The sequence below is a fragment of the Petromyzon marinus genome, chromosome 80 (genome assembly GCF_048934315.1).
Source record: "Petromyzon marinus isolate PM22_M1 ecotype Great Lakes invasive population chromosome 80, UKy_Petmar_22M1.pri1.0, whole genome shotgun sequence".
In the NCBI taxonomy this organism is placed as follows: Eukaryota; Metazoa; Chordata; class Hyperoartia; order Petromyzontiformes; family Petromyzontidae; genus Petromyzon; species Petromyzon marinus.
The window spans coordinates 1,202,291-1,273,311 of NC_133746.1; the positions used below are offsets into that span (position 1 = coordinate 1,202,291).

At 50.9% G+C, this 71,021-nt stretch overlaps 2 protein-coding genes and 3 long non-coding RNA genes across 5 annotated transcripts; 2 read left to right on the forward strand and 3 right to left on the reverse strand.

Moving 5' to 3' along the window:
• Positions 1-5,997: 5,997 nt before the first annotated feature.
• Positions 5,998-20,823, forward strand: LOC142907597 (uncharacterized). The gene is made up of 3 exons (XR_012931113.1): positions 5,998-6,638; positions 15,338-15,456; positions 20,152-20,823. It is a non-coding gene; the product is annotated as an uncharacterized LOC142907597 (long non-coding RNA).
• Positions 20,824-26,933: 6,110 nt separating this feature from the next.
• On the reverse strand, positions 26,934-28,439 carry LOC142907686 (uncharacterized). The gene is made up of 3 exons (XR_012931195.1): positions 28,363-28,439; positions 27,787-27,959; positions 26,934-26,994 (listed from the first exon to the last, which is right to left on the reverse strand). It is a non-coding gene; the product is annotated as an uncharacterized LOC142907686 (long non-coding RNA).
• Positions 28,440-29,109: 670 nt separating this feature from the next.
• LOC142907598 (dual specificity tyrosine-phosphorylation-regulated kinase 4-like) lies at positions 29,110-32,537 on the reverse strand. Its single transcript, XM_076057166.1, has 2 exons — positions 30,570-32,537; positions 29,110-29,851 (listed from the first exon to the last, which is right to left on the reverse strand). Exons 1-2 carry the CDS (start codon positions 30,704-30,706, stop codon positions 29,548-29,550), a joined length of 441 nt encoding a protein of 146 aa, XP_075913281.1. The 5' UTR covers positions 30,707-32,537; the 3' UTR covers positions 29,110-29,547.
• A 1,922-nt stretch (positions 32,538-34,459) lies between these two features.
• LOC142907687 (dual specificity tyrosine-phosphorylation-regulated kinase 2-like) lies at positions 34,460-36,947 on the reverse strand. Its single transcript, XM_076057357.1, has 2 exons — positions 36,764-36,947; positions 34,460-35,028 (listed from the first exon to the last, which is right to left on the reverse strand). The coding sequence occupies exons 1-2, from the start codon at positions 36,857-36,859 to the stop codon at positions 34,888-34,890; spliced, it is 237 nt and encodes a 78-aa protein (XP_075913472.1). The 5' UTR covers positions 36,860-36,947; the 3' UTR covers positions 34,460-34,887.
• Positions 36,948-51,255: 14,308 nt separating this feature from the next.
• LOC142907599 (uncharacterized) lies at positions 51,256-55,360 on the forward strand. The gene is made up of 3 exons (XR_012931114.1): positions 51,256-52,166; positions 53,035-53,508; positions 54,806-55,360. It is a non-coding gene; the product is annotated as an uncharacterized LOC142907599 (long non-coding RNA).
• Positions 55,361-71,021: the final 15,661 nt, after the last annotated feature.

A 71,021-nucleotide genomic window follows, 5' to 3' on the forward strand; every position in this document is an offset into this window, starting at 1 on the left:
CATTATGATTTTATTATAATTTCACCGTGATTATGTTATTACAATTTATATTTTATTATTTCATTACTAGCATTTTATTACTATCATATCACAATTTAATAATAAATGTATTATTATTACTTTATTGTCGACCTTTCTTAATTTTAAAGTTTGTTTCATGTTGGGAAGTATGCTAAACATTTCGAACAGAAACACATATTCACAAATTTCCCTTTTATATATATAGATTCTCATGAAAAAAGTTTAATGTGTGATTCATGGGGAGCGTTTCCGTGAGTCGCGTCTTCCGCAACCCGGGGGACTTCCTGCGTCTGCTTTGTCCCCACGGTGTTCTGCGATTGTCGATAATGCAGCGGTTCGCCATGCTGAGCTGCTTGACCCACGGGGGCCACGTGGACGCGTGCTGCTCGACTTCCCAGAGCTTTGGATACTCAGTTGCCAAACAAATTGTGATTGTAAAATTGTCATATTAATTGTTGCATAAATTAATTATCAAAATAGCAATTAAATAAGTTACGTCTTCGATGAAATTAATTGATTTAACGAGGCGAGACATCTTTTGATGAATTGTTAACTATCTTTAAACTCATTAAACAAACTGCAAAATAAGTTAATTATGAAAATTATTAAATAAATATATTGGGGAACAAATTAGAAAATTAATCACCCCCCTACTTTGCGCAAGAGCACAGAAGTGTGGTCACCACATCTGTGCCTCTTTATAAGGAACGGAAGAGGTGGAATTCTCCACAAAATCTGGCTGTCGCCTGATGAAGCTGGTTGTAATTACTGGCGAAATGTCGTACTCAGAGATTGTAAATGTTGTGGCTTGGCTGTCCAACACACCGTTGTGCTGTACCATTATACTACACTATACACTACACTATACACGACACTACTATACACTACACAATAGTGCTGTACTAGTAACGAATTGGCACGTTCTGTTTGCGTGACCACCCTTACTAGTTGGCTGTGTCGAGTGATGGCGGGTTTAACGACACAACATTTATATATTTACGTGATCTAACCCAAACATACCTCTATATTGGATGATATTGGTCGCAAAAGCCCTCCGTGTAAAACTCAATTAATAAATGTGATAAATCGATAAATCTAGTTGTTTGATCAAATATTAAATAAATATTAATTCCGAAATAAATCAACTATCGAACGGAGCAATGGACACGCACGTGGGTGGGTGGTGGGGGGTTGGGAAGGTTCACGTACTTCAAGAGCTCGACGACGAGGCAATTGTGTCCACGGAATTCGAACGTGTCCAGGACCCGGATGACTCCGTAGCGCTCATCGCTGGCCCTGCCCTGCAGCTTCTTGGCCACCTCCAGCTCCGTCCTCTGGCGGGCCGCTGTCGAGGAGCTGCGCAGCGGGAGGGGGAAGGCCACGAAATCAACGGTGACTCTGTGTGGATGACTCTGTGTGGGTGACTCTGTGTGGGTGTCTCTGTGGGTGACTCTGTGTGGGTGACTCTGTGTGGGTGTCTCTGTGTGGGTGACTCTGTGTGTGTGACTCTGTGTGTGTGACTCTGTGTGGGTGACTCTGTGTGGGTGTCTCTGTGTAGGTGACTCTGTGTGGGTGTCTCTCTGGGTGACTCTGTGAGGGTCTCTGTGCGTGACTCTGTGGGTGACTCTGTGGGTCTCTGTGGGTCTCTGTGGGTGTCTCTGTGGTTGACTCTGTGGGTGACTTTGTGGGTGACTGTGGGGGTCTCTGTGGGTGTCTCTGTGGGGGTCTCTGTGGGTGACTGTGGGGGTCTCTGTGGGTGACTGTGTGGGGGTCTCTGTGGGTGACTTTGTGGGGGTCACTGTGGTGGTCTCTGTTGGTGACTCTGTGGGGGTCTCTGTGGTGGTCTCTGTGGGTGACTCTGTGTGGGTCTCTGTGGGTGACTGTGTGGGTCTCTGTGGGTGTCTCTGTGGGGGTCTCTGTGGAGGTCTCTATGGGTGGCTCTGTGGGGGTCTCTGAGGGTCTCTGGGTCTGGGTGTTCTGTGGGTCTCTGTGGATCTCTATGGGTCTCTATGGGTCTGTTAGTTTTTAGTTCATAGTTAGCAATAGTTATGCGGCAGTTATTATTTTGTTAGTTCATATTTAGCAGCAGGTTTATATCAGTTAGTATTCCGTTAGTTTATAGTTAGCAACAGTTTTATGGCAGTAAAATGTTGTTAGTTTAAAGTTAGCAGCAGTTTTATGGCAGTCAGTATTTTGTTAGTTCATAATTAGCAGCAGGTTTATGTCAGTTAGTATTTTGTTAGTTTATAGCTAGCAGAAGTTTTACGGCAGTTAGTATTTTGTCAGCGAGTCCATAGTTAGTGGCAGTTTCACGGCTTTGCCTCCAATCATTGATGATCATTTTCCGAGAGTGCGGGCCACCCCGAAAGGCCCTCTGACTCACCACAAGGGCAGCGACAGCATCTTGACGGCCACGAGCGTTTTGGTTTTGTGGTCGAGGCACTGCAGCACCAGGCCCTGGCCTCCCTCACCGATCATCTTCTGCACCTCATAACGGTAGTGGAGCTGTTCCTTGCAGACCTAGGAGGCGAAGGAGGAGGCGGAGGCCTGTAGTCAGAGTCATCGCAATCGGAGCTGCCACCACCGAGCCTAACGCTCGGTGGTGGCAGCAGCAGTCGGGGCTTCCAGGACCGCCATTATCTACCACGGAGGTTTCATTTTGCTTGGGTGTTAGATCGCGGAAATGTATAAATGTTTCGTTAAACTGCCGAATGCTTGACTTAACGCTTTCGTGACTGCAGGAATTAATATTCTTGGGTCTTTTGGTAAAGTCACGTAGATAGGTTCAAAGAAAATAATAAAAAATAACAGAAAACTACAACATTTCGATCGCAATGCAAGCGGTCGTCTTCCTGTTATTTTTTTTTATTTTCTTTGAACCTATCTAAAGTATGTTACTTTACCGAAAGACCCAAGAATACCAAATTGCGTTAAAACTTGGGGGAGTTGTTCGCCTTTTTGCGTTTATCCATCTAACACTGGGTAGTGAGACATGGGGAGTGAGACACTGGTGGTGAGACACTGGTGATGAGACACTGGGGGTGAGACACTGGTGGTGAGACAGGTAGTGAGATACAGGTAATGAGACACTGGTGGTGAGACACTGGTGGTGAGACACTGGTGGTGAGACACTGGTGGTGAGACGCAGGTTGTGAGATGCTGGTTGTGAGACGCTGGTGGCGAGACGCTGGTGGCGAGAAACTGGTGGCGAGACACTGGTGGCGAGACACTGGTGGTGAGACAGGTAGTGAGATACAGGTAATGAGACACTGGTAGTGAGACACTGGTGGCGAACAATCTGGTGGTGAGACCCAGGTATTGAGACTAGGCCCGAAAGAAGGCTGTTCTCTCTGGTGTAGACTAATCAGTTTCAAAGGCAATGCCACATATTATCAGAGCATGTTGTTGTTTGGATGTTCACCACCAGCATGTGTTTTATTTCCAGAAAGGCTGCAGCCTATTGTTATGCTGTTAAAGGCTCCACCACTGAGCTGCTATGTAACTCTTCTTGTTCAAAAGCGACCTGGCCATCTCAAATCATTGCTCAACGAAGTGGCCTTATCATTACCACCGTGTTGAAATGTATAGCGGAAGCCAATTGCTCTCAACGTGTGGTGACGTTGATTATAAATGTGGAAGGAAAGAAAATGGGGGACCCGGAGAGAAATCCACGCAACCACGGAGAGAGATAGAGATGCAAACTCCAAATATACAGCAGGCGTCAGGGTCGGTATCCAACCCACGACCTTCTGTATACCAGGCGAGGGAGTTAACATCTCCTGGCCACTGTGGCCGACGTTATAGTGAGTGGATTAGCCAAAGTTTGCTACATACGGCGTGAAATAACTTTAACACATACACAGAGACCCATATCCTGAGAGACCCAGAGAGACCCACAGACACTCAGACCAACAAAGACCCACACAGATCCTTAGACACCCACAGAGACCCCCAGAAACCCATAACACAAAACCTTAACTGACTGTCTGTGTCTTGTGGTGGTGGCAGATTAGAAATTTATACTCATGCCTTCTAACCCAACAAAAACCTCTGTGGGTGTCTAATGGTGTCTCTTTGGGTGCCTCTGTGGGTCTCAATAGGAGTGGGTCTCTGTGGGTCTCTATGGGTGTCTCTGTGGGTCTCTGTGGGTGTCTCTTTGGGTCTCTGTGGGTCTCTATGGGTGTCTCTGTGGGTGTCTCTGTGGGTGTCTCTTTGGGTCTCTGTGGGTATCTATGGGTGTCTCTTTGGGTCTCTGTGGGTATCTCTGTATCTCTGTGAGACTCACAGGGATGTAGTTGTTGTTTTCGTCGTCGTAGCTGTCGTTGTTGTTGCCGCCCCGGGGTTTGCCGACCTTGTCCACAGTGAAGAACCATACTTGTTTCATGGCCGCCAGCTCCAGCTTCTGGCGATGACTCAGCAAGGGCCCAAAGAGATCCAGGATCTCTGCACACGTGACAACAACAACTAAACTTTGAACTATTCTGTTTTTTTTACATGCCAGGTAAGAGCTACATCGTCATCCTCATCAACATATTCACGTGGAGACTCATCACTCAACTCAGACCCACAGAGACCCACAGAAACCCATACTCGTATCGAACCATAGAGACCCACAGAGACCCATAGAGACCCATACTTATATAGATCCATAGAGACCCACAGAGATCCATGCTCATATCGAACAATAGACACCCAGAGGGACCCATTGTAAAACTAAACTATATGTATATATATTTTCTTATATTGGCAGGTAAGGCCCCACCGAAGTGGCTGATATCATCATCATCATCACGTGGAAATATATCGCGGCAGCCAAATACTATATACCCATGTAACATGCCCACCATGACAACCCCCATCCAATATGGCTGACGTGACATCCCCCATGCAACATGGCCATCAGGACAGCCCTCATGCAACATGGCCGCAATAAAGTCCCCCTTGCAACATAGCCGAAGTTACATCCCTCACGCAACATTGCTGCCGTGACATCCCCCATCTCACATGGCCACCATGACAACCCCCATGCAACATGGCCGCTGTGATATCCCTCATGCAACGTGGCCATCCTATAGACTGCCATGCATCATGGCCACCGTGAAATCCCCCACGTAACATGTCCAGAGTGACGTCCCCCATGCAACATGGCCATAGTAATTTACCCCATGCAACATGGCTGCCGTGACATCCCCCATGCAAAATTGCCACAATGAAGTCACCCGTGCAACATGGCTGCCATAAAGTCCCCTAAGCAACATGGCCACCGTGAAGTCCTCCATGCAAAATGGCGGTAGTGACTTCCCCCCATTCACCGATGGACATGTTTGCTCACTGCTGTTCTCACCTCGAGGCGATTTACTGCGGATAGGGCCGGTGCCGGCTGCTGACAGCGCGCTCCACGTGTTGTCAGAGACTCCCTCCCTCCTTCTCGCTCCAGCTTGGCTCGTCTACACGCACATACATACACGAAAACAATATTGGGAGTAGGCTCCTCTACACACACAGACGTCAAATAAACAGTAGGCCTCAGGGTCGGGGTCGAACCCACGACCTCCTGTATACCAAGTGAGGTTGTTAACATCTCATAGCCACCATGGTGCCACAGAGTAGTGTACAGGCATCACAAACACTCACTACATCTCGCGGAGGATCGTTCCACGGTTCGGTTCGCAAGTGCTAGTCGTAAGTCGATGTTAAAAAATATATATTTCATGGAAGCTCGTTCATAAGTGTGGGTGGTGTTTGTAAGTGTGGGTGGTGTCGTAAGTGTGGGTGGTGTTCGTAAGTGCTGGTGGTGTTAGTAAGTCGAGTGTAGGGGCCCATGCGTACCTCCATGGTGCTGATGCTCAGAGTGGCTTTGCTCACGCAGCAGTCCCCAAGGTCTCTGTGTGGAAAGCTGTGAGTGGGGGGGGGGGGGGGGGGTGGGAGGGGGTGGAGATGGTGTAGAGAGTCACAACACGAACTCACATCCTCACCACTGTCCTACATCCCCCCAACAGGAACCCCCCATCCTCACCACGAACACACAACACGGACTCACATTATCACCACAAACTCACATGGACTCACATCCTCACCACGGACCCAGCCTCACAAATAAGCAACAACACGGACCTACAAACTTAACACAAACCCACAAGACGGACCGACACACTCACCACGAACCCACAACATGGATCTACACACTCACCACGGACCCACACACTCACCACGAGCCCACAACACCGACCCACACACTCACCACGAGCCCACACACTCACCTCGTCAAAGGTTTGGCACGGATGGCTTCAGCAGAAGTTGGACGAAGATGATGAAGCTGAAGCAGCTGAAATTTGAGAAGCGGCCGTTTCCTTCACTCCCGTCTCGAACTGTGAGGAAGCACGTGGTGTTGCGACGTCACCGTTGCTGTCAGCCACGCCCCTACGAGTGACGTGCCAGTGCGAGACCACGCCCCCGGAAGCCGCCTCCCGCCCCGCCTCTTTCGGCGACCCCCACCTCCACCCCCAGCTTCTACTTCCGCTTCCGGTCGGGGCGAATGGCGGGAAAAATCTGAACCCTGTCTGGGCATCCTCGAGGTCGACTCAGCCTGAAGATGCCGACACGGGGCTCTGTGTGAGGTGAGTCTGTGTGTGTCTGTGTGAGGTCAGTCTGTGTGTGTCTGTGTGTGTCTGTGTGTGTCTGTGTGAGGTGAGTCTGTGTGTATCTGTGTGTGTCTGTGTGTGTCTGTGTGAGGTGAGTCTGTGGGTCTCTGTGTGTGTCTGTGTGAGGTGAGTCTGTGTGTGTCTTAGAAATATGTAACAACTAAGCTTGTGCCGGAGGCCCCGGGGGGCCAGGCGTCTATGACGTCTCCTGGCCAAACCCCAATTGGCGGAGCCAGGAGATTGAATACCTACCCTCGGGGCTACTCCAGAAACAACGAAAAGCCACTACGGTTGGCCACGTGGAATGTTCGAACGCTCACTGCAGAGGAGAGGCTGCCACTCCTCTGTCGGGAGCTGGACCGGTACCGCCTGGATCTATGCGGCATTCAGGAGGTCCGGTGGACCGGCTCTGGCTCCTGCCACCATGAGGGGTGGACAGTCCTCTACTCGGGGCAGCAGACTGCCAAACAACAGGGTGTGGGTCTTCTTTTGAACAAAAGAATGAAGGGGGCGTGGGAGCGTGGCGGTGAGGTGTGGGAAGCTGTAAGCCCCAGGCTACTTTGGGCTCGCCTTCCCATCAACCGGAGGCGAGGAATGGTGGTCGTGGTTACTTATGCCCCCACCGAAGATGAACATCCGTGGAGGGATGCAGGCAAAGCCGATGAGTCAGATGCCTTCTATGACCTCCTGTCACAGGTGCTGGCTAAAGTGGCCCCTCGGGATAGAGTCATCATGTTGGGTGACTTCAATGCCCGAGTTGGTCATGATACCGGCACCTGGTCTGGAGTGATTGGAGGGCATGGGCCAGATCAGCTCAATAACAACGGTAGGAGGCTGCTAGATTTTTGTGCAGCCCATGGGCTTGTAATTACCAACACGCTGTTCCGGCATCGGCGCATCCACACAACATCATGGATGCATGCCGGGTCCAAGCAAGAACATCTGCTGGACTACATAGTGACGGACCAGCGAATGCGAGCCCATGTCCTTGACACCAGGACCTACCGTGGAGCTGATCTACCCTCTGACCATCGACTAGTCATCTGTAAGATGCGCCTGCCATTCTTCCACTCCGGTGGTGGGTGTACACCCAGGACCCCATTCCAACCTAAAGTGGCCTGGTCTCAGTTATCTGATGAAAGTTGCAAGCGAGAATTTCATCATCGCTTGCGGCTGGGATTGGCATCGTCCCCGACTCCTCCTGATGTCGAGGGTAAATGGGCGAGGTTTAGGACTGTGACTCATGCAGCTGCAATGGCTGCTTTGGGTACGCGGTCCAGACCTCCCCAGACACCCTGGATGACAGAGGAGTTGTTCACGATGGTTGAGAAAAAGCGACAGGCCCACTGTCATCGGCTACAGAATCCCACATCAGAGAATGAGGAGGCTTACCGCAGCCTTCGCTCGGAGGTTCGGAGAGCCGTGAGGCGCTGCAAGGATGGGTGGTGGTCGCGGGTTGCTGAGGAGATGGAGTCTGCCTCAGTGGCCCGTGATCACAAATCTCTATTTAACTCCATCAAAAAAGTAACCTGCAGCGCCACACCTATTACCATCATTAGGGGAAAAAACGGTGATCCAATTTCCGACCCCCAGGAACAGGTTCGCAGATTTGCTGAGCATTTCTGTGAGGTCCTGGGGGAGGGAAAATCCCTCAGCCAGGAAAACATCGTGGCACAAAGTGAGGATGACCCTGCTGAGGCTGCGGTGCCTCAAATATTGGATGAAGTCACCCCCTGTGAGTGGCTGGCTGAGGTGCCATCTGCTGAGGAAGTATTGAAGGCGATCCGGAGTCTGAGACCAGGAAAGGCAGCGGGCAGAGATGATCTCCCAAGCGAAATGCTGAGGGAGGGTGGCGTTTGTGCACAGACTGCCCTATATGACATCATAACAACAGTCTGGACCACTGGACGGGTTCCGCAGGATTGGAAGGATGCCCTGGTGGTCCCCCTTTTTAAGAAGGGGGACCGCACAGACTGTAACAACTACAGGGGCATCTCACTCCTCAGTGTGCCGGGAAAGGTCCTGGCAAGGATTATTCAGCATCGCCTTGCCAGGCACGCTGAGGAGAGGCTTGCGGAGCCCCAATGCGGTTTCAGGAAAGGGCGGTCCTGCACAGATGCCATATTTTCTGTCCGTCTGCTACAGCAGAGGTGTAGGGAATTCCAACAAGACCTACATCTCTGCTTTATTGACCTGGTCAAGGCCTATGATACCATCAGTAGGCCTGGGCTCTGGGTCGTTCTTCGTGCTTTTGGAGTACCTGACCCTCTGCTCACGATCATTAAAGACCTTCATGATGGTGAACGGGCCCGGGTAAAACTACGTGGCCGGGAGTCAGAGCCATTCCCTGTACACCTTGGGGTGCGACAGGGATGTCCTCTGGCTCCCACATTATTTAACATCTATTTTGACCACGTAGTTCGTGAAGCCTTCAATAGCTGTACCGGGGGAATCTCCATATGGTACAGATATAATGGGAGGCTAATCGATGCCCGGGTGCGGTCAAGGGATGGCTCCCTATTGCTCAACCACGTTATGTATGCTGATGACTTGGTAATAGCTGCTCAGTCAGAGGAGGAGTTGGAGACGCTGCTGCTGAGACTGGAGTGTGCCACTAAGAGGTGGGGCCTTACCATCAGCCCCACCAAAACTAAGCACCTGCCTGGGTATTTTGTACCATCGGACACTCAACCCCCACAACTCCCAATCGGTGATGGGGCAGTTGTGGAGAGAGTGGAGAGTTTCCCATACCTGGGCAGTGTGCTTATGACTGGCTCCAGTTTAACAGCAGAGGTCTCACTCCGAATCAGTCGAGCGGCAATATCTTTTCATCGGTTGCGTAACGCTGTGTGGAAGCTACCTGGTCTGTCGCTCCGCACTAAGCTTCAGGTCTTCTCGGCCACGGTCATTCCCTCCCTTCTCTACGCTTGCGAAACGTGGACCCCCCTAATGGAACATCTTCGCCGGTTAGAAACATTTAGGCTGGTCTGCCTACGATCCATCCTGGGTTTAACCAGACTGGATTGTGTGAGGAGCTCACAAATCCTTGAAAGATCTGGGCAGGGTCCCATCGGTGAGCTCCTCCGGCAGGCAAGGCTGCGATGGCTGGGTCATGTAGCCCGCATGCCCAGCCACCGCATGCCGAAACAGCTTTTGTTTGGCCGGATTGAGGGGGCTAAGCGGGCGCGGCACGGGCTAGAGAAGAGATGGAGTGATGTGGTACAGGAGGACGTGGAGCTGAGTGGACTTGCCGATGACTGGTACCAGCGGTGTCAAGATCGGCCTCTGTGGAGGAGGCTCGTGAAGGATGCTACTGGGCAGTTGGAGGCAGTCGCCCTCCAACAACAACGGAGGGCGGAGGAGCGACGCTCACAACAACGAGCGGAGCGCCGGGTGGCTAAAGCACAGCAGGTTGGCACAGTAGGGGGCACAGGTGGTGCATCAGCCAGTCATCTCAGTCAGTCGACCCGTGGCACCTGGGTCTGCCCCGTGACCTCCTGCCAGCGGGCGTTCGACACTTCACGTGGCCTCAGGGTGCACATAGCCTGGCACAAGCATCGTGGTGACGTCACCGCCACTTAGTGGCGAATGGCGGTTGTTGTTGTTGTGTGTGTCTGTGTGAGGTGAGTCTGTGGGTCTCTTTGGGTGGTGAGTCTGTACGTCTCTGTGGGTCTCTGTGGGTCTCTGTGTGTTGCGAGTCTGTGGGTCTCTGTGGGTGTCTGTGTGTGGTGAGTCTGTGGGTCTCTGTGTGGTGAGTTTGTGGGTGTCTGTGTGAGGTGAGTCTGTGTGTGTCCGTGTGAGGTGAGTTTGTAGGTGTCTGTGTGAGGTGGGTCTGTGGGTGTTTGTGTCTGTGTGTGTCTGTGTCTGTCTGTGTCTGTCGGTTGCGTAACGCTGTGTGGAAGCTACCTGGTCTGTCGCTCCGCACTAAGCTTCAGGTCTTCTCGGCCACGGTCATTCCCTCCCTTCTCTACGCTTGCGAAACGTGGGCCCCCCTAATGGAACATCTTTGCCGGTTAGAAACATTTAGGCTGGCCTGCCTACGATCCATCCTGGGTTTAACCAAACTGGATTGTGTGAGGAGCTCACAAATCCTTGAAAGATCTGGGCAAGGTCCCATCGGTGAGCTCCTCCGGCGGGGAAGGCTGCGATGGCTGGGTCATGTAGCCCGCATGCCCAGCCACCGCATGCCGAAACAGCTTTTGTTCGGCCGGATTGAGGGGGCTAAGCGGGCGCGGCACGGGCTAGAGAAGAGATGGAGTGACGTGGTACAGGAGGACGTGGAGCTGAGTGGACTTGCCGATGACTGGTACCAGCGGTGTCAAGATCGTCCTCTGTGGAGGAGGCTCGTGAAGGACGCTACTGGGCAGTTGGAGGCAGTCGCCCTCCAACAACAACGGAGGGCGGAGGAGCGACGCTCAGAACAACGAGCGGAGCGCCGGGTGGCTAAAGCACTGCAGGTTGGCACAGTAGGGGGCACAGGTGGTGCATCAGCCAGTCATCTCAGTCAGTCGACCCGTGGCACCTGGGTCTGCCCCTTGACCTCCTGCCAGCGGGCGTTCGACACTTCACGTGGCCTCAGGGTGCACACAGCCTGGCACAAGCGTCGTGGTGACGTCACCGCCACTTAGTGGCGAATGGCGATTGTTGTTGTCTGTGTGTGGTGAGTCTGTGGGTGTCTGTGTGAGGTGAGTTTGTGGGTGTGTGTGTGAGGTGAGTGTGGTGAGTCTGTCGGTCTGTGTGTGTCTGTGTGAGGTGAGTCTGTGGATCTCGGTATCGTGAGTCCGTGAGTGTCTGTGTGAGGTGAATGTGGGTCTTTTTGTGAGGTGAGTTTGTGGGTCTCTGTATTGTGAGTTTGCAGGTCTTAGTGTGGTGAGTGTGGATCTCTCTGTGTCTGTGTTGTGAGTCTGTGGGTCTCCGTGTGGTGAGTGTGTGGGTCTTAGTGTGGTGAGTCTGTGGGTCTCTGTGTGATGAGTTTGTGGGTCTCTGTGTGGGGAGTGTGTGTGTGTTTCAGTGTGGTGAGTGTGTGGGTCTCTGTATGGTGAGTCTGTCGGTCTCTGTGTTGAGTGTGTGTGTGTGGGTCTCTGTGTGGTGAGTGTGTGGGTCTCTGTGTGGTGATTGTGTGGGTCTCTGTATGTTGAGTCTGAGTCTCTGTGGGTGTCTATACATTTACACACGATGATGATGATGTTATCAGCTACTTGGTTGAGCTTCTGTCATTTGTCATAGCCAGCACTACATATCTCGTTACCTGGAAAAATCTATATCGTTTAGTTTAGTATTTGGGTTTCTATGCATCTTTGTAGTTCTCTGTGTGTGTCTCTCTGGGTGTCTGCGGGTCTCTGAGGGTCTCTATGTATGACTAAGGATCTCTGTGTCTCTATGGGTCTCTGTGTATCCCTAGATCTCTGTGTGTCTCTATCGGTCTCCATGTATCTCGATGGGTCTCAATGTCTCCCTGTCAGTCTCTATGTATCTCTATGTATCATTATGGGTCTCTATGTATCTCTATGGGTCTCTGTGTGTCTCTATGTATCTATGGATCTCTGTGTGTCTTTATCGGTCTCTATGTATCTATATGGGTCTCTGTGTGTCTTTATGTGTCTCTGTGTATCTATGCATATTTGTGTGTCTCTATCGGTCTCTATTTGTATGGGTCACTATGTTTACTAGTGGTCTCTATGTATCTGTATGGGTCAATATGTATCTCTATAGGTCCCTGTCCGACTCAATGTGTCCCTGTCGGACTCTATGTATCCCTTTTGGAGTCCATGATTCTCTTTGTATCTCTATGGGTCTCTGTGTGTCTCTATATGTCTCTGTGTATGTATGGATTTTTGTGTGTCTCTTTCGGTCTCTATCTATCTCTATGGGCCTCTGTGTGTCTCTATGGGTCTTTATGTATCACTATGGGTCTCTGTGTGTCCCTATAGGTTTCTATGTATCACTATGGGTCTCTGTGTATCTCTGGATCTCTCTGTGTCTCATTTGGTCTCTGTATTAATGGGTCTCTATGTATCTCTATGGGTCTATATGTATCTCTGTGGGTCTCTACATATCTCTATGGGTCTCTATGTATCACTATGGCTCCTTGTTTGTCTCTATGGGTCACTTTGTATCTTTATGGGTTTCTATATTTCTCTATTGGTCTCTGTGTATCTCTGGATATCTTTGTGTCTCTATCGGTCTCTATGTATATCTATGGGTCTCTATGTGTCCCTGTCGGTCTCTATGTTTCTCTGGTCCTCTGTGTATCACTATGGGTCTCTATGTATCTCTATTTATCTCTATGTATCTCTATGGGTCACGGACCTACACACTCACCACGAACTCACAACATGGACCCACACACTCACCACGCACCTACATCCTCACCACGGACCCACACACTCACCACGGACCCACACACTCACCAGGAACCCACAAGAAGGACCCACAACACGGACCCACACACTCACTACGAACCCACAACACTGACCCACACACTCACCAGGAACCCACAAAACGACCCACACACTCACCACGAACCCACAATATGGACCCACACACTCACCACAAACCCACAACACTAACCCACACACTCACCAGGAACCCACAAAACGGACCCACACACTCCACGAACCCACAACACTGACCCACACACTCACTAGGAACCCACATCACGGACCCACACACTCACCACGAACCCACAACATGGACCCACACACTCACCACGAACCCACAACACCAACCCACAAACTCACCAGGAACCCACAACACGGACCCACACACTCACCACGAACCCACAACACCGACCCACACACTCACCACGAACCCACAACACCGACCCACACACTCACCAGGAACCTAAAAAACGGACCCACACACCACGAACCCACAACACAGACCCACACACTCACCACGAACCCACAACACCAATCCACAAACTCACCAGGAACCCACAACACGGACCCACAAACTCAACATGAACTCACAATACGGACCCACACACTCACCACGAACTCACAACATGGACCCACACACTCACCACGCACCTACATCCTCACCACGGACCCACACACTCACCACGGACCCACACACTCACCAGGAACCCACAAGAAGGACCCACAACACGGACCCACACACTCACTACGAACCCACAACACTGACCCACACACTCACCAGGAACCCACAACACTGACCCACACACTCACCACGAACCCACAATACGGACCCACACACTCACCACAAACCCACAACACTGACCCACACACTCACCAGGAACCCACAAAACGGACCCACACACTCCAAGAACCCACAACACTGACCCACACACTCACTAGGAACCCACATCACGGACCCACACACTCACCACGAACCCACAACATGGACCCACACACTCACCACGAACCCACAACACCAACCCACAAACTCACCAGGAACCCACAACACGGACCCACACACTCACCACGAACCCACAACACCGACCCACACACTCACCACGAACCCACAACACCGACCCACACACTCACCAGGAACCTAAAAAACGGACCCACACACCACGAACCCACAACACAGACCCACACACTCACCACGAACCCACAACACCAATCCACAAACTCACCAGGAACCCACAACACGGACCCACACACTCAACATGAACTCACAATACGGACCCACACACTCACCACGTTCCCACAACACGGACCCACACACTCACCACGAACCCACAACACCAACCCACAAACTCACCAGGAACCCACAACACGGATCCACACACTCACCACGAACCCACAACACGGACCCACACACTCACCACGAACCCACAACACCAACCCACAAACTCACCAGGAACCCACAAAACGGACCCACACACTCACCACGAACCCACAACACCGACCCACACACTCACCACGGACCCATAACACGGAACCACACACTCACCATGAACCCACAACACAGACCCACACACTCACCACGAACCCACAACACCAATCCACAAACTCACCAGGAACCCACAACACGAACCAACACACTCACCACGAACCCACAACACGGACCCACACACTCACCACGAACCCCCACCACCAACCCACAAACTCACCAGGAACCCACAACACCGACCCACCCACTCACCACGGACCCACAACACGGACCCACACACTCACCACGAACCCACAACACGGACCCACACACTCACCACGAACCCACAACACCAACCCACAAACTCACCAGGAACCCACAAAACGGACCCACACAATCACCACCAACCCACAACACCGACCCACACACTCACCACGAACCCACAACATGGACCCACACACTCACCAGGAACCCACAAGATGGACCCACACACTCACCAGGAACCCACAACACGGACCCACACACTCACCAGGAACCCACACAACTCACCTCGTCAATAGTTTTGCTCGGATGGCTTCAGCAGAAGTTGTTCGAAAGGCGACGATGATAAAGCTGAAGCAGCTGAAGTTTAAGAAGCTGCCGTCTCCGTCATGCCCGTCTCGTACTCTGAGGAAGCACGTGGTGATTGCGACGTCACCGGTGCTGTCACACTGCGAGGGACGTTACCACGCCCCCTTCAGCCACGCCCCTCCGAGTGACGTGACGGTGCGAAACCACTCCCCCGTAAGCCGCCTCCCGCCCCTCCTCTTTTGTCGACCCCCCACCTCCACCCCCAGCTTCTGCTTCCGCTTCTGGTCGGGGCGAATGACGGCGATGGCGGGAAAAATCTGAACCCTGTCTGGGCCTCCTCGAGGTCAACTCAGCCTGAAGATGCCGACAAGGGGCTCTGTGTGAGGTGAGTCTGGGTGTCTGTGTGTGGTGAGTCTGTGGGTCTCTGTGTGAAGTGAGTCTGTGGGTCTCTGTGTGTGTCTGTGTGTGGTGATTCTGTGTGTGTCTGTGTGTCGTGAGTCTGTGTGTGTCTGTGTGATGAGTCTGTAGGTCTCGTTGTGGTGAGTGTGGGTTTCTCTGTGTCTGTGTAGTGAGTCTGTGGGTCTCTGTGTGGTTAGTCTGTGGGTCTCTGTGTGTGTGTGTGTGAGGCGAGTCTGTGTGTGGTGAGTCTGTCTGTGTCTGTGTGAGGTGAGATTGTGGTTCTCTGTGTGAGGTGAGTTTGTGGGTCCCTGTGTGATGAGTCTGTGGGTCTCTGTGTGATGAGTCTGTGGGTCTCTATTTGGTGAGTTTGTGTGTGTCTGTGTGTGGTGAGTCTGCGGGTCTCTGTGTGAGGTGAGTCTGCGGGTCTCTGTGTTGTGAGTCTGTACGTCTCGGTGTGGTGAGTGTGGGTTTCTCTGTGTCTGTGTTGTGAGTCTATGGGTCTCTGTGTGGTGAGTCTGTGGGTCTCTGTCTGAGGTGAGTCTGTGGGTCTCTGTGTGTGTCTGTGTGAGGCGAGTCTGTATGTGTCTGTGTGTGGTGAGTCTGTGTGTGTCTGTGTGTGGTGAGTCTACGGGTCTCTGTGTGAGGTGAATCTGTGGGTCTCTGTGTGATGAGTCTGTGGGTCTCGGTGTGGTGAGCGTGTGGGTATCTGTGTGGTGAATCTGTGGGTCTCAGTGTGATGAGTCTGTTGGTCTCTGTGTGGTGAGTGTGTGGATTTCAGTGTGGTGAGTGTGTGGGTATATTTGTGGTGAGTCTGTGTGTCTCTGTGTGGTGAGTCTGTGTGGTGAGTCTGTGGGTCTCTGTGGTGAGTGTGTGGGTCTCTGTGTGGTGAGTTTGTGGTTCTCTGTGTGATGAGTCTGTGGGTCTATGTGTGAGGTGAGTCTGTGTCTGTCTGCTTGTGGTCAGTCTGTGTGTGTCTGTGTGTGGTGAGTCTACGGGTCTCTGTGTGTTGAGTCTGTGGGTCTCTTTGTGGTGAGTGTGTGGGTCTCTGTATGGTGAGTCTGAGTCTCTTTGGGTGTCTATACATTTCCACACGATGATGATGATGATGTTATCAGCCACTTGGTTGAGCTTCTTTCGTTTGTAATATCCAGCGCTACATAGCTCCTTACCTTTTAAAATGTATATCGTTTAGTTTAGTATTTGGGTCTCTATGTATCGTTGTGGGTCTCTGTGTGTGTCTCTGGGTGTCTGTGGGTCTCTGGTGGTCTCTATGTATGACTATGGGTCTCTGTGTCTCTATGGGTCTCTGTGTATCTCTGAATCTCTGTGTGTCTCTATGGGTCTATATGTATCTCTATGGGTCTATATGTAACATTCTGGGTCTCTATGGGTCTCTGTGTTTCCATGGATATCTGTGTGTCTCTTTCGGTCTCCATGTATCTGGATGGGTCTCTGTGTCCCTGTCAGTCTCTGTATTTCTATGGGTCTCTATGTATCATTATGTGTCTCTGTGTATCTCTGGATCTCTGTGTGTCTCTATCGGTCTCTATGTATCTGTATGGGTCTCTGTGTGTCTCTATGTGTCTCTGTATCCATGGATTTCTGTGTGCCTCTATCTGTCTGTGTATTTGTATGGGTCTCTATGGGTCACTATGTTTACTAGTGGTCTCTATGTGTCTGTATGGGTCACTATGTATCTCTATAGGTCCCTGTCGGACTCAATGTGTCCATGTCAGACTCTATGTATCCCTTTCGGAGTCCATGACTTTCTTTGTATCTCTATGGGTCTCTGTGTGTCTCTATGGGGCTCTGTGTGTCTCTATGTGTCTCTGTGTGTCTCTATCGATCTATATGTATCTCTATGGGTCTCTATGTCTCACTTTAGGTTTCTATGTATCTCTATGGGTCTCTGTGTATCACGTTGGGCCCTCTGTGTTTCTCTATCGGTCTATGTGTATGTCTATGGGTCTATCTCTAGATCTCTGTGTCTCTATCGATCTCTATGTATCTCTATGGGTCTTTATGTATCACTATGGGTCTTTGTGTGTCCCTATGGGTTTCTATATATCACTATGGGTCTCTGTATCTCTGGATCTCCCTGTGTCTCATTCGGTCTCTGTATCACTGTGGTTCTCTTTGGGTATTTTTGGGTCTCTGTGTATTTCTATGGGTCTCTATGTATCTCTGTGGGTCTCTGCATATCTCTATGGGTCTCTATTTATCACTATGGGTCATTTGTATAATTATTGGTTTCTATGTATCTCTATGGGTCTCTGTGTGTCTCTATGGTTCTTTGTGGGTCTCTCTGTGTCTCTGTGTATTCCTTGATCTCTGTGTGTCTCTATCAGTCTCTACCTATGTGTATGGGTCTCTATGGGTCACTATGTTTACTATTGGTCTCTATGTGTCTGTCTGTATGGGTCACTATGTGTCTGTATAGGTCCCTGTCAAACTCTATGTATCCCTTTCGGACTCCATGATTCTCTTTGTATCTCTATTGGCCTCTGTGTGTCTCTATGTGTCTCTGTATCTATGTATCATTGTGTGTCTCTATCGATATATATGTATCTCTATGGGTCTCTACAGTGAGGGAAAGCGTATTTGATCCCCTGCAGATTTTGTACGTTTGCCCACTGACGAAGAAATGATCAGTCTATAATTTTAATGGTAGGTTCATTTGAACAGTGAGACAGAATAACAACAACAAAATCCAGAAAAACGCATGTCAAAATGTTATAAATTTAGTTTAATTTTAATGAGGGAAATAAGTATTTGACCCCTCTGCAAATCATGACTTAGTGCTTGGTGGCAAAAACGTTGTTGGCAAGCACAGTGGTCAGACGTTTCTTGTAGTGGGCCACCAGGTTTGCACACATCTCGGGAGGGATTTTGTCCCACTCCTCTTTGCAGATCTTCTCGAAGTCATTAAGGTTTCGAGGCTGACGTTTGACAACTCGAACCTTCAGCTCCCTCCACAGATTTTCTATGGGATTAAGGTCTGGAGACTGGCTAGGCCACTCCAGGACCTTAATGTGCTTCTTCTTGAGCCACTCCTTTGTTGCCTTGGCCGTGTGTTTTGGGTCATTGTCATGCTGGAATACCCATCCACGACCCATTTTCAATGTCCTGTCTGAGGGAAGGAGGTTCTCACCCAAGATTTGACGGTACATGACCCCGTCCATCGTCCCTTTGATGCGGTGAAGTTGTCCTGTCCCCTTAGCAGAAAACACACCCCCAAAGCATAATGTTTCCACCTCCATGTTTGACGGTGGGGATGGTGTTCTTGGGGTCATAGGCAGCATTCCCCCTCCTCCAAACACGGCGAGTTGAGTTGATGCCAAAGAGCTCCATTTTGGAGCTCTTTGGAAATCACAGTTTGAACAGTGAGAGACAGTATAACAACAACAAAATCCAGAAAAACGCATGTCAAAAATGTTATAAATTGATTTGCAATTTAATGAGGGAAATAAGTATTTGACCCCCTCTCACCGCATCAAAGGGAGGATGGACGGGGCCATGTACCGTCAAATCGTGGGGGAGAACCTCCTTCCCTCAGCCAGGGCATTGAAAATGGGTCGTGATTGGTATTCCAGCATGACAATGACCCACAATAAACGGCCAAGGCAACAAAGGAGTGGCTCAAGAAGAGGCACATTAAGGTCCTGGAGTGGCCTTGCCAGTCTCCAGACCTTAATCCCATAGAAAATCTGTGGAGGGAGCTGAAGGTTCGAGTTGCCAAATATCAGCCTCGAAACCTTAATGACTTGGAGAAGATCTGCAAAGAGGAGTGGGACAAAATCTCTCCTGAGATGTGTGCAAAGCTGGTGGCCAACTACAAGAAACGTCTGACCTCTGTGATTGCCAACAAGGGTTTTGCCACCAAGTACTGCCATGTTTTGCAGATGGGTCAAATACTTATTTCCCTCATTAAAATGCAAATCAATTTATAACATTTTTAACATGCGTTTTTCTGGATTTTTTTGTTGTTATTCTGTCTCACTGTTCAAATAAACCTACCATTAAAATTTAGACTGATAATTTCTTTGTCAGTCGGCAAACGTACAAAATCAGCAGGGGATCAAATACTTTTTTCCCTTACTGTATCACTATGGTTCTCTGTGTATTGCTATGTGTCTCTATGTATCTCTATGGGTCTCTGTGTATCTCTATGCATCTCTATGGGTCTCTGTGGGTTTCTATGTATCACTATGGGTCTCTATGTATCTCTATGGGTCACTATTTATCTCTATGGTCTCTGTGTATCTCTATGGGTCTCTATCACTATGGGTTTCCTGTGTCTCTATGGGTCACTATGTATCTCTATGGGTCACTATGTATCTTCTATGGGTCTCTGTGTATCTCTATGGGTCTCTATGTATCACTATGGGTTTCTATGTATCACTATGGGTCTTTATGTATCTCTATGGGTTACTATTTATCTCTGGTCTCTGTGTATCTCTATGGGTCTCTATCACTATGGGTTTCCTGTGTCTCTATGGGTCACTATGTACCTCTATGGGTCACTATGTATCTTGTATGGGTCTCTGTGTATCTCTATGGGTCTCTATGTATCACTATGGGTCTCGGTGTGTCTGTATGGGTCACTTTGTATCTCTATGGGTCTCTATGTATCACTATGTCAGTTGGAAAGGGGACTGACCAACATAATCTTCTGTCATAGCTTCATGAAGATGGTGATCATGCGCAAGAATTGCACGAAGATTTCAAGCTTCCCTGTATGTTTGAAAGGGCAGGGTCTTGATGGGGGTGAGGTACCTCAGCACTGATCAATGTGTCAATGAGACCTGCATGAATGGTTTCTCTCATCCATAGGGAAATGTGAGCATGAGGAAGGCGACGTTTTTGCCACCCAATGGTGTGCAAGGTGCTGCTTGTCCATTCAAAGACGCCGACTTTGTTGGTCGTAATGCGCATCTCATGATGCTGTGGCTTGCAACGTTTGGTCGTACATGTCACGTATATCGTTTATTGTTAAATTGGAAATCACAGTTCCTGTGATCACTGTTACATTGTTTTTAGAACTTTATTTTGGTGATTTCAAAAAGGTTCTGGTTTAGCCATATTTGTTTGTTATAGTACACAGAGTTAGACTGGTAACTGTATTCTAAATTGTCTTATGGTTGTTATTGTTTGACTTGCATCCCACTGGGATTTTTGCACACAGCGTTGATACGCGGTGCTTTTTCTGGAAGACTGCGTTTTTCCTGGATTTTTCTGTTGCGCGTAGTCACTTTAAGACGTTTATTGTTCATGTTTTTGTTTGTTGTGGTTGCACCCGATTCAAGAATCGAATGCCTCACAGGGCTAGACCTAATAAATGAACTGAACTATGGGTCTCTGTGTCTCTATGGATAAGCGTGGTTTCTTATGCAAACTGGGGAATTTGGTGGGCGATTAACATGGGAGCCTATGGGAGCTCTATGGGAGTTTGCCGGCGAGGGCGATTGTAATGTGCAGTGCGGATAGGTAGTGAAGCTTACGTCATGTAGGGAATGTGGAGGGAGGGTAATGTGAGAGCCTATGGGAGCTCAATGTGTCGCTGCTGGCAGGAGGTCACGGGACAGACCCAGCAGGTGCCATGGGTCGACTGCTGTGCCAGGCTAGGTACAGGAGGAGGTCACGGGACAGACCCAGCAGGTGCCATGGGTTGACTGCTGTGCCAGGCTAGGTGGAGGAAGAGGTCACGGGACACACCCAGCAGGTGCCATGGGTTGACTGCTGTGCGAGGCTACGTGCAGGTGGTCACGTGACAGACCCAGCAGGTGCCATGGGTTGACTGCTGTGTCAGGCTAAGTGCATGTGACGACAAACATCTGGGCAGTTGTTTCTGCTGATGAGACACGGAGCTGGGCCGACTCCAAATATACAGCAGCAGGCATGGTCAGGGTCAGGATCGAACCCACGACCTCCTGTACACCAGGCGAGGTAGTTAACATCTCATCAGGGTCGGAATTGAGCCCACGACCTCCTGCGTACCAGGCGAGGTAGTTTACATCTCATCAGGGTCGGAATTGAGCCCACGACCTCCTGCGTACCAGGCGAGGTAGTTAACATCTCATCAGGGTCGGAATTGAGCCCACGACCTCCTATGTACCACGCGAGGTAGTTAACATCTCATCAGGGTCGGAATTGAGCCCACGACCTCCTGCGTACCAGGCGAGGTAGTTAACATCTCATCAGGGTCGGAATTGAGCCCACGACCTCCTGCGTACCAGGCGAGATAGTTAACATCTCATCAGGGTCGGAATTGAACCCATGCCCTCCTTTATACCAGGCAAATCACCTGAGACCCTAGGCAGCAGCAACTCGCCACAACAAACACAACTGCAACGTTCTGTTGAGTCCGCTTATTTATTAACAACAACAATCGATAAACAATGGTCTAGAATCTAGATATATATGTACACATTATTACATTATAACTTATTTTGTATCTCTATCCTAACTCTTCACACGCGCACGTGGCTAGGCTGGCTGTAGTCCATTGTGTGGTGAGTGTGGGTGGTGAGTGTGGGTGGTGAGTATGGGTTGTGTGGGTGGTGAGTATGGGTTGTGTGGGTGGTGAGTGTGGGTGGTGAGTGTGGTGAGTGTGGGTGGTGAGTGTGGGTGGTGAGTGTGGGTGGTGAGTGTGGGTGGTGAGTGAGTGTGGGTGGTGAGTGAGTGTGGGTGGTGAGTGAGTGTGGGTGGTGAGTGAGTGTGGGTGGTGAGTGAGTGTGGTGAGTGTGGGTGGTGAGTGAGTGTGGTGAGTGTCAGTGGTGAGTGTGGGTGGTGAATGTGGGTGGTGAGTGGGTGGTGAGTGTGGTGAGTGTGGGTGGTGAGTGAGTCTGGGTGGTGAGTGTGGGTGGTGAGTATGGGTTGTGTGGGTGGTGAGTGTGGGTGGTGAGTGTGGGTGGTGAGTGTGGGTTGTGTGGGTGGTGAGTGTGGGTGGTGAGTGTGGGTAGTGAGTGAGTGTGGGTGGTGAGTGAGTGTGGGTGGTGAGTGTGGGTGGTGTGGGTGGTGAGTGAGTGTGGTGAGTGTGGGTGGTGAGTGAGTGTGGTGAGTGTGGGTGGTGAGTGTGGGTGGTGAGTGGGTGGTGAGTGTGGTGAGTGTGGGTGGTGAGTGTGGGTGGTGAGTGTGGGTGGTGAGTGTGGGTGGTGAGTGTGGGTGGTGAGTGAGTGTGGGTGGTGAGTGAGTGTGGGTGGTGAGTGAGTGTGGTGAGTGTGGGTGGTGAGTGAGTGTGGTGAGTGTCAGTGGTGAGTGTGGGTGGTGAGTGTGGGTGGTGAGTGGGTGGTGAGTGTGGTGAGTGTGGGTGGTGAGTGAGTCTGGGTGGTGAGTGTGGTGAGTGTGGGTGGTGAGTGTGGGTGGTGAGTATGGGTTGTGTGGGTGGTGAGTGTGGGTTGTGTGGGTGGTGAGTGTGGGTGGTGAGTGTGGGTAGTGAGTGAGTGTGGGTGGTGAGTGAGTGTGGGTGGTGAGTGTGGGTGGTGTGGGTGGTGAGTGAGTGTGGTGAGTGTGGGTGGTGAGTGAGTGTGGTGAGTGTGGGTGGTGAGTGTGGGTGGTGAGTGGGTGGTGAGTGTGGTGAGTGTGGGTGGTGAGTGAGTGTGGGTGGTGAGTGTGGGTGGTGAGTGAGTGGTGAGTGTGGTGAGAGTGGGGGGGTGAGTGTGGGTCGTGAGTGTGGGTGGTGAGTGCGGTGAGTGCGGTGAGTGTGGTGGTGGTGGTGCTGCTGCTGCTCGTGGTGGTGGTGGTTGCACCGATTCCACCACCACCACTCCGCTACTCTGCCGTGGGCCGTCCACCACAGAGGAGCAGGCGGCCGAAGAGCGAGCGGAGTGAGCGGAGCGCCTTGCCCACACGCGCCAGGACCCCTCGCTCCCTCTCCTCCTCCTCTTCCTTCTCCTCTTCCTCCTCCTTCTCTTCCTCTTCTTCATCCTTCTTCTCTTCATCCTCCTTCTCCTCTTTATCCTCCTCCTCGTTGTCGTCATCCTCCTCCTGCGTCTCCACCACCTCCGTCCTCTCTCCAAAGGTCTGGGTGAGCAGTGACGATGGTGATGGGAGCTTCTCCTCCGGCTCCGCTCTGTGGAGAGAGGCAGCAACACCACAGCAGCGCATCATCGTCATCATCATCGTCGTCATCATCATCGTCGTCATCATCGTCATCATCATCGTCGTCATCAACATCGTCATCATCATCGTCATCATCATTGTCATCGTCGTCGTCATCATCATCGTCATCATACCCACAGAGACCCATAGACCTACAGAGACACATACTCATAGCGACCCATACAGACCCATACTCATAGAGACCCATCCTCATAGAGACCCATACATACCCACAGAGACCCACTCATAGAGACCCATACAGACCAATGCTCATACAGACCCATAGACCTACAGAGACCCATACTCATGTAATGAGAGCACCATCTCCTTTATTACGTGGGGTGTGGTGTGATATGCAGTTATGGGTTATCTCGGGGAAAGATTACATCGAGGCCAAAGGTAATGGGGCGGAGCCACCCGGGAAGCCTCTGGAACGCTCCCAAAGGTTCCATGAGGGACGTGGCCAGAGGCGGGGTTTAGTCGCCGGGGAGAGAATATAAGCGGGGGCCGGAGCAAGGTGCGGGGTCGGTGTGTGAAGAATCAAGAGGAGCTTCCTGTCGCCGCCGCTGCTCCGCCATCACCATCGGCCACGTGGCGGCTCGACCTTCAGCCAATCAGCCGCTCCCTAGCCAGCACCGTCAGCCAGCGGCGTGCTAGAGAGTGGGGTGAGCACCACGTGGCGCAGGGCAGCGAAGCCGCTTGGGGGGCCATGCATCCGTGGTGCGAGTGACAAGAGATGAGTAGACGGCCAACTGTACCGAAGTTTTATTAATAAACGTTTCAAGTTCTTATCGTGTTGGAGCCACTCATTACATTCACAGAGACCCATACTCATAGAGACCCATACAGACCAATACTCATACAGACCCATACAGATCTACAGAGACCCATACTAATAGAGACCTATACAGACCCATACTCATAGACCCATATTCAGAGAAGCACAGAGACCCATACTAATAGAGCCTATACAGACCCCAGAGACCCATACTCATAGAGACCCATACAGACCCCTGAGGCCCATAATCACAGAGACGCATAGACCCACAGAGACCCATAGACCCACTTAGACCAGAAACGACTTGGCCATCTCGAATGATAGCCGAATCAAGTGGGCAGATATCATCATCATCATCTTCATCGCGTGGACATTCATAGCGGCAGTCAAATACTCAAAGTGCGTGACGCCGATTCTCAACGTGGAGGGGAAAATCCTGAGGACCCTGAGAAGAATCCACGCGGTGACCACGGGGACAGAAACGCAGACTGCAAATATACAGCAGCAGCTGGCATCGTCAGGGTCGGGATCGAGCCCACGACCTCCTGTAGACCAGGCGAGGTAGTTAACATCTCATCAGGGCCGGGATCGAACCCACGACCTCCTGCGTACCAGGCGAGGTAGTTGACGTCTCATCAGGGTCGGGATCGAACCCACGACGTCCTGCGTACCAGGCGAAGTAGTTAACGTCTCATCAGGATCGGGATTGAACCCACGACCTCCTGCGTATCAGGCGAGGTGGTTAAAATCTCATCAGGGTCGGGATCGAACTCACGACTTCCTGCGTACCAGGCGAGGTACACAGAGAGAGGCTCACCGTGGCTCAGCAGCTGCAGATCCCTGCACAGGAGTGGTGCCACCGCTGCTGCTGATGGTGATGGTGGCCCAGTTGGTGGTGTCGGCCCAGCTGGTGGTGGTGGCTCGGATGGTGGTGGTTGTGGGGGTGGCCTCGCTGGCAGTGGGGGTGGCCTCGCTGGTGGTGGTGGCCCGAGTGACGGTGGTGGCCCGGATGGTGGTGGTGGTGGGGTTGACCTCGCTGGCAGTGGGGGTGGCCTTGCTGCTGGTGGTGGCCTCGCTGGCGGTGGTGGCCAGGATGGTGGTGGTGGTGGCCAGAATGGTGGTGGTGGTGGGGTTGGCCTCGCTGGCAGTGGGGGTGGCCTTGCTGCTGGTGGTGGCCTCGCTGGTGGTGGTGGCCAGGATGGTGGTGATGGTGGTGGTGGCCCGAATGGTGGTGGTGGTGGGGTTGGCCTCGCTGGCAGTGGGGGTGGCCTTGCTGCTGGTGGTGGCCTCGCTGGCGGTGTCCCTGCTGGTGGTGGTGGTGGCCCGGATGGTGCCATTGGTGGGGGTGGCCTCGCTGACGGTGGGGGTGGCCCTTCTGGTAGTGTCCCGGGTGGTCATGGTGGTGGTGGTTTGGAGCCAGCTGTGAGCCAGCGCCTGCTCAGGCGTCATCCGGAGATTCGGATCCCATCTATTGGGAGACGCACGGGGAGGGAGGGGAGGGATGGGGGGAGACACACACGTGGTGAGAGGGGCATGGTGAGATGATTTGACAGGGTGGGAGGTGGGGGGAGAGTGGGGAGATAGTGGCGTGGGGGGAGAGATGGAGAGGGTGGGAGGGAGTGGTGGTGGGTGGTGAGTTGGTGGCAGAGCTGTCAAACCGTATGGTTTATTCCGTATTCTTGTGCAGGGAAATTGTGTTTTCAGGTCTGTATGGAGTGCAGCCGTTTCAATTCTGGGCAACAACAATAATTCGTGTCTATTTGTTTGTTTGTCCCTTGTGATGGGACGTTGCAGGATGAACGTTGAGATTTATAAGGGTCACGGGGTGACCAATAATGTTGTGTCTGTAGTAAGGTAGGGCAGTGATAAGGTGTTGACAGGTATGGGGTGCTGAGTGGGGGTGAGTGAGTGGGGGTGAGTGGTGTGGGGATGAGTGGGGGTGAGCGAGGGGTGAGTGTGGTTCGTACTGCAGGCAACGGCTGACGAAGTCCACCAGCTGAGGGTGGTGGCCCTGCAGCGCGCGGTGCAGAGGGAGGCTTCCCGGTGCCACCTGCTTGGACAGGTTGTAGGGGAGGCCCTCAGGGTCTGCAGAAACAGAGAGACGCACGCAGAGTCACCAACCACCACGTCGCCCACATACCCGCCCATCCACTTACCTACCCACCTACCTATAGACCTACATACCCACCAACTCACACACCTGCCCACTTACCCACCTACGCTCACACCGACCAACTCACCCACCCACCTATGCACTTACCCACCTACCTATCCAGTCGCCCACCTACCTACCTACATATCCACTCACCCACCTACATACCCACTCTCCCACTGACTAACCCACCCACCCACTCACCGACACACTCACCTCCCCACCCACCTACCCACCCACTCGCTCACCCACCCACCTATGCTTCCTAACGACTGTTACAAAGATCCCCAACCCCCACCCCCCCCCCTCCGGGATAATCAGAGCGCCCCCCCCCCGCAATAGAGCCCTATAAGAGCCTCACTGCCACCCCCCCATCTAACAAAAGGGAATGGGTCACGTTGTTGGCGCCAGCCTGCCCGAGCCTTCGACTCACCAAAGTAAGTTGTCTTGTTAGGTGCTTCGTCCACCATCTTTTTCGGGGGCATGCCCAGGATCTGCGCACGGTTTCGGACAAAGAAAAAAGGAGGAGGGGAGGGGTTACAGCCGGTGTAGCCTCAGCGGGCCCATTGGGGCAAGTGCCGTCTGTCAGCGGTGAGTAGTGGTGGAGGCAGTGCCTGTCGAGGCCGGCACTGTGTACAAAGACAACAATCCCTCCCTCTCCTTATTAGACTCATCTCATTGCTAGGGCAAGTGCTGTTAGTAGCGAGCAGCACCTATGAAGGCCAGCACTGCGAACAAATACAACAATCTCCCCTTCCCCGTATTAGCCTCATCTCATTGCTGGGGCAAGTGCTGATTCATCGCAAGCAGCACCTATAAAGGCCAGCACTTTGTACAAAGACAACAATCCTCCCCCCCCTCCACGTCTAAGCCTTATCTGATTGCTGGGGCAAGCACTGTTAGTCGCGAACAGCACTTATGAAGGCCGGAATGGCACACAAGGGGGTGGGTGCCCAGCACCACGCCCGGCCACCTTTGTCTCCCCCAGTGGAAATGTTTACTACACACCGCTACACCAAGTACTCGTTTGAGGCTGCGTGGACCTATGAGAGGTCCAGGACCAGGTTAGATATTCCTCGCCGGTTGTTTGTGGACGCCAGACGAACCAAACTCTATGAGTATTGGTATCTGTGGGTCTGCATGGGTCTCTATGTGTATGGGTCTCTGTGCAGACCCACAGAGACCCATATCCATAGAGACCTGCCCGCCCAGCCACCCACCATACCCACCGTACCTACTCACCATACCCACCCACCATACCCACCGTACCCACCCACCGACCGTACCTTGATGCAGTAGGCCAGGTGTTCTGTGTAGGTCCGTGAATCAAAGAGATACTTGCGGGTGGCCAGCTCGGCCACGGTGCAGCCCAGGGCCCACATGTCCACAGCACAGGTGACATAGTAGCCCAGCAGCAGCTCCGGGGCCATGTAGGGCAACGTCCCGCACACGTGTTGGGCTGCACAGCAACAACAACAACGACGATGAATATAAAATAGCCCCTCCGTCAACAGCGACGTGGGTTGAACAGGTTTCTTTTTTCGGTCGGTTAAATGCCTAGTCGGCTTCTGCGACCGATATTTCACGGCGGAGGCGAGTTTTTGGGTTGGACCACGTACTCTGGCTGCCCGCCCGATGATGATGCTCAGCTGTAATCGCTCGAATTGTAAACGTCGAAGTGGATTTACATCTCTAGCACACCGGCTAGTGATGTGCAAGTGGCGATTTGGAGCGTCCTGTTCACGTGACGCTGAACCTCACTTACTGCCTGCGTCGGATGGCGGCGGGTTTGACGACGCAACGTTTACGTTGACGCGAGCTAACCCTGAAAAAAGAAACTCCACGCACGCAAAGCCACTCACTTTTATGCTTCAGGTAGGAGCTCCACCCGAAGTCGGTGACCCTGACTTTGCCGGCCGCGGTGAGCAGAATGTTATCCTGGACAAAGGGGAGAGACAGAGAAGGAATTCCACGCTCTGAGGTTACGGCAAGAGTGTCCAGCCAGCAGTGGGTCTATCACGCAAAGTGGCGCATTCACACCCACACAGGCAGCCCCCCCCCCCCCTCCCACTTTCGGCATGGGCTATGTGCCTGAGACTCGTTCAAAGTCGATTTAATAAACTACTAAACCTATTTGTTTTATGTTACTACCAGTGTGTAAGGCCCCGCTCAGCTGCTGTGTAGCTATTCTATCAGAAACGACCTGGCCATTACGTAATAACATCATCATCATTGCGTGGACATTTATAGCAGCAGCCAAACACTCTAAACACATGTTTCAACAGGCCCATAGAGACCCATACACACCCACAGAGACCCATACTCATAAAGACCCACACAGATATAGAGACCCATTCTCATAGAGACCTACACAGACCAACAGAGACCCATTCTCATCGAGACCCACACAGACCAACAGAGACCCATACTCATAGAGACCCATGAAGACCTACAGAACCCCATACTCATAGAGACCCATAAAAGCTGAAATAGACCCATACTCATAGAGACTCACACAGACTTAGAGAGACTCATACTCATAGAGACCCACACAGACATAGAGAGACCCAAACTAAAACTAAGCTATGTTTTACTTTACTAGGAGTAAGGCCCCACTCTGTGCTGCTGTGCAGCTGTTTTGTCAGAAGCGACCTGGCCATCACAAACGATAGCTCAACCAAGTGGGCTGATATCATCATCATCATCACGCGGAAATGTTAAAGCAGCGGTCAAATACTTTAAACGCTTGGTGATGTTGATTCTGAACATGGAGGGAAAAACCGGAGGACCCGGAGTAAAATCCACGTGACCACCACGGGGAGAGAGAGACGCAGACTCCAAACATACAGCAGGCGTCAGGGTCGGGATCGAACCCACGACCTCCTGTATACCTCGCGAGGTAGGTAACATCTCCTGCTACCTCCTCCATCTGGAAGGAGGAGGTGGCAGAGTCACAGTAGAAGGACGGAGCCAGCGCATTGACCCTGCGATCAACCATGGCCGGCCTGCCTCTACGGTACGAGTGTCCACCTCGTCCGGGATCGTCTTCACCGGAGGTAAAGTGACCCCACCACCAACACTACCACTACCTCCCTCCAGATGGACGGAGCCACCGCATCGACCCCGCGATCAACAGTGGCCGGGCTGCCCTCCGCGCCAGCTAACCGAGCGCCCCGATGAGAGGGCGCGACCACCGTGCCCGCTCCGCTCACCGGCTTGATGTCCCCGTGGATGATGCCCCGCCCCTTGGCGTACAACAGGAAGTCGAGGATGGCCCTGGTGTACTCCCTCAACCGCCTCACGTAGATTCGCCTGATGCTCCATTTGATCATGACATCGTAGAGGCTCTTCCTGGCACGACAACAATGACGACGACGTTAAAACCCCTTACCCGTTCCGATGACGTCCGCAGGGCGACCCACAACCCGGAACCCAAACCGAATGTGCCACTTGGTTAGTTTTGGCGGGGGGGGTGGGGGGGGCGGGTATTAAATAAAGCTATTGGGGAACAAATTAGAAAATTAATCCCCCGCCCAACTTTACCGCACAGAAGTGTGGTCACCACATCTGTGCCTCTTTATAAGGAACGGAACAGGTGGAATTCTCCACAAAATCTGGCTGTCGCCTGATGAAGCTGGTTGTAATTACTGGCGAAACGTACTCAGAGATCGTAAATGTTGTGGCTTGGCTGTCCAACACACCGTTGTGCTGTACCATTATACTAAACTATACACTACACTACTATACACTACACACTAGTGCTGTACTAGTGTGTACAGCGCTAGTGTGTGACAACCCTTACTAGTTGGCTGTGTCGGGTGGTGGCGGGTTAAACGACGCAACATTTATATTTTTAAGCGATCTAACCCAAAAATACCTCTATTATGGATTATAATGGTCGCAAAAGCCCAGCATGTAAAACTCAATTAATAAATGTGATAAATCGATCAATCTAGTTGCCTGATCAAATATGAAATAAATATTAATTCCGAAATAAATCAACTATCGAACGGAGCAATGGACACGCACGTGGGTGGTGGAGGGGGGGAGGGGGGGAAGGTTCACGTACTTCAAGAGCTCGACGACGAGGCAATTGTGGCCGCGGAATTCGAACGTGTCCAGGACTCGGATGACTCCGTAGCGCTCATCGCTGTCCCTGCCCTGCAGCTTTTTGGCCACCTCCAGCTCCGTCCTCTGACGGACCATTGTCGAGGAGCTGGGCAGCGGGAGGGGGAAGGCCACGGAATCAACGGTGACTCTGTGTGGGTGACTCTGTGTGGGTGACTCTGTGTGGGTGACTCTGTGGGTGAATCTGTGTGGGTGACTCTGTGTGGGTGACTCTGTGTGGGTGACTCTGTGTGGGTGACACTGTGTGGGTGACTCTGTGGGTGACTCTGGGTGGGTGTCTCTGTGTGGGTGACTCTGTGTGTGTGTCTCTGTGTGGGTGTCTCTGTGTGAGTGACTCTGTGTGGGTGACTCTGTGTGGGTGACTCTGTGTGGGTGACTGTGTGTGTGTCTCTGTGTGCTCTGTGTGCGTGACTCTGTCTGGGTGACTCTGTCTGGGTGACTCTGTCTGGGTGTCTCTGTGGGTGACTCTGTGGGTGACTCTGTGGGTGACTCTGTGTGGGTGTCTCTGTGTGGGTGACTCTGTGTGGGTGACTTTGTGTGGGTGACTTTGTGTGGGTGACTCTGTGAAGGTCTCTGTGTAGGTTACTCTGTGGGTGACTCTGTGTGGGTGACTCTGTGTGGGTGTCTCTGTGTGTGTAACTCTGTGTGGGTGACTCTGTGTGGGTGTCTCTGTGTGGGTGACTATGTGTGGGGGTTTCTGTGGGTGACTCTGTGTGGGTGACTCTGTGGGTGACTCTGTGAGGGTCTCTGTGTGGGTGTTTCTGTGGGTGATTTTGTGTGGGTGACTCTGTGTGGGTGACTCTGTGGGTGGCTCTGTGTGGGTGACTCTCTGTGGGTGACTCTCTGTGTGGGTGTCTCTGTGTGGGTGACTCTGTGTGGGTGACTCTGTGTGGGTGACTCTGTGGGTGTCTCTGTGTGGGTGACTATGTGGGTGACTGTGTGTGGGTGTCTCTGTCTGGGTGACTCTGTCTGGGTGACTCTGTCTGGGTGACTCTGTCTGGGTGACTCTGTGCGTGAGTCTGTGTGGGTGACTCTGTGTGGGTGTCTCTGTGTGGGTGACTCTGTGTGGGTGACTATGTGTGGGTGACTCTGTGTGGGGGTCTCTGTGGGTGACTCTGTGTGGGTGACTCTGTGGGTGTTTCTGTGTGGGTGATTTTGTGTGGGTGACTCTGTGTGGGTGACTCTGTGTGGGTGACTCTGTGTGGGTTTCTCTGTGTGGATGACTCTGTGTAGGTGTCTCTGTGGATGACTCTGTGTGGGTGACGCTGTGGGTGACTCTGTGTGGGTGACTCTGTGTGGGTGTCTCTGTGTGGGTGACTCTGTGGATGACTCTGTGTGGGTGACGCTGTGGGTGGCTCTGTATGGGTGACTCTGTGTGGGTGACTCTGTGTGGGTGTCTCTGTGTGGGTGTCTCTGTGGATGACTCTGTGTGGGTGACGCTGTGGGTGGCTCTGTATGGGTGACTCTGTGTGGGTGACTCTCTGTGTGGGTGTCTCTGTGTGGGTGACCCTGTGTGGGTGACTCTGTGGGTGTCTCTGTGTTGGGGTCTCTGTGTGGGGGTCTCTGTGTGGGTGACTCTGTGTGGGTGACTCTGTGTGGGTGACTCTGTGTGGGTGACTCTGTGGGTGACTCTGTGGGTGACTCTGTGTGTGTGACTCTGTGTGTGTGACTCTGTGGATGACTCTGTGTGGGTGACGCTGTGGGTGGTTCTGTATGGGTGACTCTGTGTGGGTGACTCTCTGTGTGGGTGTCTCTGTGTGGGTGACCCTGTGTGGGTGACTCTGTGGGTGTCTCTGTGTTGGGGTCTCTGTGTGGGGGTCTCTGTGTGGGTGACTCTGTGTGGGTGACTCTGTGGGTGACTCTGTGGGTGACTCTGTGTGTGTGACTCTGTGTGGGTGACTCTGTGTGGGTGACTCTGTGTGGGTGACTCTGTGTGGGTGACTCTGTGTGGGTGACTGTGTGGGTAACTCTGTGGATGACTCTGTGTGGGTGTCTTTGTGTGGGTGTCTCTGTGTGGGTGACTCTGTATGGGTGTCTCTGTGTGGGTGACTCTGTGTGGGTGACTCTGTGTGGGTGACTCTGTGTAGGTGTCTCTGTGTGGGTGACTCTGTGTGCGTGTCTCTGTGGATGACTCTGTGTGGGTGACGCTGTGTGGGTGACTCTGTGTGGGTGACTCTGTGTGGGTGACTCAGTGTGGGTGACTCAGTGTGGGTGACTCTGTGTGGGGGACTCTGTGGGTGTGACTCTGCGTGGGTGGCTCTGTGTGGGTGACTCTGTGTGGGTGACTCTGTGTGATTGACTGTGTGGGTTTCTCTGTGCGTGAGTCTGTGTGGGTGACTCTGTGTGGGTGTCTCTGTGTGGGTGACTCTGTGTGGGTGACTATGTGTGGGTGACTCTGTGTGGGGGTCTCTGTGGGTGACTCTGTGGGTGTTTCTGTGTGGGTGATTTTGTGTGGGTGACTCTGTGTGGGTGACTCTGTGTGGGTTTCTCTGTGTGGATGACTCTGTGTAGGTGTCTCTGTGGATGACTCTGTGTGGGTGACGCTGTGGGTGACTCTGTGTGGGTGACTCTGTGTGGGTGTCTCTGTGTGGGTGACTCTGTGGGTGATTCTGTGTGGGTGACTCTGTGTGGGTGACTCTGTGTGGGTGTCTCTGTGTGGGTGACCCTGTGTTGGTGACTCTGTGGGTGTCTCTGTGTGGGTGTCTCTGTGTGGGTGTCTCTGTGTGGGTGACTCTGTATGGGTGTCTCTGTGTGGGTGACTGTGTGGGTGACTCAGTGTGGGTGACTCAGTGTGGGTGACTCTGTGTGGGGGACTCTGTGTGGGTGACTCTGTGGGTGTGACTCTGCGTGGGTGGCTCTGAGTGGGTGACTCTGTGTGATTGACTCTGTGTGGGTTTCTCTGTGCGTGAGTCTGTGTGGGTGACTCTGTGGATGACTCTGTGTGGGTGTCTCTGTGTGGGTGACTCTGTGGGTGATTCTGTGGGTGATTCTGTGTGGGTGACTCTGTTTGGGTGACTCTGTGTGGGTGACTCTGTGTGGGTGACTCTGTGTGGGTGACTCTGTGTGGGTGTCTCTGTGTGGGTGTCTCTGTGGGTGACTCTGTGTGGGTGACTCTGTGGGTGTCTCTGTGGGTGACTCTGTGTGGGTGACTCTGTGGGGGTCTCTGTGGGGGTCTGTGTGGGGGTCTCTGTGGGGGTCTGTGTGGGGGTCTGTGTGGGGGTCTCTGTGGGGGTCTCTGTCGTTGACTCTGTGGGTGACTCTGTGGGGGTCTCTGTGGGTGACTGTTTGGGTCTCTGTGGGTGACTGTGGGGGTCTCTGTGGGTGTCTCTGTGGGGGTCCCTGTGGGGGTCTCTGTAGGGGTCTCTGTGGGGGTCTGTGTGAGGGTCTCTGTGGGTGACTCTGTGGGGGTCTCTGTGGGTGGCTGTGGGGGTCTCTGTGGGTGTCTCTGTGGGGGTCTCTGTCGGTGTCTCTGTGGGTGACTCTGTGGAGGTCTCTGTGGGTGACTGTGCGGGTCTCTGTGGGTGACTGTGGGGGTCTCTGTGGGTGACTCTGTGGGGGCTCTGTGGGGGTCTCCGTGGGTGAATCTATGGGTCTCTGTGAGTGTCTCTGTGGGTGTCTCTGTGGGTTACTCTGTGGATATCTGTGGGTTTCTATGGGTCTGGGTGTTTATGTGGTTCTCTAAGGGTCTCTATTTGTCTGGGTGTCTCTTGGGTCTCTAAGGGTCTGGGTGTCTCTGTGTATTTCTAACGGTCTGGGTGTCGCTGTGGGTGTCTCTGTGGGTCTCTCAGGGTCTGGGTGTTGCTGTGGGCCTCTGTGGGTCTCTCAGGGTCTGGGTGTCTTTGTTGGTCTCTATGGGTCTCTGTGGGTCTCTATGGGTCTGTTAGTTTTTAGTTTATAGTTAGTAATAGTTGCACGGTAGGTATTATTTTGAAAGTTAACTTTAGTTCATAGCAGTCGTCTCACGGCAGGTTATTATTTGGTGAGTTAGTTCATAGTTAGCAGTAAGTTTTACGACAGTTAAACATTTGTTGGTTCCAATTTAGCAGCAGTTTTATGGCAGTTAGTATCTTTTTTAGTTTGTTCATATTTAGCAGTAGTTTTACGGCAGTTAGTATTTTGTTAGTTTATAGTTAGCAGAAGTTTTGCGGCAGTTAGTATTTTGTCAGCGAGTCCATAGTTAGTGGCAGTTTCACGGCTTTAACTCCAATCATTGATGATTATTTTCCGAGAGTGTGGGCCACCGCGGAAGGCCCTCTGACTCACCACAAGGGCAGCGACAGGATCTTGACGGCCACGAGCGTTTTGGTTTTGTGGTCGCGGCACTGCAGCACCAGGCCCTGGCCTCCCTCGCCGATCATCTTCTGCATCTCATAGCGGTAGTTGAGCTGTTCGTTGCGGAACTAGGAGGCGGAGGAAGAGGCGGGGGCCGGTACTCAGAGGCGTCGCAATCAGAGCGCCTAACGCTCGGTGGTGGCAGCAGCAGTCGGGGCTTCCAAGACCGCCATTTTCCACCACGGAGGTTTATTTTTGCTTGCGTGTTAGATCGCGGAAACGTATAAATGGTTCGTTAAACTGCCGAATGCTTGACTTAAAGCTTTTGTGACTGCAGGAATTCAAATTCTTGGGTCTTTCGGTAAAGTCACGTAGATAGGTTCAAAGAAAATAATAAAATATAACAGAAAACTACGACGTTTCGATCGCAACGTAAGCGGTCGTCTTCCTGTTATTTTTTTAATTTTCTTTGAACCTATCTACAGTACGTTAATTTACTGAAAGACCCAAGAATACCGAATTGCATTAAAACTTGGGGGAGTTGTTCGCCTTTTTGCGTTTATCCATCTAACACTGGGTAGTGAGACACTGGTGGTGAGACACTGGTGGTGAGACACTGGTGGTGAGACACTGGTGGTGAGACACTGGTGGTGAGACACTGGTGGTGAGATACTGGTGGTGAGATACTGGTGGTGAGACAGGTAGTGAGATACAGGTAATGAGACACTGGTGGTGAGACACTGGTGGTGAGACAGGTAGTGAGATACAGGTAATGAGACACTGGTGGTGAGACACTGGTGGTGAGACACTGGTGGTGAGACACTGGTGGTGAGACACAGGTTGTGAGACACAGGTTGTGAGACGCTGGTTGTGAGACGCTGGTAGTGAGACGCTGGTGGCGAGACACTGGTGGTGAGACCCAGGTATTGAGACAAGGCCCGAAAGAAGGCTGTTCTCTCTGGTGTAGACCAATCAGTTTCAAAGGCAATGCCATATTATCAGAGCATGTTGTTGTTTGCATGTTCACCACCAGTATGTGTTTTATTTCCAGAAAGGCTGCAGCCTATTGTTATGCTGTTAAAGGCTCCTCCACTGAGCTGCTAAGTAACTCTTCTTGTTCAAAAGCGACCTGGCCATCTCAAATCATTGCTCAACGAAGTGGCCTTATCATTACCACCGTGTGGAAATGTATATCGGAAGCCAATTGCTCTCAATGTGTGGTGACGTTGATTATAAATGTGGAAGGAAAGAAAACGGAGGACCGGGAGAAAAATCCGCGCAACCACGGAGAGAGAGATAGAGACGCAAACTCCAAATATACAGCAGGCGTCAAGGTCGGTATCCAACCCACGACATTCTGCATACCAGGCGAGGGAGTTAACATCTCCTGGCCACTGCGGCCGACGTCGTTGTGGGAGAATTAGCCAAAGTTTGCTACATACGGCGTGAAATAACTTTAACACATACACAGAGACCCAGATCTTGAGATCCTCAGAGAGACCCACAGACACCCAGACCAATAAAGACCCACACAGATCCTTAGACACCCACAGAGACCCCCAGAAACCCGTAACACAAAACCTTAACTGACTGTCTGTGTCTGGTGGTGGTGGCAGGTTACAAATTTATACTCATGCCTTCTAACCCAACAAAAACCTCTGTGGGTGTCTAATGGTGTCTCTTTGGGTGCTTCTGTGGGTCTCAATAGGAGTGGGTCTCTGTGGGTCTCTATGGGTGTCTCTGTGGCTCTCTGTGGGTGTCTCTTTGGGTCTCTGTGGTTCTCTATGGGTGTCTCTGTGGGTCTCTGTGGGTGTCTCTATGTGTGGCTCTGTGGGTCTCTATGGGTATCTCTGTGAGCCTCACAGGGATGTAGTTGTTGTTTTCGTCGTGGTAGCTGTCGTTGCTGCCGCCCCAGGGTTTGCCGACCTTGTCCACAGTGAAGAACCATACTTGTTTCATGGCCGCCAGCTCCAGCTTCTGGCGATGGCTCAGCTGGGGCCCAAAGAGATCCAGGATCTCTGCACACGTGCCAGCAACAACAACTTAAACTTTCAACTATTTCTGTTTCTTTTACATTCCAGGTAAGAGCTTCATCATCATCCTCATCATCATCTTCACGTGGAGACTCATCACTCAACTCAGACCCACAGAGACCCACAGAAACCCAAACTCGTATCGAACCATAGAGACCCACAGAGACCCATAGAGACCCATACAAGTATCGAACCATAGAGACCCATAGAGACCCATACTTATATAGATCCATAGAGACCCACAGAGATCCATGCTCATATCGAACAATAAACACCCACAGGGACCCATCGTAAAACTAAACTATATATATATTTATTTTGGCTGGTAAAGCCCCACCGAAGTGGCTGATATCATCATCTTCATCACGTGGAAATATATCGCGACAGCCAAATACTGTATACACATGTAACATGGCCACCATGACAACCCCCATCCAATATGGCTGACGTGACATCCCCCATGCAACATGGCCATTAGGACAGCCCTCATGCAACATGGCCGCAATAAAGTCCCCCTTGCAACATGGCCGAAGTTACATCCCTTACGCAACATTGCTGCCGTTACATCCCCCATGTCACATGGCCACCATGACAACCCCCATGCAACATGGCCACTGTGATATCCCTCATGCAACGTGGCCATCCTATAGACTGCCATGCATCATGGCCACCGTGAAATCCCCCACGTAACATGTCCAGAATGACGTCCCCATGCAACATGGCCATAGTAATGTACCCCATGCAACATGGCTGCCGTGACATCCCCCATGCAAAATTGCAACAATGAAGTCACCCGTGCAACATGGCTGCCATAAAGTCCCCTAAGCAACATGGCCACTGTGAAGTCCCCCATGCAAAATGGCGGTAGTGACTTCCCCCCATTCACCGATGGACATGTTTGCTCACTGCTGTTCTCACCTCGAGGCGATTTACTGCAGATAGGGCCGGTGCCGGCTGCTGACAGCGCACTCCACGTGTTGTCAGAGACTCCCTTTCTCCTTCTCGCTCCAGCTTGGCTCGTCTACACGCACACACACACACAAAAACAATATTGAGAGTAGGCTCCTCTACACACACAGACTTCAAATAAACAATAGGCCTAAGGGTCGGGGTCAAAACCACGACCTCCTGTATACCTAGTGAGGTTGTTAACATCTCATAGCCACCGTGGTGCCACAGAGTAGTGTACAGGCATCACAAACACTCACTACATCTCGCGGAGGATCGTTCCACGGTTCGGTTCGCTAGTGCGAGTTGTAAGTCGATGTTAAACAAATATATATTTCATGGAAGCTCGTTCGTAAGTGTGGGTGGTGTTTATAAGTGCGGGTGGTGTTCGTAAGTGTGGGTGGTGTTCGTAAGTGCTAGTGGTGTTAGTAAGTCGAGTGTAGGGGCCCATGCGTACCTCCATGGTGCTGATGCTCAGAGTGGCTTTGCTCACGCAGCAGTCCCCAAGGTCTCTGTGTGGAAAGCTGTGAGTGGGGGGGTGGAAGGGGGGTGGAGATGGTGTAGAGAGTCACAACACGAACTCACATCCTCACCACTGTCCCACATCCCCCCAACAGGTACCCACCATCCTCACCACGAACCCCCATCCTCACCACGAACTCACAACACGGACTAACATTATCACCACAAACTCACATGGACTCACATCCTCACCGCGGACCCAGCCTCACAAATAACCCACAACACGGACCTACAAACGTAACACAAACCCACAAGACGGACCGACACACTCACCACGAACCCACAACATGGATCTACACACTCACCACGGACCCACACACTCACCACGAGCCCACAACACGGACCCACACACTCACCACGAGCCCACACACTCACCTCGTCAAAGGTTTGGCACGGATGGCTTCAGCAGAAGTTGGACGAAGATGATGAAGCTTAAGCAGCTGAAATTTGAGCAGCAGCCGTCTCCTTCACAAACCTTCTCCAACTGTGAGGAAGCACGTGATGTTGCGACGTCACCGGTGCTGTCAGCCACGCCCCTCCGAGTGACGCGCCAGTGCGAGACCACGCCCCCGGAAGCCGCATCCCGCCCCGCCTCTTTGGGCGCCCGCCACCTCCACCCCCATCTACTTCCGCTTCCGGTCGGGGCGAATGGCGGCGATGGCGGGAAAAATCTGAACTCTGTCTGGGCCTCCTCGAGGTCGACTCAGCCTGAAGATGCCGACACGGGGCTCTGTGTGAGGTGAGTCTGTGTGTGTCTGTGTGTGGTGAGTCTGTGTGTGTCTGTGTGAGGTGAGTCTCTGTGTGTCTCTGTGTGAGGTGAGTCTGTGTGTGTGTCTGTGTGTGGTGAGTTTGTAGGTCTCTGTGTGTGTCTGTGTGAGGTGAGTCTGTGTGTGTCTGTGTGTGGTGTGTCTGTATGAGGTGAGTCTGTGGGTCTGTGTGTGGTGAGTTTGTGGGTCTCTGTGTGTGGTGAGTCTGTGTGTGTCTGTGTGAGGTGAGTCTCTGTGTGTCTGTGTGAGGTGAGTCTGTGTGTCTGTGTGTATCTGTGTGTGTCTGTGTGTGTCTGTGTGAGGTGAGTGTGGTGAGTCTGTGTGTGTGTCTGTGTGAGGTGAGTCTGTGTGTGTCTGTGTGTGGTGAGTTTGTGGGTCTGTGTGTGTGTCTGTGTGTGGTGAGTCTGTGGGTCTCTGTGTGTTGAAGTCTGTGGGTCTCTGTGTGAGATGAGTGTGTGGGTCTCTGTGTGAGGTGAGTGTGTGGGTCTCTGTGTGTGGTGATTCTGTGGGTGTCTGTGTGAGGTGAATCTGTGGTTCTCGGTGTCGTGAGTCTGTGGGTGTCTGTGTGAGGTGAATGTGGGTCTCTGTGTGAGGTTAGTTTGTGGGCCTCTGTGTTGTGAATCTGCAGGTCTTGGTGTGGTGAGTGTGGGTCTCTCTGTGTCTGTGTTGTGAGTCTGTGGGTCTCCGTGTGGTGAGTGTGTGGGTCTTAGTATGGTGAGTTTGTGGGTCTCTGTGGTGAGTGTGTGGGTTTCAGTGTGGTGAGTCTGAGTCTCTGTGGGTGTGTGTACATTTCCACATGATGATGATGATGTTATCAGCCACTTGGTTGAGCTTCTGTCATTTGTAATAGCCAGCGCTACATAGCTCGTTACCTGGAAAATCTATATCGTTTAGTTTAGTATTTGGGTCTCTATGCATCTTTATGGTTCTCTGTGTGTGTCTCTCTGGGTGTCTGTGGGTCTCTGTGGGTCTCTATGTATGACTATGGGTCTCTTTGTCTCTAAGGGTCTCTGTGTCTCTATGGGTTTCTGTGTTTCTATGGGTCTCTGTGTGTCTCTATTGGTCTCTATGTATTTCTATATGTCTCTATGTAACCTTCTGGGTCTTTATGGGTCTCTGTGTATCCATGGATCTCTTTGTGTCCCTGTCAGTCTCTATGTATCTATATGGGTCTCTATGTATCATTACGGGTCTCTTTGTGTCTCTGGATCTGTGTGTATCTATGGGTCTCTGTGTATCCCTGGATCTCTGTTTGTCTCTATCGGTCTCAGTGTATCTATATGGGTCTTTGTGTGTCTCTATGGGTCACTATGCATCTATATAGGTCCCTGTCGGACTCTATGTGTCCCTGTCGGACTCCATGAATCTCTTTGTATCCCTATGGGTCTCTGTGTGTCTCTGTGTATCTATGGATCTTTGTGTTTCTCTATCGATCTATATGTATCTCTATGGGTCTCTATGTCTCACTTTAGGTTTTTATGTATCTCTATGGGTCTTTATGTATCACTATGGGGCCTCTGTGTTTCTCTATCGGTCTATGTGTATGTCTATGGGTCTATCTCTAGATCTCTGTGTCTCTATCGATCTCTATGTATCTGTATGGGTCTCTATGTATCACTCTGGGTCTCTGTGTGTCCCTATGGGTTTCTATGTATCTCTATGTGTCTCTGTGTATCTCTCTGTGTCTCATTCGGTCTCTGTATCACTATGGTTCTCTTTGGGTCTCTATGGGTATTTATGGGTCCCTGTGTATCTCTATGGGTCTCTATGTATCACTATGGGTCTCTATGTATCACTATGGGTCTCTGTGTGTCTCTGTGTCTTTTTGTATCTGTATGGGTCTCTGTGTGTCTTTATGTGTCTCTGTGTGTCTGTGGGTTTCTGTGTGTCTCTATCGGTCTGTATGTATTTGTATGGGTCTCTATGGGTCACTATGTTTACTATTGGTCTCTATGTGTCTGTATGGGTCACCATATATATCTATAGGTCCCTGTCAGACTCAATGTGTCCCTGTCGACTCTATGTATCCCTTTTGGAGTCCATGATTCTCTTTGTATCTCTATGCGTCTCTGTGTGTCTCTATGTGTCTCTTTGTATCTATGGATCTTTGTGTGTCTCTATCGGTCTCTATCTCTATGGGCCTCTGTATTTCTCTATGGGTCTTTATGTATCACTATGGGTCTCTGTGTGTCCCTATAGGTTTCTATGTATCACTATGGGTCTCTGTGTATCTCTGGATCTCTCTGTGTCTCATTCGGTCTCTGTATCACTTTGGTTCTCTTTGGGTCTCTTTGGGTATTAATGGGTTTCTGTGTATTTCTATGGTTCTATATGTATCTCTGTGGGTCTCTACATATCTCTATGGGTCTCTATGTATCACTATGAGTCTCTATGTATCACTATGGGTCTCTGTGTGTCTCTATGGGTCACTTTGTATCTCTATGGGTTTCTATATAGCTCTATTGGTCTCTGTGTATCTCTGGATTTTTTTGTGTCTTTATGGGTCTCTATGGATCTCTATGGATCTCTGTGTATCTCTATGGGTCTCTATGTATCCCTGTAGGTCTCTACATATCTCTATGGGTCTCTATGTATCACTATGGGTCTCTGTGTGTCTCTATGTGTCTCTTTGTATCTGTATGGGTCTCTATGTGTCTTTATGTGTCTCAGTGTGTCTATGGATTTTTGTGTGTCTCTATCGGTCTGTATGTATTTGTATGGGTCTCTATGGGTCACTATGTTTACTATTGGTCTCTATGTGTCTGTATGGGTCACCATATATATCTATAGGTCCCTGTCAGACTCAATGTGTCCCTGTCGGACTCTATGTATCCCTTTTGGAGTCCATGATTCTCTTTGTATCTCTATGCGTCTCTTCGTGTCTGTATGTGTCTCTTTGTATCGATGGATCTGTGTGTGTCTCTATCGGTCTCTATCTCTATGGGCCTCTGTATTTCTCTACGGGTCTTTATGTATCACTATGGGTCTCTGTGTGTCCCTATAGGTTTCTATGTATCACTCTGGGTCTCTGTGTATCTCTGGATCTCTCTGTGTCTCATTCGGTCTCTGTATCACTTTGGTTATCTTTGGATCTCTTTGGGTATTAATGGGTCTCTGTGTATCTCTATGGGTCTCTTTATCTCTGTGGGTCTCTACATATCTCTATGGGTCTCTATGTATCACTATGGGTCTCTGTGTGTCTCAATGGGTCACTTTGTATCTCTATGGGTTTCTATATATCTCTATTGTTCTCTGTGTATCTCTGGATCTCTGTGTGTTTCTATCGGTCTCTGTATATCTATGGGTCTCTATGTGTCCCTGTCAGTCTCTATGTTGCTCTATGGTTCTCTGTGTATCACTCTAGGTCTCTGTGTGTCTCTATGGGTCTCTGTGTATCTCTATGGGTCTCTATGTATCACTATGGGTCTCTGTGTGTCTCTATGGGTCACTATGTATCACAATGGTTCTCTATGTATCACTCTAGGTCTCTGTGTGTTTTATATGGGTCTCTGTGTATCTCTATGGGTCTCTATGTATCACTATGGTTCTCTGTGTATTGCTATGGGTCTCTGTGTATCTCTATGTGTCTCTATGTATATCTATCGATCTCTACATATCTCTATGGGTCTCTGTGTGTCTCTATGAGTCACTATGTATCTCTATGGGCCTCTATGTGTCCCTGTCGGTCTCTATGTTTCTCTGGTTCTCTGTATATCACTCTGGGTCTCTGTGTGTCTCTATGGGTCACTATGTATCTCTATGGGTCTCTATGTGTCTCTATGGGTCTCTATGTTTCTCTATGGTTTTCTGTGTATCACTCTGGGTCTCTGTGTGTCTCTATGTATCACTATGAGTCTCTATGTATCTCTGTCCGTCTCTTCATATCTCTATCGGTCTCTTTGTATTACTATGGGTCGGTGTGTGGCTCTATGGGTCCCTATGTATCTCTTTGATTCTCTGTGTATTGCTATGGGTCTCTATGTGTCTCAATGGGTCTCTATGTATCTCTATGGGTCTCTATGTATCACTATGGGTCTCTACGTATCTCTATCGTTCTCTGTCTATCTCTATGGGTCTCTATGTATCTCTATGGGTCTCTTTGTATCTCTATGGGTCTCTATGTATCTCTATCGTTCTCTACATATCTCTGTCGGTCTCTTGTATTACTATGGGTCACTGTGTGTCTCTATGGGTCACTATGTATCTCTATTGTTCTCTGTGTATTGCGATGGGTCTCTATGTATCTCTGTGGGTCTCTATGTATCACTATGTATCTTTATGGGTCACTATGTATCTCTGTGCTTCTCTATGTGTCTCTATGGGTCTCTATTTATCTCTATGTATCTCTATGGGTCACGGACCCACACACTCACCACGAACCCACAACATGGAGCCACACACTCACCACAAACCCACAACACGGACCCACACGCTCAACACCAACTCACAACACGGATCCATACTCTTTGGTTCTATTCGGTAAAGTCACGTAAAAGTATAAACAACAACAACAAATTCAATCCTTGCAGTCACGAAAGCTTCAAATCTAGAATTCACAACACGGACCCACACACTCACCACGAACCCACAATACGGACTCATACACTCACCACGAACCCATAACACAACACGGACCCACACACTCACCACGAACCCACACGACACGGACCCACACACTCACCACGAGTCCACAACACGGACCCACACACTCACCAGGAACCTACACAACTCACCTCGTCAATAGTTTTGCTCGGATGGCTTCAGCAGAAGTTGTTCGAAAGGCGACGATGATGAAGCTGAAGCAGCTGAAGTTTCAGAAGCTGCCGTCTCCTTCATGCCCGTCTTGTACTCTGACTAAGCACGTGGTGATTGCGACGTCACCGGTGCTGTCACAGTCCGAGGGACGTGACCACGCCCCCTTGTTGTATATGTGGGTGTGTGAAAATTGATGAAAAGTAATGGAAATTAAATGAAATTCGAAATTTGCTGAATTAATCCAAAATTATGTTAATTCGTGTAATTATGCGTATAACTATGCTAATTAGCGAGGTAATCGTATTAATTTATACGACTGGGTGTGGTTGTGTTAATGATAGCCTTTATGATAATCAGGCCCCGCCTCGTTGACGAGGTGGGGTTATCAATCAGGATAACGCAATCAATCGTTTTTAGTTACGCTAGTGTCAATTCGGCCTCGTTGTCTAACTTCGTATTATTGATCAGCATAATACAATGATTCTCGCTTTAACACTCCCCGAGTGTTCATATTTTAGGTCCCAAGTTCATATAATTTGCTTTAAAGTTTAATGAGTGTGGATTGGTGTGTTTATACTTTAGGTTCCCGAGTTCATATCTCATCGCAGGATACAGGTCTTATGCAAAAATTTCAGGAAAGAATCACACGACCACAACTGTATTAATCAATTTATTTCTAATTAAACCTTAACTATAATATGTATGTGAACTCTCAACCTCGGAACTTCAGCACGGTATCCACACGGTATCAAGACAGTATCATCCATGACTGTACGATTTCACTTTGATAACACATGGACCCCGCATAAAGCGATTGCTGTTAGTGAGAGAGAGAGTCAGAACATGCCAATGCTATGCTACACAAAAGCTTATACATTATAATATGAACGATCATTATACTTGAAATGGTCAGCACATTATCACAGGCGATTGATTAACATGCAACGGTATTCATATAAAAAGACAATCAAACAGTTATTATTTCCAAAGGCATAAATGTAACAACAGATCCACCGGACAGACTATAAGATTACCGAAATGGCTTAGTGTGAGGGTATGCGGCGGAACGTGTTATCTCACGGGAGATTAATTTATCCGTGAATAATATTGTATGATCAGAAAATCGGTTTAGCACGATTCCTCCCCGGGAGCGTAGCTCCGTGGCGAAGGTGCCAAGGGTTAATTCGTATTGATGGATCGGTTGGTAACTTATGCGATTAGAAGTACAGTCCAAAACAAAATATTAAAGAGGAAAATTACGAATATACTTATAAACGACGGACTGTTATCACACGGCCAGATGGTTCACGGACTTGAGTGTGTTTTTGTGTGTCATGAATTGTGTGGAGTAGTCATTGTTTGGAGTTGAGTCTTTAGGTCCAGCGAACGTCAGATTGGTCGTGTAGTGGGCCATAGCACATCATCGTATCGTTGAGTTCTCTTTTTAGGGTAATGTGAGTGTGGTTGGTCTTCTTGCGTTAACATACGTCAACGTGTCCCTTGTATGAAAGGGATACTCGCTCCCTTTAGAGCGGTCAGGGTGAGTGGGGGTTGTGCATCATACGTATCGGCGTTCCCTCCTCCACACAGCAGCCAGCCTCTGTCCACGGGGGAGAGTTGCTTGATCGCTCTCAGTGCTGCTCAGTGGCCACCTCTCTCCACTGCTGGATGAGCTGCGCGATCACGCTCGTGCTGGTTCGCTGACAGCAGTTTCTCTCCGCTGCTGGATGAGCTGCATCGGCACGCTCCCTCTCTCTGGGTGGAGAACTCGAACGTGCTCGTTGCTGGTTTGCTGAAAGCAGGTTTTTCTCCACTGCTGGATGACTCAAGTCGCACGTGCTCTTGCTCTGGTTTGCAGAAGCTCTTGCTTGGTGCATTGGTCGCTGTGCAGCTGGACTCAATGTAGAATAAACTTTCAGCAATACTCTTTCTTTCAGCTCTTTTAAAATCACACTCGGTGGCGCCTCACTACCTTGCGAGTCTTGCCAACGTCAGTGGGTAGCGACGGGGCCACTTTGGCCTCTGCTCGCCGCCCCTTGCTCTGCAGCTCGCCGGCTGGCGACCTGTTGCTCTTGTTCCCGATTTGAACTGCTCCTGAGCCGACCCACTGGTCGAACTCTCTCGCGTGTCGAACTGCCCCGAGTTCCGACCCCCCTGGTCGAACTCCCCGAGTTGAACTCCTCCGAGTCGAACTCCCCGAGTTCCGACCTCCTCCGAGTCGAACTGTCTCCCGAGAGTCGACCCCCCGGTCGAACTCTGGTGAGCCGACCCCCCCCCCCCGGTCGAACTGAGGTTTCAATGCTCAGGATCCTCTTTTTATGCCCAAAAATCCCTTCACTCGGATTCTGCCCACAAGGCGGGGTTTCTTTCGATTTTTGCTGTGTCAGGATTTGTCCGTATGTATCTGCGTCCGTGTGTGTGTCCGTACGTATGTCAGTGTGTGTCCTTGTGTGGATCACCCACGGTATATTCCGTTGTCATACTCCTATCATAAAACCCACAAGTAAAACAATGAAATGTTATAAATTGTCTCGAAGGCGCCTCTCTGTCTGAGTGCACAACCTGGAGGGAGGGGCGATATTCCCTCCGACTTTCACCGACGCACAAAGAAATGGTTAAAAAGTTTTAAGTTAACATTTCATTTCATCAGAGTTCCACAGTTATGATTCTGTATTAATCCAAGGTCTGGGTCAGCTTCCCGTTGTGGTGTTTGACTCGTGTTTCCCCGAGCGTATACACACTCCTACCCCGCGCTGCGGGGATACAAAGACGACCGGGATCTTCCTTTCTCTCCGACCCTGGGTTTAACATCGCCCTTTGCTTACGTTGCAGTTTTGCTGTGCGCTTGCATTTCTTTTCCTCTCTACTCTTACTTTAACCCGGCTTATTATTTGTGTATGGGTGGATTAGAGCATTCATGTTGACTTAGGAAAACCTGATTGTTAGGCTTCGGGTCAAGTCGTATAGAAATGATTAAAATATGTAAATACATTTCATATTAACAGACGGGTGATGGTTACATTGACGTAGCTTGTGGCAGGGTTAAATTGAAGTGGGTTTGAAGATCAATAACTTTAGCCTACCCTGTCGTTAAATTCCGACTTTAAGTTACTTTAATAGTAATGCAGAACCAATTAGCTTTTTTGACTTAACTAGATCTAGGCTAACGCAACCTCCCAGTGACCCTGGCTTTGTGTTTACGTCAGCCCCTTGCAATCCGCTGCGCTCTGCTCTCTATCTGCTCCCTCTGACCCTGGGAGGGCTCTGAACGTAAAAATCGTGTTAGTGGGTCAAGGTAAATATGACCTCCACATGCCATGCTGAGGCCTGGTTTGGTGTTTTTATTCATTATTAAATTAAAAGAAACAATAGAAATATGTATCTATATGTATTGAAAAAATACTTGTTAATATTAATATGGAAAGGGGGACATATACAACACCCTTCAGCAACGCCCCTCCTAGTGACGTGCAGTGCGAGGCCACTCCCCCGGAAGCTGCCTCCCACCCCTCCTCTTTGGGCGAACCCCACCTCCACCCCCAGCTTCTACTTCCACTTCTGGTCGGGGCAAATGACGGCGATGGCGGGAAAAATCTGAACCCTGTCTGGGCCTCCTCGAGGTCGACTCAGCCTGAAGATGCCGACACGTGGCTTTGTGTGAGGTGAGTCTGTGGGTGTCTGTGTGTGTCTGTGTGTGATGAGTCTGTGGGTCTCTGTGGTGAGTGTGTGGGTCTGTGTGTTGAATCTGTGGGTCTCTGTGTGGTGAGTGTGTGGGTCTCTGTATGGTGAGTCTGAGTCTCTGTGGGTGTCCACACGATGATGATGATGATGTTATCAGCCACTTGGTTGAGCTTCTTTCGTTTGTAATAGCCAGCGCTACGTAGCTCCTTACCTGGTAAAATGTATATCGTTCAGTTTAGTATTTGGGTCTCTGTATCTTTGTGGGTCTCTGTGTGTCTCTCTGGGTGTCTGTGGGTCTCTGTGGGTCTCTATGGGTCTCTATGCATATCTATGGATCTGTGTGTCTCTATGGGTCTCTATGTATTTCTATGGGTCTTTGTCTTTACGTTTCTCTGTGTATTTATATGGGTCTCTATGCATCTTTGTGGTTCTCTGTGTGTCTCCCACATCCCCCCACCAGGAACCCACCATCCGCACCACGAACTCACAACACGGATCCACACACTTACTACGCACCCACATCCTCACCACGGACCCACACACTCACCACGAACCCACAACACGGACTCACACACTCACCACGCACCCACATCCTCACCACGGACCCACACACTCTCCACAATCCCACAACAAGGACCCACACACTTACCGCGAACCCACAACACGGACCCACACACTCACCAGGAACCCACAAAACTCACCTCGTCAATAGTTTTGCTCGGATAGCTTCAGCAGAAGTTATTCGAAAGGCGACGATGATGAAGCTGAAGCAGCTGAAGTTTAAGAAGCTGCCGTCTCCTTCATGCCCGTCTCGTACTCTGAGGAAGCACGTGGTGATTGCGATGTCACCGGTGCTGTCACAGTGCGAGGGATGTTACCACGCCCCCTTCAGCCACGCCCCTCCGAGTGACGTGAGAGTGCGAGACCACGCCTCCGGAAGCCGCCTCCCGCCCCGCCTCTTTGGGTGCCACCCACCTCCACCCCCATCTACTTCCGCTTCCGGTCGGGGCGAATGGCGGCGATGGCGGGAACCCTGTCTGGGCCTCCTCGAGGTTGGCTCAGCCTGAAGATGTCGACACGGGGCTTTGTGTGAGGTGAGTCTGTGGGTGTCTGTGTGAGTCAGTGGGTCTCTGTGTGAGGTGAGTCTGTGTGTCTCTGTGTGTGTCTGTGTGTGGTGAGTCTGTGGGTCTCTGTGTCTGTCTGTGTGAGGTGAGTCTGTGGGTCTCTGTGTGTGTCTGTGTGAGGTGAGTCTGTGGGTCTCTGTGTGAGGTGAGTCTGTGTGTCTGTGTGAGGTGAGTCTGTGGGTCTCTGTGTGTGTCTATGTGAGGTGAGTCTGTGGGTCTCTGTGTGTGGTGAGTCTGTGTGTGTCTGTGTGAGGTGAGTCTGTGGGTGTCTGTGTTAGGTGAGTCTGTGGGTGTCTGTGTGAGGTGAGTTTGTGGGTCTCTGTGTGTGGTTAGTCTATGGGTCTCTGTGTGTGTCTGCTGTTGGTGAGTCTGTGGGTCTGTGTGTGGCGAGTCTGTGGGTCTCTGTGTGTGTCTGTTGTTGGTGAGTCTGTGGGTCTCTGTGGGTGTCTGTGCATGGTGAGTCTGTGTGTGTCTTTGTGAGGTGAGTCTGTGGGTCTGTGTGTGGTGAGTTAGTGGGTCTCTGTGTGTGTCTGTGTGTGGTGAGTTTGTGGGTCTCTGTTTGAGGTGAGTTTGTGGGTGTCTGTGTGAGGTGAGTCTGTGGGTCTCTGTTTGTGTCTGTGTGAGGTGAGTTTGTGGGTGTCTATGTGTGGTGAGTCTGTGGGTCTCTGTGTGAGGTGAGTCTATGGGTCTCTGTGTGAGTCTGTGTGTGGTGAGTCTGGGTGTCTGTGTGTATCTGTGTGAGGTGAATTTGTGGGTCTCTGTGTGTGGTTAGTCTGTGGGTCTCTGTGTGTGTCTGTGTGAGGTGAGTCTGTGGGTGTCTGTGTGAGATGAGTCTGTGGGTCTCTGTGTGTTGTGAGTCTGTGTTTGTCTGTGTGAGGTGAGTTTGTGGGTGTCTGTGTAAGGTGAGTTTATGGGTCTCTGTGTGTGTCTGTTGGTGGTGAGTCTGTGGGTCTCTGTGGGTGTCGGTGCATGGTGAGTCTGTGTGTGTCTTTGTGAGGTGAGTCTGTGGGTCTGTGTGTGGTGAGTTTGTGGGTCTTTGTGTGTGGTGAGTCTGTGGTTCTCTGTGTGTGTCTGTGTGTGGTGAGTCTGTGGGTCTCTGTTTCAGGTGAGTTTGTGGGTGTCTGTGTGAGGTGAGTCTGTGGGTCTCTGTTTGTGTCTGTGTGAGGTGAGTTTGTGGGTGTCTATGTGTGGTGAGTCTGTGGGTCTCTGTGTGAGGTGAGTCTGTGGGTTTCTGTGTGAGTCTGTGTGTGGTGAGTCTGTGGGTGTCTGTGTGTATCTGTGTGAGGTGAGTCTGTTGGTCTCTGTGTGTTGTGAGTCTGTGTGTGTCTGTGTGAGGTGAGTTTGTGGGTGTCTGTGTAAGGTGAGTTTATGGGTCTCTGTGTGTGTTTGTTGGTGTTGAGTCTGTGGGTCTCTGTGGGTGTCTGTGCATGGTGAGCCTGTGTGTGTCTTTGTGAGGTGAGTCTGTGGGTCTATGTGTGGTGAGTCTGTGGGTCTCTGTGTGAGGTGAGTCTGTGGGTCTCTGTGTGAGTCTTTGTGTGGTGAGTCTGTGTGTATCTGTGTGTGGTGAGTCTGTGTGTATCTGTGTGAGGTGAGTCTGTGGGTCTCTGTGTGTGGTGATTCTGTTGTGGTGAGTCTGTGGGTCTCTGTGTGTGTCTCTCTGGGTGTCTGTGGGTCTCTGTGGGTTTCTCTGGGTCTCTATGGGTCTCTATGTATATCTATGGATCTGTGTGTCTCTATGGGTCTGTATGTATTTCTATGGGTCTTTGTCTTTACGATTCTCTGTGTATTTATATGGGTCTCTATGCATCTTTGTGGTTCTCTGTGTGTCTCCCACATCCCCCACCAGGAACCCACCATCCGCACCACGAACCCACAACACGGACCCACACACTCACCAGGAACCCACAAAACTCACCTCGTCAATAGTTTCGCTCGGATAGCTTAAAGCAGAAGTTGTTCGAAAGGCGACGATGATGAAGCTAAAGCAGCTGAAGTTTAAGAAGCTGCTGTCTCCTTCACGCCCGTCTCGTACGCTGAGGAAGCACGTGGTGATTGCGACATCACCGGTGCTGTCACAGTGCGAGGGACGTTACCACGTACCCTGCAGCCACGCCACTCCGAGTGCAGTGCCAGTGCGAGATCACGCCCCCAGAAGCCGCCTCACGCCCCGCCTCTTTGGGCGCCCCCCACCTCCACCCCCAGCTTCTACTTCCGCTTCCGGTCGGGGCGAATGGCGGTGATGGCATGAAAAATCTGAACCCTGTCTGGGCCTCCTCGAGGTCGGCTCAGCCTGAAGATGCCGACACGGGGCTTTTTGTGAGGTGAGTCTGTGGGTGTCTGTGTGAGTCTGTGGGTCTCTGTGGTGAGTGTGTGGGTCTGTGTGTTGAGTCTGTGGGTCTCTGTGTGGTGAGTGTGTGGGTCTCTGTATGGTGAGTCTGAGTCTCTGTGGGTGTCCATACATTTCCACACGATGATGATGATGATGTTATCAGCCACTTGGTTGAGCTTCTATCGTTTGTAATAGCCAGCGCTACATAGCTCCTTACCTGGTAAAATGTATATCGTTCAGTTTAGTATTTGGGTTTCTGTATCTTTGTGGGTCTCTGTGTGTGTCTCTCTGGGTGTCTGTGGGTCTCTGTGGGTCTCTGTGGGTCTCTATGGGTCTCTATGGGTCTATATGCATATCTATGGATCTGTGTGTCTCTATGGGTCTCTATGTATTTCTATGGGTCTTTGTCTTTACGATTCTCTCTGTATTTATATGGGTCTCTATGCATCTTTGTGGTTCTCTGTGTGTCTCCCACATCCCCCCACCAGGAACCCACCATCCTCACCACGAACTCACAACACGGACCCACACACTCACCACGCACCCACATCCTCACCATGGACCCACACACTCACCACGAACCCACAACACGGACCCACACACTCACCACGCACCCACATCCTTACCACGGACCGACACACTCTCCACAATCCCGCAACAAGGACCCACACACTTACCACGAACCCACAACATGGACCCACACACTCACCAGGAAGCCACAAAACTCACCTCGTCAATAGTTTCGCTCGGATAGCTTCAGCAGAAGTTGTTCGAAAGGTGACGATGATGAAGCTGAAGCAGCTGAAGTTTAAGAAGCTGCCGTCTCCTTCATGCCCGTCTCGTACTCTGAGGAAGCACGTGGTGATTGCGACGTCACCGGTGCTGTCACAGTGCGAGGGACGTTGCCACGCCCCCTTCAGCCACGCCCCTCCGAATGACGTGAGAGTGCGAGGCCACGCCCCCGGAAGCCGCCTCCCGCCCCTCCTTTTTCGGCGACCCCCACCTCCACCCCCAGCTTCTACTTCCGCTTCCGGTCCGGGCGAATGGCGGCGATGGCGGGAAAATCTGAACCCTGTCTGGGCCTCCTCGAGGTCGGCTCTGTGTGAGGTGAGTCTGTGGGTCTCTGTGTGTCTGTGTGAGGTGAGCCTGTGGGTCTCTGTGTGAGGTCAGTCTGCGTGTGTCTGTGTGAGCTGAGTCTGTGGGTCTCTGTGTGAAGTGAGTCTGTGTATGTCTGTGTGAGGTGAGTCTGTGGGTGTCTGTGTGAGGTGGGTCTGTGGGTGTCTGTGTGAGGTGAGTTTCTGGGTCTCTGTGTGTGGTGAGTCTGTGGGTCTGTGTGTGTCGAGTCTGTGGGTCTCTGTGTGTCTGTGTGTGGTGAGTCTGTGGGTCTCTGTGGGTGTCTGTGTGAGGTGAGTCTGTGGGTCTGTGTGTGGTGAGTCTGTGGGTCTCTGTGTGTGTCTGTGTGTGGTGAGTTTGTGGGTGTCTGTGTGTGATGAGTCTGTGGGTCTCTGCGTGAGGTGAGTCTGTGGGTCTCTGTGTCTGTGTGAGATGAGTTTGTGGGTATCTGTGTGTGGTGAGTCTGTGGGTCTCTGTGGTGAGTGTGTGGGTCTGTGTGTTGAGTCTGTGGGACTCTGTGTGGTGAGTGTGTGGGTCTCTGTATGGTGAGTCTGAGTCTCTGGGTGTCTATACATTTCCACACGATGATGATGATAATGTTATCAGCCAATTGCTTGAGCTGCTATCGTTTGTCATAGCCAGCGCTACATAGCTCCTTACCTGGTAAAATGTATATCGTTGGGTCTCTATGTATCTTTGTGGGTCTCTGTGTTTGTCTCTCTGGGTGTCTGTGGGTCTCTGTGGGTCTCTATGGGTCTCTATGTATTTCTATGGGTCTTTGTCTTTACGATTCTCTGTGTATTTATATGGGTCTCTATGCATCTTTGTGGTTCTCTGTGTGTCTCCCACATCCCCCCACCAGGAACCCACCATCCGCACCACGAACGCACAACACGGACCCACACACTCACCACGCACCCACAAAACTCACCTCGTCAATAGTTTCGCTCGGATAGCTTCAGCAGAAGTTTTTTGAAAGGCGACGATGATGAAGCTGAAGCAGCTGAAGTTTAAGAAGCTGCCGTCTCTTTCAAGCCCGTCTCATACTCTGAGGAAGCACGTGGTGATTGTGACGTCACCGGTGCTGTCACAGTGCGAGGGACGTTACCACGTACCCTTCAGCCACGCCCCTCCGAGTGACGTGCCAGTGCGAGACCACGCCCCCGGAAGCCGCCTCCCGCCCCGCCTCTTTGGGCGCCCCCCACCTCCACCCCCAGCTTCTGCTTCCGCTTCGGGTTGGGGCGAATGGCGGTGATGGCGGGAAAAATCTGAACCCTGTCTGGGCCTCCTCGAGGTCGGCTCAGCCTGAAGATGCCGACACAGGGCTCTGTGTGAGGTGAGTCTGTGGGTCTCTGTGTGTGTCTGTGTGTGGTGAGTCTGTGGGTCTCTGTGTGAGGTGAGTCTGTGTGTGTCTGTGTGAGGTGAGTCTGTGGGTCTCTGTGTGTGGTGAGTCTGTGTGTGTCTGTGTGAGGTGAGTCTGTGGGTTTCTGTGTGGGGTGAGTCTGTGGGTGACTGTGTAAGGTGAGTTTGTGGGTCTCTGTGTGTGGTGAGTCTGTGGGTCTGTGTGTGGCGAGTCTGTGGGTCTCTGTGTGTGTCTGTAGGTGGTGAGTCTGTGGGTCTCTGTGGGTGTCTGTGCGTGGTGAGTCTGTGTGTGTCTGTGTGAGGTGAATTTGTGGGTGTCTGTGTGTGGTGAGTCTGTGTGTGTCTGTGTGTGGTGAGTCTGTGTGTGTCTGTGTGAGGTGAATTTGTGGGTGTCTGTGTGTGGTGAGTCTGTGGGTCTCTGTGTGAGGTGAGTCTGTGGGTCTCTGTGTGTGTCTATGTGTGGTGAGTCTTTGGGTCTGTGTGTGGCGAGTCTGTGGGTCTCTGTGTGTGTCTGTAGGTGGTGAGTCTGTGGGTCTCTGTGGGTGTCTGTGCGTGGTGAGTCTGTGTGTCTTTGTGAGGTGAGTCTGTGGGTGTCTGTGTGAGGTGAGTTTGTGGGTCTCTGTGTGTGGTGAGTCTGTGGTTCTCTGTGTGAGTCTGTGGGTCTCTGTGAGGTGAGTTTGTGGGTGTCTGTGTGAGGTGAGTCTGTGGGTCTGTGTTTGTGTCTGTGTGAGGTGAATTTGTGGGTGTCTGTGTGTGGTGAGTCTGTGGGTTTCTGTGTAAGGTGAGTCTGTGGGTCTCTGTGTGTGTCTGTGTGTGGTGAGTCTGTGGGTGTCTGTGTGTGTCTGTGTGAGGTGAGTCTGTGGGTCTCTGTGTTGAGTCTGTGCGTCTCTGTGGTGAGTGTGTGGGTCTCTGTATGGTGAGTCTGAGTCTCTGTGGGTGTCTATACATTTCCACACGATGATGATGATGATGTTTTCAGCCACTTGGTTGAGCTGCTATCGTTTGTAATAGCCAGCGCTACATAGCTCCTTACCTGGTAAAATGTATTTCATTGGGTCTCTATGTATCTTTGTGGGTCTCTGTGTGTGTCTCTCTGGGTGTCTGTGGGTCTCTGTGGGTCTCTGTGGGTCTCTATGTATATGTATGGATCTGTGTGTCTCTATGGGTCTCTATGTATTTCTATGGGTCTGTCTTTACGATTCTCTGTGTATTTATATGGGTCTCTATGCATCTTTGTGGTTCTCTGTATGTCTCCCACATCCCCCCACCAGGAACCCACCATCCGCATCAGCAGGCATCGTCAGGGTCGGGATGGAACCCACGACCTCCTGTATACCAGGCGAGGTAGTTAACATCTCCCAGCCACTGTGATGATGAGAGAGAGACATAGACTCCAAATATACAGCAGCAGGGATCGTCAGGGTCAGGATCGAACCCACGACCTCCTGTATACCAGGTGAGGTAGTTAACATCTCATCAGGGTCGGAATGGATCCCACGACCTCCTGCGTATCACGCGAGGTAGTTAACATCTCATCAGGGTCGGAATTGAACCCACGACCTATATACCAGGCAAGTCACCTGAGACCCCAGGCAGCAGCAACTCGCCACAACAAACACAACTGCAACGTTCTGTTGAGTCCGCTTATTTATTAACAACAACAATCGATAAACAATGGTCTAGATATATATACACATTATTACATTATAACTTATTTTGTATCTCTATCCTAACTCTTCACACGCGCACGTGGCTAGGCTGGCTGTAGTCCATTGTGTGGTGAGTGTGGGTGGTGAGTGAGTGTGGTGGTGGTGCTGCTGCTGCTGCTGCTCGTGGTGGTGGTTGCACCGATTCCACCATCACCACTCCGCTACTCTGCCGTGGGCCGTCCACCACAGAGGAGCAGGCGGCCGAAGAGCGAGCGGAGCGCCTTGCCCACACACGCCAGGACCCCTCGCTCCCTCTCCTCCTCCTCTTCCTTCTCTTTCTCCTCTTCATTCTCCTTCTCCTCTTCATTCTCCTTCTCCTCTTCATCCTTCTCCTCTTCATCCTTCTCTTCATCCTCCTCTTTATCCTCGTCGTCATCCTCCTCCTGCGTCTCCACCACCTCTGTCCTCTCTCCAAAAGTCTGGGTGAGCGGTGACGATGGTGATGGGAGCTTCTCCTCCGGCTCCGCTCTGTGGAGAGAGGCAGCAACACCACAGCAGCGCATCATCGTCATCATCATCATCGTCGTCGTCGTCGTCGTCATCATCATCGTCATCATCATCATCGTCGTCATCAACATCGTCTTCATCATCAACATCATCATCGTCATCGTCGTCGTCATCATACCCACAGAGACCCATAGACCTACAGAGACCCATACTCATAGCGACCCATACAGACCCATACTCAGAGACCCATACTCATAGAGACCCATAGACCTACAGAGACCCATCCTCATAGAGACCCATACATACCCACAGAGACCCATAGACCTACAGAGACCCATACTCATAGCGACCCATACAGACCCATACTCATACAGACCCATCCTCAGAGAACCATAGACCTACAGAGACCCATCCTCATAGAGACCCATACATAGCCACAGAGACCCATAGACCTACAGAGACCCATACTCATAGCGACCCATACAGACCCATACTCATAGAGACCCATCCTTATAGAGACCCATACATACCCACAGAGACCCATACTCATAGAGACCCATACAGGCCAATGCTCATACAGACCCATAGACCTACAGAGACCCATACTCATGCAATGAGAGCACCATCTCCTTTATTACGTGGGGTGTGGTGTGATATGCAGTTATGGGTTATCTTGGGGAAAAATTACATCGAGGCCAAAGGTAATGGGGCGGAGCCACCCGGGAAGCCTCTGGAACGCTCCCAAAGGTTCCATGAGGGACGTGGCCAGAGGCGGGGTTTAGTCGCCAGGGAGCGAATATAAGTGGGGGCCGGAGCAAGGTGCGGGGTCGGTGTGTGAAGAATCAAGAGGAGCTTCCTGTCGCTGCCGCTGCTCCGCCATCTTTATCGGCCACGTGGCGGCTCAACCTTCAGCCAATCAGCCGCTCCCTAGCCAGCGCCGTCAGCCAGCGGCGTGCTAGAGAGTGGGGCGAGCGCCACGTGGCGCAGGGCAGCGAAGCCGCTTGGGGGGCCATGCATCCGTGGTGCGAGTGACAAGAGACGAGTAGACAGCCAACTGTACCGAAGTTTTATTAATAAACGTTTCAAGTTCTTATCGTGTTGGAGCCACTCATTACACTCACAGAGACCCATACTCATAGAGACCCATACAGATCTACAGAGACCCATACTAATAGAGACCTATACAGACCCATACTCATAGACCCATATTCAGAGACGCACAGAGACCCATACTAATAGAGCCCATACAGACCCCAGAGACCCATACTTATAGAGACCCATACAGACCCCTGAGGCCCATAATCACAGGGACGCATAGACCCACAGAAACCCATAGACCCACTTAGACCAGAAGCGACTTGGCCATCTCGAATGATAGCCGAATCAAGTGGGCAGATAACATCATCATCATCGCGTGGACATTCATAGCGGCAGTCAAATACTCGAAGTGCATGACGCCGATTCTCAACGTGGAGGGGAAAATCCTGAGGACCCTGAGAAGAATCCACGCGGTGACCACGGGGACAGAAACGCAGAATGCAAATATACAGCAGCAGCTGGCATCGTCAGGGTCGGGTTCGAGCCCACGACCTCCTGTATACCAGGCAAGGTAGTTAACATCTCATCAGGGCCGGGATCGAACCCACGACCTCCTGCGTACCAGGCGAGGTAGTTGACGTCTCATCAGGGTCGGGATCGAACCCACGACGTCCTGCGTACCAGGCGAGGTAGTTAACGTCTCATCAGGATCGGGATTGAACCCACGACCTCCTGCGTATCAGGCGAGGTGGTTAATATCTCATCAGGGTCGGGATCGAACCCACGACTTCCTGCGTACCAGGCGAGGTACACAGAGAGAGGCTCACCGTTGCTCAGCAGCTGCAGATCCCTGCACAGGAGTGGTGCCACCGCTGCTGCTGATGGTGATGGTAGCCCAGTTGGTGGTGTCGGCCCAGCTGGTGGTGGTGGCTCGGATGGTGGTGGTTGTGGGGGTGGCCTCGCTGGCGGTGGGGGTGACCTCACTGGTGGTGGTGGCCCGAGTGACGGTGGTGGCCCGAATGGTGGTGGTGGTGAGGTTGGCCTCGCTGGCAGTGGGGGTGGCCTTGCTGCTGGTGGTGGCCTCACTAGCGGTGGAGGTGCCCCCGATGGTGGTGGTGGTGGCCCAGATGGTGGCATTGGTGGGGGTGGCCCTTCTGGTAGTGTTGCGAGTGGTGGTGGTGGTGGTGGTTTGGAGCCAGCTGTGAGCCAGCGCCTGCTCAGGCGTCATCCGGAGATTCGGATCCCATCTATTGGGAGACGCACGGGGAGGGAGGGGAGGGATGGAGGGAGACACACACGTGGTGAGAGGGGCATGGTGAGATGATTTTACAGGGTGGGAGGTGGGGGGAGAGTGGGGAGATGGCGGCGTGGGGGGAGAGATGGCGAGGGTGGGAGGGAGTGGTGGTGGGTGGTGAGTGGGTGGCAGAGCTGCCAACCCGTACGGTTTATTAGATATTCTTGTGCAGGGAAATTGTGTTTTCAGGTCCGTACGGAGTGCAGCCGTTTCAATTCTGGGTAACAATAATAATTCGTTTCTATTTGTTTGTCCCTTGTGATCGGATTTTGCAGGATGAACGTTGAGATTTATGAGGGTCACGGGGTGACCAATAATTTTGTGTCTGTAGTAAGGTAGGGCAGTGATAAGGTGTTGACAGGTATGGGGTGGTGAGTGGGGGTGAGTGAGTGGGGGTGAGTGGTGTGGGGATGAGTGGGGGTGAGCGAGGGGTGAGTGTGGTTCGTACTGCAGGCAACGGCTGACGAAGTCCACCAGCTGAGGGTGGTGGCCCTGCAGCGCGCGGTGCAGAGGGAGGCTTCCCGGTGGCCCCTGCTTGGACAGGTTGTAGGGGAGGCCCTCAGGGTCTGCAGCGACAGAGAGACGCACGCAGAGTCACCAACCACCACGTCGCCCACATACCCGCTCATCCACTTACCTACCCACCTACCTATAGACCGACATACCCACCAACTCACACACCTGCCCACTTACCCACCTACCCTCACACCGACCAACTCACCCACCCACCTATGCACTTACCCACCTACCTATCCAGTCGCCCACCTACCTACCTACATATCCACTCACCCACCTACATACCCACTCTCCCACTCAGTAACCCACCCACTCACCGACCCACCCACCTACCCACCCGCTCACTCACCCACCCACCTATGCTTCCTAACGACTGTTACAAAGATCCCCAACCCCCACCCCACCCCCCACCTCCGGGATAATCAGAGCCCCCCCCCCCCCCCCCACAATAGAACCCTATAAGAGCCTCACTGCCACCCCCCCATCTAACAAAAGGGAATGGGTCACGTCGCTGGCGCCAGCCTGCCCGAGCCTTTGACTCACCAAAGTAAGTTGTCTTGTTAGGTGCTTCGTCCACCATCTTTTTCGGGGGCATGCCCAGGATCTGCGCACGGTTTCGGACAAAGACAAAAGGAGGAGGGGGGGGGTTACAGCCGGTGTAGCCTCAGCTTGCCCATTGGGGCAAGTGCCGTCTGTCAGCAGTGAGTAGTGGTGGAGGCAGCGCCTGTCCAGGCCGGCACTGTGTACAAAGACAACAATCCCTCCCTCTCCTTATTAGACTAATCTCATTGCTAGGGCAAGCGCTGTTAGTAGCGAGCAGCACCTATGAAGGCCAGCACTGTGTACAAATACAACAATCTCCCCTTCCCCGTATTAGCCTCATCTCATTGCTGGGGCAAGTGCTGATTCATCGCAAGCAGCACCTATAAAGGCCAGCACTTTGTACAAAGACAACAATCCTCCCCCCGTCCACGTCTAAGCCTTATCTGATTGCTGGGGCAAGTGCTGTTAGTCACGCGCAGCACCTATGAAGGCCAGCACTGTGTACAAAGACAACAATCCCTCCCTCTCCTTATTAGCCTCATCTCATTGCTAGGGCAAGCACTGTTAGTCGCGAACAGCACTTATGAAGGCCGGCACTGTGTACAAAGACAACAATCCCCCCCTCCCTATTTTAGCCTCATCTCATTGCTGGGGCAAGTGCTGTTAGCAGCGAGCAGCACCTTTGAAGGTCGGAACGGCACACAAGGGGGTGGGTGCCCAGCACCACGCCCGGCCACCTTTTTCTCCCCCAGTGGAAATGTTTACTACATACCGCCACACCAAGTACTCGTTTGAGGCTGCGTCGACCTATGAGAGGTTCAGGACCAGGTTAGATATTCCTCGCCGGTTGTTTGTGGCCGCCAGACGAATCAATCTCTATGAGTATTGATATCTGTGGGTCTGCATGGGTCTCTATGAGTATGGGTCTCTGTGCAGACCCACAGAGACCCATATCCATAGAGACCTGCCCACCCACCCACCCACCATACCCACCGTACCCACCCACCATACCCACCGTACCCACCCACCGACCGTACCTCGATGCAGTAGGGCAGGTGTTCTGTGAAGGTCCGTGAATCAACGAGTTCCTTGCCGGTGGCCATCTCGGCCACGGTGCAGCCCAGGGCCCACATGTCCACAGCGCAGGTGACATAGTAGCCCAGCAGCAGCTCAGGGGCCATGTAGGGCATCGTCCCGCACACGTTTTGGGCTGCACAGCAACAACAACAACAACGACGATGAATATAAAATAGCCCCTCCGTCAACAGCGACGTGGGTTGAACAGGTTTCTTTTTTCGGTCGGTTAAATGCCTAGTCGGCTTCTGCGACCGATATTTCACAGCGGAGGCGAGTTTTTGGGTTGGACCACGTACTCTGGCTACCCGCCCGATGATGATGCTCAGCTGTAATCGCTCGAATTGTAAACGTCGTAGTGGGTTTACATCTCAAGCACACCGGCTAGTGCTGTGCAAGTGGCGATTTGGAGCGTCCTGTTTACGTGACGCTGAACCTCACTAACTGGCTGCGTCGGATGGCGGCGGGTTTGACGACGCAACGTTTACGTTGACGCGAGCTAACCCTGAAAAAAGAAACTCCACGCACGCAAAGCCACTCACTTTTATGCTTCAGGTAGGAGCTGCACCCGAAGTCGGTGACCCTGACTTTGCCGGCCGCGGTGAGCAGAATGTTATCCTGGACAAAGGGGAAAGACAGAGAAGGAATTCCACGCTCTGAGGTTACGGCAAGAGTGTCCAGCCAGCAGTGGGTCGATCACGCAAAGTGACGCATTTACACCCACACAGGCAGCCCCCCCCTCCCACTTTTGGCATGGGCTATGTGCCTGAGACTCGTTCAAAGTCGTTTTAATAAACTACTAAACCTATTTGTTTTGTTACTACCAGGGTGTAAGGCCCCACTGAGCTGTTGTGTAGCTATTATATCAGAAACGACCTGGCCATCACGTAATAACATCATCAGCATCATCATCATCATTGCGTGAACATTTATAGCAGCAGCCAAACACTCTAAACACATGTTTCAACAGCCCATAGAGACCCATACACACCCACAGAGACCCATACTCATAAAGACCCATACAGATATAGAGACCCATTCTCATAGAGACCTACACAGACCAACAAAGACCCATTCTCATCGAGACCCACACAGACCAACAGTGACCCATACACATAGAGACCCATAAAGACCTCCAGAACCCTATACTCATAGAGACCCATAAAGACCGAAATATACCCATACTCATAGAGACCCACACAGACATAGAGAGACCCAAACTAAAACTAAGCTATGTTTTACTTTACTAGGTGCAAGGCCCCACTCTGTGCTGCTGTGCAGCTGTTCTGTCAGAAGCGATCTGGCCATCACAAACGATAGCTCAACCAAGTGGGCTGATATCATCATCATAATCACGCGGAAATATTAAAGCAGCGGTCAAATACTCTAAACGCTTGGTGATGTTGATTCTGAACGTGGAGGGAAAAACCGGAGTAAAATCTACGTGACCACCACGGGGAGAGAGAGACTTAGACTCCAAACATACAGCAGGCGTCAGGGTCGGGATCGAACGCACGATCTCCTGTCTACCTGGCGAGGTAGTTAACATCTCCTGCTACCTCCTCCATCTGGAAGGAGGAGGTGGCAGAGGCACAGTAGAAGGACGGAGCCAGCGCATTGACCCTGCGATCAACCATGGCCGGCCTGCCTCTACGGTACGAGTGTCCACCTCGTCCCAGATCGTCTTCACCGGAGGTAAAGTGACCCAACCACCACCACTACCACCACCTCCCTCCAGATGGACAGAGCCACCGCTTCGACCCCGCGATCAACAGTGGCCGGGCTGCCTCCGCGCCAGCTAACCGAGCGCCCCAACGAGAGGGCGCGACCACCGCGCCCGCTCCGCTCACCGGCTTGATGTCCCCGTGGATGATGCCCCGCCCCTTGGCGTACAACAGGAAGTTGAGGATGGCCCTGGTGTACTCCCTCAACCGCCTCACGTAGATTCGCCTGATGCTCCCTTTGCTCATGAGATCGTAGAGGCTCTTCCTGGCACGACAAGGACGACGACGACGTTAAAACCCCTTTCCCGTTCCGCTAACGTCCGCAGGGCGACCCACAACCCGGACCCCAAACCGACTGTGCCACTTGGTTAGTTTTGGCGGGGGGGGGAGGTCAGGGAACTCCTCGTCGCTCTGCGGTATTCATTCGCGTCGTCGCCGCGCTGCACTAGCGCCGAGGGAACTAACGCGCACAAAACATTGCCGCGGGTGAAATATTTAATGATAATAATTTCATTATGATTTCATTCTAATTTCACCGTGATTATGTTCTTATTACAATTTCTATTTTATTATTTCATTACTATCATTTTATTACTATCATATCACAATTTAACAATAATATTTTTTATTATTACTTTATCAATATTTCTTAATTAAAAAAATTATTAAAAATTTTATTAGCAATATATTTGTATTATTATTTCATTATAATTTCCTTATTATTTTGGAATCTTATTGTTCATTATAATTTTTTCATTATTATTAACCTATTAATATCGTGTTATTTTATTATTAAAAAAAAATAGCTTATTAATATATATTACTAGAATGTGTACCCGTTCTTCGCACGGAAATTAATAGTTTATTCCATCGCAGATGTGCCGTCACCGCTCACTGCCGTGCAATAGATTATATCCATTATTCCCTCCCCCCAAAAAATACGAAGTAATATTTTATACTTTTTACATTGTGTACAGTATGGAAGCTACCCACATGCCAAATTAAAAGTTTGTAGCATGTTGGGAAGTATGCTAAACATTTCGAACAGACACACATATCCACAAATTTCCCTTTTGCTGTATATATAAAGATTTCACTGGAAAACCCTGAAAAAAGGTTGATGCTTGCAAGAAAGAAAAAATCCTAAACAAATCAATTTCACTAAATCGGATGTTTTTCACTGAAGGAAATTCAACTTTAACCCACTTATACGTAAGGTCGATTTAGGCAACTCGGGAAGGGAATGACGTGGCGAGCTGAATATAGTCGCGTTCCCTTAGAAATTCCAGACAGCGTAAGCTGTGCAAATTTCACGACGTCAGAACTCAGCGTTCGAGAGTTTTTGCTGCTTCACACAAACAGATGGATTTTCTGCTTCCTATTTAGGAGCGAGCTGAAATTCGTCGCGTTGACTTAGAAAATGTAGGCAGCTATGCAGCGCTTTTGTGCGGGATACACAGCCTACGCGGGGGTTGGGGGGGGATGCGTGACGTCAGCAGGCACACTGCGTGACGCTGCCGCATGCGGGTGACATCACAGATGTGACGTCACCACTCACTTGCCGTGCAATGTATTACATGCATTATTCCGCCATCCCCCCCCCCCCCAAAATACAAAAGTCTATTTTTAGACTTTTTGCATTGTGTACAGTCTGGAAGCTACCCACATGCCAAATTTCAAGTTTGTTGCATAAACATTTCAAACAGACACAAATTCACAAATTCCCTTTTTCCACATGTAGATTATGATTATCATAAAAAAATTAGAATGTGTGATTCATGGGGAACGTTTCCGTGAGTCGCGTCTTCCACAACCCGGGGGACTTCCTGCGTCTGCTTTGTCCCCACGGTGTTCTGCGATTGTCGATAACGCAGCGGTTCGCCGTGCTGAGCTGCTTGACCCACGGGGGCCACGTGGACGCGTGCTGCTCGACTTCCCAGAGCTTTGGAGACTCGGTTGCCAAACAAATTGTGATTGTAAAATTGTCAGATGAATTATTGCATAAATTAATTACCAAAATAGCAATTAAATAAGTTACGTCTTCGATTAAATTAATTCATTTAGCGAGGCGAGACATATTTTGATGAATTGTTAATAATCTTTAAACTCACTAAATAAACTGCAAAATAAGTTTATTATGAAAGTTATTAAATAAAGCTATTGGGGAACAAATTAGAAAATTAATCCCCCACCCAACTTTGCCGCACAGAAGTGTGGTCACCACATCTGTGCCTCTTTATAAGGAACGGAACAGGTGGAATTCTCCACAAAATCTGACTTTCGCCTGATGAAGCTGGTTGTAATTACTAGCGAAACGTCGTACTCAGAGATTGCAAATGTTGTGGCTTGGCTGTCCAACACACCGTTGTGCTGTACCATTATACTACACTATACACTACACTATACACTACACTACTATACACTACACACTAGTGCTGTACTAGTAACGAATTGGCACGTTCTGTTTGCGTGACAACCCTTACTAGTTGGCTGTGTCGGGTCGTGGCGGGTTTAACGACGCAACATTTATATTTTTAAGCGATCTAACCCAAAAATACCTCTATTATGGATTATAATGGTCGCAAAAGCCCTGCGTGTAAAACTCAATTGATAAATGTGATAAATCGATAAATCTAGTTGCTTGATCAAATATTAAATAAATATTAATTCCGAAATAAATCAACTATCGAACGTAGCAATGGAGACGCACGTGGGTGGGTGGTGGGTGGGAAGGTTCACGTACTTCAAGAGCTCGACGACGAGGCAATTGTGGCCGCGGAATTCGAACGTGTCCAGGACCTGGATGACTCCGTAGCGCTCATCGCTGGCCCTGCCCTGCAGCTCCTTGGCCACCTCCAGCTCCGTCCTCTGGTGGGCCGCTGTCGAGGAGCTGCGCAACGGGAGGGGGAAGGCCACGAAATCAACGGTGACTCTGTGTGGGTGACTCTGTGTGGGTGACTCTGTGTGGGTGACTCTGTGTGGGTGACTCTGTGAGTGACGCTGTGTGGGTGACACTGTGTGGGTGACTCTGTGTGGGTGATTCTGTGTGGGTGACTCTGTGTGGGTGACTCTGGGTGGATGACTCTGTGTGGGTGACTCTGTGTGGGTGACTCTGTGTGGGTGACTCTGTGTGGGTGACTCTGTATGGGTGACTCTGTGTGGGTGTCTCTGTGTGGGTGAATCTGTGTGGGTGTCTCTGTGTGGGTGACTCTGTGTGGGTGACTCTGGGTGACTCTGTGTGGGTGACTCTGTGGGTGACTCTGTGAGGGTGACTCTATGGGTGACTCTGTGTGGGTGACTCTGTGTGGGTGACTCTGTGTGGGTGTCTCTGTGGGTGTCTCTGTGGGTGACTCTGTGTGGGTGACTCTGTGGGTTACTCTGTGGAGGTCTCTGTGGGGGTCTGTTTGGGGGTCTCTGTGGGTGTCTCTGTGGTTGACTCTGTGGGTGACTCTGTGGGTGTCTCTGTGGTTGACTCTGTGGGTGACTCTTTGGGGGTCTCTGTGGGGGTCTCAGTGGGGTCTCTGTGGGGGTCTCTGTGGGGGTCTATTTGGGGGTCTCTGTAGGGGTCTCTGTGGGGGTCTGTGTGGGGGTCTCTGTGGGTGACTATATGGGGGTCTCTGTGGGTGAATCTGTGGGGGTCTCTGTGGGTGACTCTGTGGGGGTCTCTGTGGGTGATTGTGCGGGTAGTTGGGTTGACTGTGGGGGTCTCTGTGGGGGTCTCTGTGGGTTTCTCTGTAGGTGACCCTGTGGGGGTCTCTGTGGGTGACTCTGTGGGGGTCTCTGTGGGGGTCTCCGTGGGTGACTCTATAGGTCTCTGTGGTTGTCTCTGTGGGTGCCTCTGTGGGTTACTCTGTGGATATCTGTGGCTCTCTATGGGTCTGGGTGTTTTTGTGGGCCTCTGTGGGTCTCTAAGGGTCTGGGTGTTTATGTGGTTCTTTAAGGGTCTTTATTTGTTTGGGTGTCTCTTGGGTCTCTCAGGGTCTGGGTGTCTCTGTGGATTTCTAAGGGTCTGGGTGTCGCTGTGGGTGTCTCTGTGGGTCTCTCAGGGTCTGGGTGTTGCTGTGGGCCTCTATGGGTCTCTCAGGGTCTGGGTGTCTTTGTTCGTCTCTATGGGTCTCTGTGGGTCTCTATGGGTCTGTTAGTTTTTAGTTTAGAGTTAGCAACAGTTGCACGGTAGTTATTATTTTGAAAGTTAACTTTAGTTCATAGCAGTCGTCTCACGGCAGATTATTATTTGGTGAGCAAGTTCATAGTTAGCAGTAAGTATTACGACAGTTAAACATTTGTTGGTTCGTATTTAGCAGCAGTTTTATGGCAGTTAGTATCTTTTTTAGTTTGTTCATATTTAGCAGTAGTTTTACGGCAGTTAGTATTTTGTTAGTTTATAGTTAGCAGAAGTTTTGCGGCAGTTAGTATTTTGTCAGCGAGTCCATAGTTACTGGCAGTTTCACGGCTTTAACTCCAATCATTGATGATTATTTTCCGAGAGTGCGGGCCACCGCGGAAGGCCCTCTGACTCACCACAAGGGCAGCGACAGCATCTTGACGGCCACGAGCCTTTTGGTTTTGTGGTCGCGGCACTGCAGCGCCAGGCCCTGGCCTCCCTTGCCGATCATCTTCTGCACCTCATAGCGGTAGTTGAGCTGTTCGTTGCGGAACTAGGAGGCGGAGGAAGAGGCGGGGGCCGGTACTCAGAGGCGTCGCAATCGGAGCGCCGAACGCTCGGTGGTGGCAGCAGCAGTCGGGGCTTCCAAGACCGCCATTTTCCACCACGGAGGTTTATTTTTGCTTGGGTGTTAGATCGCGGAAATGTATAAATGGTTCGTTAAACTGCCGAATGCTTGAATTAAAGCTTTTGTGACTGTAGGAATTCATATTCTTGGGTCTTTCGGTAAAGTCACGTAGATAGGTTCAAAGAAAATAATAAAAAAATAACAGAAAACCACGACGTTTCGATCGCAACGCAAGCGGTCGTCTTCCTGTTATTTTTATTTTCTTTGAACCTATCTACAGTACGTGACTTCACTGAAAGACCCAAGAATACCGAATTCCGTTAAAACTTGGGGGAGTTGTTCGCCTATTTGCGTTTATCCATCTAACACTGGGTAGTGAGATACTGGTATTGACACACTGGTAGTGAGACACTGGTGATGAGACACTGGTGGTGAGACAGGTAATGAGATACAGGTAATGAGACACTGGTGGTGAGACACTGGTGGTGAGACACAGGTTGTGAGACGCTGGTTGTGAGATGCTGGTAGTGAGACGCTGGTGGCGAGACACTGGTGGTGAGACAGGTTGTGAGACACTGGTGGTGAGACATGTATTGAGATACAGGTAATGAGACACTGGTAGTGAGACACTGGTGGCGAACAACTGGTGGTGAGACCCAGGTATTGAGACTAGGCCCGAAAAAAGGCTGTTCTCTCTGGTGTAGACCAATCAGTTTTAAAGGCAATGCCATATTATCAGAGCATGTTGTTGTTTGCATGTTCACCACCAGCATGTGTTTTATTTCCAGAAAGGCTGCAGCCTATTGTTATGCTGTTAAAGGCTCCACCACTGAGCTGCTATGTAACTCTTCTTGTTCAAAAGCGACCTGGCCATCTCAAATCATTGCTCAACGAAGTGGCCTTATCATTACCACCGTGTGGAAATGTATAGCGGAAGCCAATTGCTCTCAATGTGTGGTGACGTTGATTATAAATGTGGAAGGAAAGAAAACGGAGGACCCGGAGAAAAATCCCCGCAACCACGGAGAGAGAGATAGAGATGCAAACTCCAAATATACAGTAGGCGTCAGGGTCGGTATCCAACCCACGACCTTCTGTATACCAGGCGAGCGAGTTAACATTTCCTGGCCACTGCGGCCGACGTCGTTGTGAGAGAATTAGCCAAAGTTTGCTACATATGGCGTGAAATAACTTTAACACATACACAGAGACCCAGATCTTGAGATACTCAGAGAGACCCACAGACACCCAGACCAATAAAGACCCACACAGATCCTTAGACACCCACAGAGACCCCCAGAAACCCGTAACATAAAACCTTAACTGACTGTCTGTGTCTGGTGGTGGTGGCAGGTTACAAATTTATACTCATGCCTTCTAACCCAACAAAAACCTCTGTGGGTGTCTAATGGTGTATCTTTGGGTGCTTCTTTGGGTCTCAATAGGAGTGGGTCTCTGTGGGTCTCTATGGGTGTCTCTGTGGGTCTCTGTGGGTGTCTCTTTGGGTCTCTGTGGTTCTCTATGGGTGTCTCTCTGGGTCTCTGTGGGTGTCTCTATGTGTGGCTCTGTGGGTCTCTATGGGTATCTCTGTATCTCTGTGAGCCTCACAGGGATGTAGTTGTTGTTTTCGTCGTCGTAGCTGTTGTTGTTGTTGCCGCCCCGGGGTTTGCCGACCTTGTCCACAGTGAAGAACCATACTTGTTTCATGGCCGCCAGCTCCAGCTTCTGTCGATGACTCAGCTGGGGCCCAAAGAGATCCAGGATCTCCGCACACGTGCCAGCAACAACAACTTAAACTTTGAACTATTTCTGTTTCTTTTACATTCCAGGTAAGAGCTTCATCGTCATCCTCATCATCATCTTCACATGGAGACTCATCACTCAACTCAGACCCACAGAGACCCACAGAAACCCAAACTCGTATCGAACCATAGAGACCCACAGAGACCCATAGAGACCCATACAAGTATCGAACCATAGAGACCCATAGAGACCCATACTTATATAGATCCATAGAGACCCACAGAGATCCATGCACATATCGAACAATAAACACCCACAGGGACCCATCGTAAAACTAAACTATATGTATATATTTTTTTATTTTGGCTGGTAGAGCCCCACCGAAGTGGCTGATATCATCATCATCTTCATCACGAAATATATCGCGGCAGCCAAATACTGTATACCCATGTAACATGGCCACCATGACAACCCCCATCCAATATGGCTGACGTGACATCCCCCATGCAACATGGCCATCAAAACAGCCCTCATGCAACATGGCCGCAATAAAGTCCCCCTTGCAACATAGCCAAAGTTACATCCCTCACGCAACATTGCTGCCGTGACATCCCCCATGTCACATGGCCACCATGACAACCCCCATGCAACATGGCCGCTGTGATATCCCTCATGCAACGTGGCCATCCTATAGACTGCCATGCATCATGGCCACCGTGAAATCCCCCACGTAACATGTCCAGAGTGACGTCCCCCTTTCAACATGGCCATAGTAATGTACCCCATGCAACGTGGCTGCCGTGACATCCCCCATGCAAAATTGCCACAATGAAGTCACCCGTGCAACATGGCTGCCATAAAGTCCCCTAAGCAACATGGCCACCGTGAAGTCCTCCATGCAAAATGGCGGTAGTGACTTCCCCCGATTCACCGATGGACATGTTTGCTCACTGCTGTTCTCACCTCGAGGCGATTTACTGAGGATAGGGCCGATGCCGGCTGCTGAAAGTGCGCTGCACGTGTTGTCAGAGACTCCCTCCCTCCTTCTCGCTCCAGCTTGGCTCGTCTACACGGACATACACACACACAAAAACAATATTGGAGTAGGCTCCTCTACACACACAGACTTCAAATAAACAGTAGGCTTCAGGGTCGGGGTCGAACCCACGACCTCCTGTATACCAAGTGAGGTTGTTAACATCTCGCCACCGTGTTGCCACAGAGTAGTGTACAGGCATCACATACACTCACTACATCTCGCGGAGGATCGTTCCACGGTTCCGTTCGCAAGTGCTAGTTGTAAGTCGATGTTAAACAAATATATATTTCATGGAAGCTCGTTCGTAAGTGTGGGTGGTGTTTGTAAGTGTGGGTGGTGTTCGTAAGTGTGGGTGGTGTTCGTAAGTGTGGGTGGTGTTCGTAAGTGTGGGTGGTGTTCGTAAGTGTGGGTGGTGTTCGTAAGTGCTGGTGGTGTTCGTAAGTGCTGGTGGTGTTAGTAAGTCGAGTGTAGGGGCCCATGCGTACCTCCATGGTTCCATACTCTTTGGTTCTATTCGGTAAAGTCACGTAAAAGTATAAAACAATAAAAATTCAAAATTAAAGTAAAAAAATTCACGACGTTTCGGCCACAACACAAGTGGCCTTCATCAGGTGAAGGGACCAGACTGTCTCGAGGAAAGCGCTGGAGTGAACACAGCCAAGCTCAGACCACGACCTTTAAGCTTGTGTGAGAGGAATAAAGATGCCTTGACAAAGGAATTAGCATAAAAATTTGCATTTAATTGGCGGACTTAGCATGATGAACGGTGTAGAGGGGTTGAACATGTGCAGACCGGTGAGGGGGGGAGAGGGAGCTTACATATTGATGGTGTGAAAATGGAATTTAAGCAGCTGCGAAAGTTTGGGATACCACTACTTGAAAAAATATACTGTACCATTGAAAATTAGTTTATTGTTTGGTTCGATTTAGAACATATTTCCAATGGTTGCTTAATTTGAAACCATCTTCTCGGTTGAAATTGTCGCTGTGTTTGTAAATCTGAATTGTCTCGTGAACAAAGAACCTTGGTATCAGAGAAAATTATATCGTGATCACCCACAGCGTTGTAACAGTGATCAGCTACGGCAGAAGAATTCGTTCTGCCGTGTTACAAATCTGATTTGTGCTCGCGAATTCGGTCAGAGACGTCGTTTCGTCTCCCCGATATAGCAGTCACCACAGGTGCAGATCAATCTGTAAACTCCGGGGTACTGTAAGTCAGGAATGACATTCTTCACGGAAGGGATCAGGTCACGGATTTTGTGTACTGTATTGAACCGGACCAGGATCTTGTATTTGTTTAGAATTTTGGAGATCTTTTTAGTAACGCCTGATATATATGGCTTTGATCGGAGTATTAAGCTTTCACACTCACTTCTGCTGCTGTATCTTTGCTGAATTCTCGTAGATCTGATTTGCCTCGTGAACAAATCTCTGAGATTTGTTCACAAGACAATTCAGATCTACAAACACAGACACAATTTCAACCGAGAAGATGGTTTCAAATTAAGCAACCATTGGAAAGATGTTCTATATCGAACCAAACATTAAACTAATTTTCAATGGTACAGTATATTTTTCAAGTAGTGGTACCCCAAACTTTCGCAGCTCTTAAAAATTCCCTTTT

What these genes read in the sequence shown, in the direction of transcription:
- LOC142907598 (XM_076057166.1), bottom strand. Translation starts at nt 30,706, where the DNA reads ATGGTCCGTCAGAGGACGGAGCTGGAGGTGGCCAAAAAGCTGCAGGGC. An exon ending in CTCGTCGTCGAGCTCTTGAA is followed by an intron (nt 29,852 to 30,569) that starts GTACGTGAACCT and finishes TTGTCGTGCCAG; the next exon opens with GAAGAGCCTCTACGATGTCA.
- LOC142907687 (XM_076057357.1), bottom strand. Translation starts at nt 36,859, where the DNA reads ATGAAACAAGTATGGTTCTTCACTGTGGACAAGGTCGGCAAACCCTGG. An exon ending in AAAACAACAACTACATCCCT is followed by an intron (nt 35,029 to 36,763) that starts GTGAGGCTCACA and finishes TCCGCCTCCTAG; the next exon opens with TTCCGCAACGAACAGCTCAA.